Source organism: Brassica napus, unplaced genomic scaffold (genome assembly GCF_020379485.1).
Source record: "Brassica napus cultivar Da-Ae unplaced genomic scaffold, Da-Ae ScsIHWf_1350;HRSCAF=1924, whole genome shotgun sequence".
NCBI classification, from domain to species: Eukaryota; Viridiplantae; Streptophyta; class Magnoliopsida; order Brassicales; family Brassicaceae; genus Brassica; species Brassica napus.
Genome location: NW_026014767.1, coordinates 94,541 through 166,629, shown reverse-complemented (window position 1 = coordinate 166,629; position 72,089 = coordinate 94,541). Strand labels below are relative to the sequence as shown.

Sequence of the window (72,089 nt, the reverse complement as noted above, 5' to 3'; positions counted from 1 at the left end):
TGGCGGACACCCACGGACGTCCTGTGTGTACTGAACAAACAGCCCCCGTGGGCCAAAATCACCCGAACAGTCCACGGGAAGGGCCAGCGTGCTGAGTCCAATGACCAGCATGCTGATATATGTACTGTTGGACAGCCACTGACGTCCTGTGTGTGCTGACGGACACACACGGACAGCAACAGACGTCCTGCGTGTGCTAACGGACAGCCACGGACATCCTGTGTGTGTTGGCGGACACCCACGGACGTCATGTGTGTACTGAACAGACAGCCCAAGTGGGCCAAAATAACCCGAACAGTCCACAGGAAGGGTCAGCATGTTGAGTCCAAGGCCCAACATGCTGATATGTGTACAGATGGACTGCCACAAACGTCCTGTGTGTGCTGACGGACACACACAGACAGCCACGGACATCGTCTCTGTGCTGAGAGACACACACGGACGTCCTGTGTCTGCTGACGGACACACACGGACGTCCTGTGTGTGCTGATGGACACCCACATACGTCATGTGTGTAATGACGGACACACACGGACAGCCACGGACGTCCTGTGTGTGCTGACGGACACGCACGGACGTCCTGTGTGTGCTGACGGACACACACGAACGTCCTGTGTGTGCTGACGGACACCCACATATGTCCTGTGTGTAATGAACAGACAGCCCACGTGGGCCAAAATCACCCAAACCGTTCACGGGAAGGGCCATCGTGCTGAGTCCAAGGACCAGCGTGCTGATATGTGTACTGATGGACAGCCACATACGTCCTGTGTGTGCTGACGGACACACACGGACAGCCACGAACGTCCTGTGTGTGCTGACGGTCACACACGGACGTCCTGTGTGTGCTGACGGACACACACGGACGTCCTATGTGTGCTCACGGACACCCACAGATGTCCTGTGTGTAATGAACAGACAGCCCACGTGGGCCAAAATCACCCAAACCGTCCACGGGAAGGGCCAGCTTGCTGAGTCCAAGGACCAGCGTGCTGATATGTGTACTGATGGACAGCCACTTATGTCTTGTGTTTGCTGCGGACACACACGGACAGCCACGGACGTCCTGTGTGTGCTGACGGACAGCCACGAACGTCCTGTGTGTGCTGGCGGACAGCCACGGATGTCCTGTATGTACTGAACAGACAGCCCACGTGGGCCAAAATCACTCGAACAGACCACGGGAATGGCCAGCGTGCTGAGTCCAGGGACCAGCGTGCTGATATGTGTACTGATGGACAGCCACGGACGTTCTGTGTGTTCTGACGGACACAGACTGACAAACACGGACACACACGGACAGCCACAGACGTAATGTGTGTGCTGGCGGACACCCACAGACGTCCTATGTGTACTGAAAAGACAGCCCATGTGGGCAAAAATCACCCAAACAATCCATGGGAAGGGCCAGCATGCTGAGTCCAAGGACCGACATGCTGATATGTGTACTGATGGACAGCCACGGACATCCTGTGTGTGCAGACGGACAAAGACGGACACACACGGACAGCCACGGACGTCCTGTGTATGCTGGCGGACACCCACGGACGTCCTGCGTGTACTGAACAGACAGCCCACGTGGCCCAAAATCACCCGAACAGTCCACAGGAAGAGTCAGCGTGCTGAGTCCAAAACCCAACGTGCTAGTACTGCACAGACAGCCACGGACGTCCTGTGTGTGCTGGCGGACACCCACGGACGTCCTGTGTGTACTTAACAGATAGCCCATGTGGGCCAAAATCACCCGAACAGTCCACAGGACGGGTCAGCGTGCTGAGTCTAAGGGCCAACGTGCTAGTACTGATGGACAGCCACAGACATCTTGTGTGTGCTGACGGACAGCCACAGACAGCCACGGACGTCCTATGCGTGCTGGCGGACACCCACGGACGTCCTGTGTGTACTGAACAAACAGCCCCCGTGGGCCAAAATCACCCGAACAGTCCACGGGAAGGGCCAGCGTGCTGAGTCCAATGACCAGCATGCTGATATATGTACTGTTGGACAGCCACTGACGTCCTGTGTGTGCTGACGGACACACACGGACAGCAACAGACGTCCTGCGTGTGCTGACGGACAGCCACGGACATCCTGTGTGTGTTGGCGGACACCCACGGACGTCATGTGTGTACTGAACAGACAGCCCAAGTGGGCCAAAATAACCCGAACAGTCCACAGGAAGGGTCAGCATGTTGAGTCCAAGGCCCAAAATATGTGTACTGATGGACTGCCACAAACGTCCTTTGTGTGCTGACGGACACACACGGACAGCCACGGACATCGTCTGTGTGCTGAGAGACACACACGGACGTCCTGTGTCTGCTGACGGACACACACGGACGTCCTGTGTGTGCTGATGGACACCCACATACGTCATGTGTGTAATGACGGACACACACGGACAGCCATGGACGTCCTGTGTGTGCTGACGGACACGCACGGACGTCCTGTGTGTGCTGACGGACACACACGGACGTCCTATGTGTGCTCACGGACATTCACAGATGTCCTGTGTGTAATGAACAGACAGCCCACGTGGGCCAAAATCACCCAAACCGTCCACGGGAAGGGCCAGCTTGCTGAGTCCAAGGACCAGCGTGCTGATATGTGTACTGATGGACAGCCACTTATGTCCTGTGTTTGCTGACGGACACACACGGACAGCCACGGATGTCCTGTGTGTGCTGACGGACAGCCACGAACGTCCTGTGTGTGCTGGCGGACAGCCACGGACGTCCTGTATGTACTGAACAGACAGCCCACGTGGGCCAAAATCACTCGAACAGACCACGGGAATGGCCAGCGTGCTGAGTCCAAGGACCAGCGTGCTGATATGTGTACTGATGGACAGCCACGGACGTTCTGTGTGTTCTGACGGACACAGACTGACAAACACGGACAGCCACAGACGTAATGTGTGTGCTGGCGGACACCCACAGACGTCCTATGTGTACTGAAAAGACAGCCCATGTGGGCCAAAATCACCCAAACAATCCATGGGAAGGGCCAGCATGCTGAGTCCAAGGACCGACGTGCTGATATGTGTACTGATGGACAGCCACGGACATCCTGTGTGTGCAGACGGACAAAGACGGACACACACAGACAGCCACGGACGTCCTGTGTATGCTGGCGGACACCCACGGACGTCCTGTGTGTACTGAACAGACAGCCCACGTGGCCCAAAATCACCCGAACAGTCCACAGGAAGAGTCAGCGTGCTGAGTCCAAAACCCAACGTGCTAGTACTGCACAGACAGCCACGGACGTCCTGTGTGTGCTGGCGGACACCCACGGACGTCCTGTGTGTACTTAACAGATAGCCCATGTGGGCCAAAATCACCCGAACAGTCCACAGGACGGGTCAGCGTGCTGAGTCTAAGGGCCAACGTGCTAGTACTGATGGACAGCCACAGACATCCTGTGTGTGCTGACGGACAGCCACAGACAGCCACGGACGTCCTATGCGTGCTGGCGGACACCCACGGACGTCCTGTGTGTACTGAACAAACAGCCCCCGTGGGCCAAAATCACCCGAACAGTCCACGGGAAGGGCCAGCGTGCTGAGTCCAATGACCAGCATGCTGATATATGTACTGTCATGTCCCCGATCCTAGATAGGATCGGCCGGACGGGCCATGGTGCGGGGAGACGCACCAGTCAGGTCATTAGACCTTGAGACAAGCGTATCATGGCCCTGAATGAAGGTTAAGGGCATCAGTCAGCTGAGACTTAACCAGGATACGATGGAAATAAGGGTAAAGGGGCTGGGTGAGTGTTTAGGCAGCTGGACGAGTGTTGGTTTGAGTTCAATCAGCTCGGTTCAGCTGGTAATCAGTTCACCATGATCTGTTCAGCTCACAGGAGCTGGTGGGCTAGCTCAATCAGCTGGGAACAGCTGGGGGTCAGCTCCATCCAGTGAACGGTGCGTTCTGGTTCGGATCAGTGTGGGCGAGTCCGGGACGGTTACTGGGCGAGCCGATGGTCCGGGTGCAGGACGGTTCGACCAAATGGGTCTTAGGCTTGGGATAGGGAGCGGGCAAGCTCCCAGAGTGTGAGCTGAGGCTCAGTGATCGATTTGCCAAAGGAAGAAAAGGGGAGAAACCGCCAAGGGCGGTTATGGGACGGTTATGGGACGGTTTTGGGAAGAAAGGAAGGGATTTTGGTAACTGTTCGCCCAGGCGGTTGGGGACAGTTTAAATCGTCTTCTCTCTCTCATTTCTGATCATTCTGGTCGGTTTTTACTCATTCCACACAGAGAGAAACACAGAGAAAATTCAAGAGAGAAAGAGAGACAGAAACTTTGGATCGGCCGATTTGATCCAAGAGATTGTTCTTGAGTGTTCCTGGTGTGTTTGGGCGTGTGATCAAGAGGATGGATTTGAGACAGAAAGACAAGGAGAAGGCAAAGGAGAAAGAGAAGGAAGTCGCCCCTGGAGACCGAACTCCTAAGGTGAGAGGTGTGGCCAAGAGTAACCGGACAAGGCCGCGGATGATGGCCGTGTGAGCCTGGCCGGTTTGGATCGATTGGCTACTCCTTACTCTGACTTCTTCTACTCTGTTTCTTCTTATATGTTGTGCTTTGGAATGGTTTATGTTGTTACAGGAAAGGATTCATTGATCCTAAGGCCTTGGCCTGATCCAATTTCCATGAAAGTCCCTTGTTCTTGTGTGGGCTGTTCATGGCCGAGATCACTATGATCTGAGCCGATTCTTCTGAATCTGTTTATGGGAATATTTTTCTTCTGAATTATCATGAATTATCATGAATTTTATTTGGTATTTGGATCTCTTTTTAAAGGGGTCAGATTTGACATTTTTGATGATTGTTCTTGACTAGATTGGATCCGACCATGCAATGTGATTTGATTCTTGTTTTGTAATCTAACCTTGTGATTGTGTGGTTGTTTGTGTTGGATCCAGGACCAGAAATGGACCGTGGTAAGGGAAAAGCACCATGAGGACCGCGGCCATGGGAAGATGTGTGGTGATTGGGTTGATTCTGAAAATTGTGTGACTATTGTAGCCTATTGTGCAACTTGTGAACTTATGCGATTCTAGTATGTATTCTATTATTTAGGATGATGAATGATGTATGAACCTTGGTTAATATCTATGAAGTATCTATTTTCATTAGTTGATGCCTGATTGTTTAAGTGTGAATGTTGGAACCTCAAAACTCTGAAAAAGACTTAGAATTATTTAACACTTGAACTTGAATATGAAAGATGGAATTGGTTGCATTGTTTGGTGAGGCTGCGGTCTGGTTGGATTGAGGAATCCAGGATCGGGTCATACAAGTTGGTATCAGAGCATTCTTGATTCTAGGATTTGTTGGGTTATTGGTTCACCACACACTTGGCCGTTTGGACTCATGGTGAGATAGTTGGGTTCTAAGTAATCTTTTCTACTGATTAACTTAGGAGTGATTGAGGTGTGTGTTCAGTTGTGGACTAACCTTTTGTTTGTGTTTGTAACTCCTAAGGGAACAAGAAGGTATAAATCTCGGAAAGGAAAGGAGGCGACTGGGGCGTCTGGAGCAGTGGGGCAGGATGGTGCTGAACCGACCGGAGTGTTACCAGCTGGAACCATTCCAACCACAGTGCTACCGGCTCTGGTGGAGCAGGTGGATAATGCCACCGGACTCCCAGTGGGTCCAACTCTTCCTACTGAGGTTAATGAAACTAATGTGGACGAGCAACAAGAGCAAGTCCATGGAGAAGATACTGGGTCATCCAACGTTGGTGCTGGGAGTGGCCAGAATGTTGATGCAAACAATGTTCGGGTCACTGGTGCTCAGGAGGTCATTGAACCGACCATAAGGGGCTTGGTGGAAGCTATGCAGGTCATGGGAGCTCAGATAGCCTCCTTGACACAGGCGTTCACACCATTGGTGAACTCGTCCGTAGGACAGGCCAATCCCCCGGTTCGGGTTGCTGCTGGAGTGACCGATGTTGGTGCTGGCCGTGTGGCCGAGGTGATTGAGATATACCCACCGGTCAGGCCAGTGCATGGTATGGACTACCTGAAGGTGCTGGAGCATATCTCCAAGTTGGGAACCAAACACTTTGCTGGAAATGTTGATCCTATGGAGGCGGACGAGTGGAGAACCCGGTTGGTTCGGAACTTTAAGTCCACGCGTTGTCCTGAGGACTACCAGAAGGACATAGCAGTACACTTCCTGGAGGGAGATGCACATAACTGGTGGTTAGCTTTGGACAAGCGTACCAATGGCACCATTGAGCATTTTGCTGACTTTGAGGTTGAGTTCAACCATAAGTACTTTCCTGCTGAGGCGTGGGATCGTTTGGAGTCCAAGTTCCTGGACTTGACTCAGGGACGGAGGACTGTTCGTGAGTATGAAGAAGAGTTCAACCGACTCAGAAGGTATGTGGGAAGAGAACTGGAGGATGAGAAGGTTCAAGTCCGAAGGTTCATCCGAGGCCTAAGGGTGGAACTTCGAACCTACTGTTCTGTTTGTAAGTTCCCCACGGTTTCTGAGTTGGTTGAGAGGATGGCCTTGCTGGAGACCAACCTCACCGAGGAGGGTAAGCAGAAGCTGAAGAGTGTGGTGGTATCCTCGGGTCAGAGTGGTGACAAGAAGAGGAAGAGGGACTCGACCGAGGAGGGTAAAACCTCAAGTGGTAGGTCAGAGTGCCCTAAGTGTGGACGATACCACGGTGGAGAGTGCTGGAAGGCCATGGGTGCCTGCACTCGATGTGGTAAGATGGATCACTCAGCCAAGGATTGTCCAAGTCCGTTGGGTGAGTCCAGGACCTGTCACCACTGCGGCCAGAAGGGCCACTACCGCAGGGACTGCCCTAAGTTGCAAGGCAACCAAAGTAAGGGACGTGGGGAGGCTAGCAGGCCAGTTCAGGGACGAGGCCAGACCTCCACACCTCGTGTGTATGAGCTATCCAAGGATGTGGATGGGGCTCGGCCTTTCCAAGCGATCAATGGTAACACTCTAGACAACTACTTTTACAATTCCAGTAGAATTGCATGGTATGGAATCTAGGATGGATAGATATACTTTGACGGGTCTTGTGTAGGGACCTTAAGTATTGGTGGTGTGGAAACACACACACTATTTGATACTGGAGCTACACATAGTTTTGTGAGTCCAAGTATGATAGGAAAAGGTTTGTTCCAGTATGGAACATGGGATGGTCCTGAACGAGTGAGTGCGGCCGGAGGGCAAGTTATGAACTCACTCGGTCTGGTTAAGGACATCCCTGTGGTGATCTTGGATAGGCCGATGCCTATAGATCTGATTGTTGTCCCCCTTAAGCATCATGAAGTGATCTTGGGCATGGACTGGTTGGGAAAGTATCGGGCAACTCTAGATTGTCACCGGGGAAGGGTGCAACTTGAGAATGAGTTTGGACCCCCGATCAAGTACCAAGGAATCAAGCCAACCTCTTGTAGTTTGGTGGTTTCAGCAGTCCAAGTAGAACGGATGCTTGGAAATGGTTGTGAGGCCTTTTTGGCTACCATTTACACTGATGAGGTTGTAGGGGCCTGTGACCCAGAGGGTATACCGTTGGTTCGAGAATTTCAGGATGTGTTTGGGGCACTACAGGGCATTCCCCCTGATAGGGCTGACCCATTCATCATTGAATTGGAACCTGGAACGGTCCCGTTATCAAAAAGTCCATATAGAATGGCACCAGCTGAGATGGCAGAGCTGAAGAAGCAACTTGAGGAGTTGCTTGAGAAGGGGTTCATACGCCCTAGTGTATCACCTTGGGGAGCACCAGTCCTATTCGTTAAGAAAAAGGATGGTAGCTTTAGGTTGTGCATTGATTATAGGGGTTTGAACAGGGTGACTGTGAAGAACAAGTACCCTTTACCCAGGATTGATGAGTTGTTGGACCAACTCCGTGGAGCCAAGTGGTTCTCCAAGATTGACTTGGCCTCTGGGTATCATCAGATCCCCATTGCACCAGGTGATGTGAGGAAGACAGCATTCCGAACTAGGTATGGTCACTATGAGTTTGTGGTCATGCCGTTCGGACTGACCAATGCACCTGCTGCATTCATGAAGATGATGAACGGCATCTTCAGGGAATACTTGGACGAGTTTGTGATCATCTTCATTGATGATATACTCGTGTATTCCAAGACAAAGGAGGACCATGAAAGACACCTTAGGGCGGTGTTGGGCCGCCTGAGAGAACAGAAGCTCTTTGCTAAGCTAAGCAAGTGTAGCTTCTGGCAGAAGAGCATTGGATTCCTTGGGCATGTGGTGTCTGATAAAGGAGTCTCAGTGGATCAAGATAAGATCAAATGTATCCAGGAATGGCCACAGCCAAAGAATGCTACGGAAGTGAGGAGCTTCTTAGGGTTGGCTGGTTATTACCGGAAATATGTCAAGGGGTTCTCGAGCATAGCTCAACCTATGACTAAGCTGACAGGCAAGGACGTGAGGTTCACATGGTCTGAGGAGTGTGCGAAAAGTTTTGCAGCACTCAAGAACATGTTGACTAATGCACCTGTCCTGGTGTTGCCTGAGGCTGATCAGCCTTATGTGGTGTATACGGATGCATCCATAACTGGTCTTGGTTGTGTTTTGACACAACATGGGAAGGTGATAGCCTATGCTTCCCGGCAGTTAAGGAAGCATGAGGGTAACTATCCAACCCATGATTTGGAGATGGCTGCAGTAGTATTTGCATTAAAGATATGGAGATCATATCTTTATGGTGCCAGGGTGCAAATACTCACAGACCATAAGAGTTTGAAGTACATATTCACTCAGCCTGAGTTAAACTTAAGGCAGAGGAGATGGATGGAATTTGTTGCAGATTATGATCTGGACATAGCTTATCATCCTGGGAAAGCTAACCTAGTGGCTGATGCCTTGAGCCGCAGAAGGGCTGAAGTGTCATCTGAGAGGGAGGCGGATGAACTGGAAGGGATGATCAGGTCCTTGAACCTCAATACCTTGGTTGGTTCAGATGAGCCACTGGGATTGGAGGCGGTGAACCAGGCCGATCTCCTGACCAGGATCAGGCAAGCTCAGGGCCTGGATGAAAATCTAAAGAAGGTAGCCGCCAATGACAAGACTGAGTACCAGACAACTGACAATGGTACCATCTTGGTCAATGGTAGGGTCAGTGTTCCTAATGATAAGGAACTCAAAGAAGAGATTATGAGACAGGCTCATAAGTCCAAGTTTTCAGTTCATCCTGGACTGAACAAAATGTATAGGGATCTGAAAAGGTACTACCATTGGGTGAGGATGAAATCTGATGTTGCAGAGTGGGTGGCTAAGTGTCCCACTTGTCAACTGGTGAAGGCAGAACATCAGGTTCCCAGTGGTCTACTTCAGAACCTACCCATACCAGAATGGAAATGGGATCACATCACAATGGACTTTGTGACTGGATTTCCCACGACCAGGAATAAGAAAGATGCGGTATGGGTTGTGGTTGATCGGCTGACCAAGTCGGCTCATTTCCTACCCATCAAGAAAGGGGATGGGGTCGACAGGATAGTGCAAGTGTACCTAGACGAGATAGTGAGGTTGCATGGTGTTCCAGCAAGCATTGTCTCGGACAGGGATCCAAGATTTACATCTTATTTCTGGCAGGCTTTCCAAAAGGCCTTGGGAACCAGAGTGAATATGAGCACATCTTATCATCCTCAAACGGATGGGCAGTCTGAAAGGACAATCCAAACCTTAGAGGATATGCTAAGGGCATGTGTGTTAGACTGGGGAGAGTCTTGGGAAAAACACTTACCTTTAGTGGAGTTTGCTTATAATAACAGCTTCCATACAAGCATTGGTATGTCGCCATATGAGGCTTTGTATGGTAGGCCGTGCAGGACACCCCTATGCTGGACCCAAGTGGGGGAGCGTAGCATGTTGGGACCTGAGATCGTAGAACAGACCACTGAGAAGATCAGGATGGTCAAAGAGAAGATGAAAGAGGCGCAGGACCGCCAAAAGAGCTATGCGGACAAGCGTAGGAAGCATCTTGAGTTTGAGGTCAATGACCTGGTGTATCTCAAGATGATTACCTTTAAGGGTAGGACCAGGATTTCTGGGCGAAAGAAACTGGACCCTAGGTACTTGGGTCCATTCAGGATCATAGAGAGAGTGGGTGCAGTGGCATACAAGTTGGACTTGCCATCGGCAATGGATGCATACCACAATGTGTTCCATGTATCCCAACTCCGGAAATGCTTGTCTGAACAAGACATTGTCTTGCCTGAGGTTCCTGCTGACCTTGGTAAGGACCTGACTTTGGAAACCTTGCCGGTTCGGATTGTGGATCGGTCAGAGAAAGCTATGAGAAAGAAGACAGTTCCCATGATCAAAGTGGTGTGGGATTACAATGGTAAAGACCTCATCACTTGGGAAACAGAAGCAAAGATGAAAATAATGTATCCGGAGTGGTACCGACAATTTCTTCCTGATGAAACACTTAACATGGATTCGAGGACGAATCCCAAGTTAGTGGGGGAGACTTGTCATGTCCCCGATCCTAGATAGGATCGGCCGGACGGGCCATGGTGCGGGGAGACGCACCAGTCAGGTCATTAGACCTTGAGACAAGCGTATCATGGCCCTGAATGAAGGTTAAGGGCATCAGTCAGCTGAGACTTAACCAGGATACGATGGAAATAAGGGTAAAGGGGCTGGGTGAGTGTTTAGGCAGCTGGACGAGTGTTGGTTTGAGTTCAATCAGCTCGGTTCAGCTGGTAATCAGTTCACCATGATCTGTTCAGCTCACAGGAGCTGGTGGGCTAGCTCAATCAGCTGGGAACAGCTGGGGGTCAGCTCCATCCAGTGAACGGTGCGTTCTGGTTCGGATCAGTGTGGGCGAGTCCGGGACGGTTACTGGGCGAGCCGATGGTCCGGGTGCAGGACGGTTCGACCAAATGGGTCTTAGGCTTGGGATAGGGAGCGGGCAAGCTCCCAGAGTGTGAGCTGAGGCTCAGTGATCGATTTGCCAAAGGAAGAAAAGGGGAGAAACCGCCAAGGGCGGTTATGGGACGGTTTTGGGAAGAAAGGAAGGGATTTTGGTAACTGTTCGCCCAGGCGGTTGGGGACAGTTTAAATCGTCTTCTCTCTCTCATTTCTGATCATTCTGGTCGGTTTTTACTCATTCCACACAGAGAGAAACACAGAGAAAATTCAAGAGAGAAAGAGAGACAGAAACTTTGGATCGGCCGATTTGATCCAAGAGATTGTTCTTGAGTGTTCCTGGTGTGTTTGGGCGTGTGATCAAGAGGATGGATTTGAGACAGAAAGACAAGGAGAAGGCAAAGGAGAAAGAGAAGGAAGTCGCCCCTGGAGACCGAACTCCTAAGGTGAGAGGTGTGGCCAAGAGTAACCGGACAAGGCCGCAGATGATGGCCGTGTGAGCCTGGCCGGTTTGGATCGATTGGCTACTCCTTACTCTGACTTCTTCTACTCTGTTTCTTCTTATATGTTGTGCTTTGGAATGGTTTATGTTGTTACAGGAAAGGATTCATTGATCCTAAGGCCTTGGCCTGATCCAATTTCCATGAAATCCCTTGTTCTTGTGTGGGCTGTTCATGGCCGAGATCACTATGATCTGAGCCGATTCTTCTGAATCTGTGTATGGGAATATTTTTCTTCTGAATTATCATGAATTATCATGAATTTTATTTGGTATTTGGATCTCTTTTTAAAGGGGTCAGATTTGACATTTTTGATGATTGTTCTTGACTAGATTGGATCCGACCATGCAATGCGATTTGATTCTTGTTTTGTAATCTAACCTTGTGATTGTGTGGTTGTTTGTGTTGGATCCAGGACCAGAAATGGACCGTGGTAAGGGAAAAGCACCATGAGGACCGCGGCCATGGGAAGATGTGTGGTGATTGGGTTGATTCTGAAAATTGTGTGATTATTGTAGCCTATTGTGCAACTTGTGAACTTATGCGATTCTAGTATGTATTCTATTATTTAGGATGATGAATGATGTATGAACCTTGGTTAATATCTATGAAGTATCTATTTTCATTAGTTGATGCTTGATTGTTTAAGTGTGAATGTTGGAACCTCAAAACTCTGAAAAAGACTTAGAATTATTTAACACTTGAACTTGAATATGAAAGATGGAATTGGTTGCATTGTTTGGTGAGGCTGCGGTCTGGTTGGATTGAGGAATCCAGGATCGGGTCTTACATGTACTGTTGGACAGCCACTGACATCCTGTGTGTGCTGACGGACACACACGGACAGCAACAGACGTCCTGCGTGTGCTGACGGACAGCCACGGACATCCTGTGTGTGTTGGCGGACACCCACGGACGTCATGTGTGTACTGAACAGACAGCCCAAGTGGGCCAAAATAACCCGAACAGTCCACAGGAAGGGTCAGCATGTTGAGTCCAAGGCCCAACGTGCTGATATGTGTACTGATGGACTGCCACAAACGTCCTGTGTGTGCTGACGGACACCCACAGATGTCCTGTGTGTAATGAACAGACAGCCCACGTGGGCCAAAATCACCCAAACCATCCACGGGAAGGGCCAGCTTGCTGAGTCCAAGGACCAGCGTGCTGATATGTGTACTGATGGACAGCCACTTATGTCCTGTGTTTGCTGACGGACACACACGGACAGCCACGGACGTCCTGTGTGTGCTGACGGACAGCCACGAACGTCCTGTGTGTGCTGGCGGACAGCCACGGACGTCTTGTATGTACTGAACAGACAGCCCACGTGGGCCAAAATCACTCGAACAGACCACGGGAATGGCCAGCGTGCTGAGTCCAAGGACCAGCGTGCTGATATGTGTACTGATGGACAGCCACGGACGTTCTGTGTGTTCCGACGGACACAGACTGACAAACACGGACACACACGGACAGCCACAGACGTAATGTGTGTGCTGGCGGACACCCACAGACGTCCTATGTGTACTGAAAAGACAGCCCATGTGGGCCAAAATCACCCAAACAATCCATGGGAAGGGCCAGCATGCTGAGTCCAAGGACCGACGTGCTGATATGTGTACTGATGGACAGCCACGGACATCCTGTGTGTGCAGACGGACAAAGACGGACACACACGGACAGCCACGGACGTCCTGTGTATGCTGGCGGACACCCACGGACGTCCTGTGTGTACTGAACAGACAGCCCACGTGGCCCAAAATCACCCGAACAGTCCACAGGAAGAGTCAGCGTGCTGAGTCCAAAACCCAACGTGCTAGTACTGCACAGACAGCCACGGACGTCCTGTGTGTGCTGGCGGACACCCACAGACATCCTGTGTGTACTGAACAGACAGCCCATGTGGGCCAAAATCACCCAAACAATCCATGGGAAGGGCCAGCATGCTGAGTCCAAGGACCAACGTGCTGATATGTGTACTGATGGACAGCCACGGACGTCCTGTGTGTGCTGACGGACACACACGGACACACACGGACAGCCACGGACGTCCTGTGTATGCTGGCGGACACCCACAGACGTCCTGTGTGTACTGAACAGACAGCCCACGTGGCCCAAAATCACCCGAACAGTCCACGGGAAGGGTCAGCGTGCTGAGTCCAAGGACCAACGTGCTGATATGTGTACTGATGGACAGCCACAGACTTCCTGTGTGTGCTGACGGACACACACGGACAAACACGGACAGCCACGGACATCCTGTGTGTGCTGGCGGACACCCACAGACGTCCTGTGTGTACTGAACAAACAGCCCAAGTGGGCCAAAATCACCCGAACAGTCCACAGGACGAGTCAGCGTGCTGAGTCCAAAACCCAACGTGCTAGAACTGATGGACAGCCACAGACGTCCTGTGTGTGCTGACGGACAGCCACAAACTGCCACGGACGTCCTGTGTGTGCTGGCGGACACCCACGGACATCCTGTGTGTACTGAACAAACAGCCCACGTGGGCCAAAATCACCCAAACAGTCCATGGGAAGGGCCAGCGTGCTGAGTCATGGACCAGCGGGCTGATATGTGTACTGATGGACAGCCACGGACGTCCTGTGTGTGCTGGCGGACACCCACGGACGTCCTGTGTGTACTGAACAGACAGCCCATGTGGGCCAAATTCACCCAAACAGTCCATGGGAAGGGCCAGTGTGCTGAGTCCAAGGACCAACGTGCTGATATGTGTACTGATGGACAGCCACGGAAGTCTTGTGTGTGCTGACGGACACAGACGGACACACACGGACAGCCATGGACGTCCTGTGTATGCTGGCGGACACCCACGGACGTCCTGTGTGTACTGAACAGACAGCCCACGTGGGCCAAAATCACCCGAACAGTCCACGTGAAGGGGCAGCGTGCTGAGTCCAAGGACGAACGTGCTGATATGTGTACTGATGGACAGCCACGGATGTCCTGTGTGTGCTGACGGACACACACGGACACACACGGACAGCCACGGACGTCCTGTGTGTAAGACCCATTCCTGGTCTCTTGACCGAACTGGATACGAATGCTTACTTATTAATTTCTTTGCTTGTTTGATCCATTTTAAGTCTTTTATTTGCTAAGTCATATTCGAATATGAGGTTCATAAACAAAGGAACAGATTGCACAGCGGAATAACAATGTATAAACTTTGTATTACTTAGAAACATGAGATTCAATACACAACTTCTTAACAGTCTCATAGACAATCACTAGTTCATCCCTAGTATCATCTAACCACACGTTACACAGTCTCTCACTGACCGAGCCTTCACGGCTCCTTGGCTTGACCAGAACCATCCTTAGTTCCTGAAACCACAACCAGATAAGCATTAATCATAACCATGAATAGAACGGATTGATTCTATAATGCTTGGCTTGGTTCCTAGAACTTAGATAAACCTCAGTCAACATAATCATAAAACGTATGAACCTACCTACCGTATCCTAAGTCATTCAACCAACCACCCCTTGACTAAGAATCAGATAGATAGTCCAGAATAGATAAACAGAACACACGAACAGATCCGGATCGTTCCCAAAGACCAATCCGTCTAACCGGATAGAATCTAGGTGCGACCGGCCAATGGAGTCCGGCTCGATGGCCCAACGGACTCCCTTACCTGATCCGGCCTTAGGCCTGGATCCAATCGGCCGAGTAAGCCTCAAGCCTAATCCGGAAGGCTTAGCAACCGGTCAGACCTTGCGACTCTACCTTGGCTTAGACAAACCGTGACCTTGTCCTGACTAGACAAGCCATAGGCTGATCCATAAGGATCGGTCCTAACCTGTCCCGAAAGACACCGTTTGGAACATGTGCCCTTTGGCCATTCGTGCCTCTTGGACACTCGTGACTCTTGACAACTCGTGCCCTTTGGGTCATTCCCAACCGTTCGTCCTAACCGCCCAGTCTTGGTGCGATCGGATCATCCCACTAACCGACCCGTGTCTAGGCTAGCGGTTTGATTATGTTCGGCCAAAGCCTAGGGACGTGTCCCTTGGACTCAACCAACACAACCTTTCGTGTTTAACCAGAGAGAAGAGAAGAGAAACGAATTGAAACAGATAAGGAGAGCCGGATGGGACTTAGGAACCGAGCAGAGCCGCGGTGCGGTCGCATGGACCGTCCGTTCGGTCTGATGGAGCCACGGCCCATCACATACCTTGTGAACCACGTCTGGGTTCTCCATGCTCTTCTCCTTGTCTTGATCTCCCATTCTTGACCGGAGTTAGTTCCCAAACGATCAGAGTCGCCGGAACACAACACCACCACACTCGGCCTTTCTCTTGGCCGGAACTCTCTCTTTCTCTCTACGGTTTTCTCTGAGTATTTTACTCTGGAATTGGATAATAAAATCGACCAGAGAGCCCCCATATTTATAGAAAACGAGGGGGTAAGTCTTGCCCCACGAACAGGCATGACTTGCTAGCGAATGGGCATCATCGGCCAAGGGTTGTCCCCTTTCGGCCACTTGCATCCCTTCGCCCTTTCTGATGGGGTTTGGGGTCGGCCACAAGCCCAACCCACGCCCCAAGCCTCCTGGATTTAGCCCACGGCTTTGTCCTAAGACCCAACAGCCCATGGCCTCATGGCCGGACCTCACAGCCCGCCACTGACCCGGACCCGGACCATCGGCCTAAGGCCCGGACAGTCCGTCTAGCTGAGATGAGCTGACTCTCAGCTGCCCCAGCTGAGTGAGCTAGTAGTCCAGCTAGTGGAGCTGACTTAGTAGGGACTGAGCTGGAGTGAACTGAACCTAGCTTCATTGAGCTGGTCGAGCTACTCGTCCACTTCGTCCAGTTACCGTCTTACTCGTCCTAGCTGTCTCTTAGCTTGTATAAGGTTAAGTCTAAGTTTCCTTATGTCCTTAACCTTCTTTCTCGACCATGGAACGCTTGCCTTGATGTCCTAAGACTGGCTTGCACGTTTCCTCGAACCATGGCCGTCCCAACAATCCTATTCAGGATTGGGCGCGTGACAAGTCTCCCCCCCTTGGGATGGATTCGTCCTCGAATCCGAATCAAATGCTTCCTCGGAAACAAACTGATCCAACCACTCTGGGTACTCTGCTTTCATTCTAGCTTCGGTTTCCCAAGTGATTATATCCTGACCATTACAGTCCCAGACGACCTTGACCATCTGGACCGTCTTCTTCCTTGTTGCTTTTTCCATCCTATCTATGATTCGAACTGGCCTCGTTTCCAAGGTTAGGTTCTTACCAAGATCGTCTGGAATGGCAGGAAGAGCGATGTCTTGGTCCGTCAAACATTTCCGAAGTTGGGAGACGTGGAACACATTATGGAATGCGTCCATCTTGGCCGGCAAGTCCAACTTGTAGGCTACCATCCCCACTCTTTCAATGATCTTGAACGGCCCCAAGTATCTCGGATCTAACTTCCGTCTTCTGGTGATCCGGACTCGTCCTTTGAAGGTAATCATTTTGAGATACACCAAGTCACCTACTTGAAACTCGAGATCTTTCCTTCTTCGATCTGGATAGTTCTTTTGGCGGTCTTGTGCCTGTCTCATTTTGTCCCTCAAGAACTTGATCTTTTCGGTTGTCTCTTCGACAATCTCCGGACCAATCATGCTGCATTCCCCAACTTGGGTCCAGCATAAGGGTGTCCTGCATGGACGCCCATACAGAGCTTCGTATGGCGACATGCCAATACTACTATGGAAGCTATTGTTGTAAGCAAATTCTACCAGAGGTAGATGTTTCTCCCAGGAATCACCCCAGTCTAGAACACATGCTCGCAACATATCTTCCAATGTCTGGATCGTACGTTCAGACTGTCCATCCGTCTGTGGGTGATAGGTTGTACTCATGTTCACTCTTGTTCCTAAAGCTTTTTGGAAAGCCTTCCAGAAGTAAGAGGTGAACCTTGAATCCCTATCTGAAACTATGCTCGCCGGCACACCATGTAGTCGGACGATCTCATCAATGTACTTACATACAATCTGATCTACCCCATCCGACTTTTTGATAGCCAGGAAGTGTGCTGATTTGGTTAGGCGATCAACCACAACCCAACCGCATCTTTCTTATTCCTCGTGGTAGGGAACCCAGTCACAAAGTCCATTGTGATGTGATCCCATTTCCATTCTGGAATAGGCAAGCTTTGTAATAACCCACTAGGCACTTGATGTTCTGCTTTGATGAGTTGGCAAGTGGAACACTTGGCCACCCAGACATCGGCCTTCATACGGATCCAATGATAGAACTTCTTAAGGTTTCTGGTACATCTTGGTCGCACCAGGATGAACCGAGAATCTTGATTTATGAGCCTCCCTCATAATCTCTTCCTTTAGACTCCTATCATTAGGAACACTGATCCGGCCGTTTACTAGGATGGTACCATCCTTTGCAGTTTGGTACTCCATCCTATCATTCTGAGCAACCTTGTTTAGGTTCTCGTCCTGACCTTGAGCCAACCGAATTCGAGTAAGCAGGTCGGCCTGATTGACCGCCTCTAATCCGAGTGGTTCATACTCTTTGGCCGATGCGTTCAACCGTAGGGCACGAACCATACCGTCCAGGTCGTCCGCTTCTCGTTCGGCTGATACATCGGCCCTTCTCCGGCTCAAGGCATCTGCGACCAGATTAGCCTTTCCCGGATGATAGGTGATATCCAGATCGTAATCAGCTACAAATTCCATCCACCTTCTCTGCCTTAAGTTTAACTCAGGCTGGGTGAATATATACTTAAGACTCTTATGGTCCGTAAGTATCTGAACCTTGGCACCATACAAGTATGATCGCCAAATCTTTAAGGCGAACACTACCGCAGCCATTTCAAGGTCATGGGTGGGGTAGTTTCCCTCATGTTTTCTCAACTGCCTTGACGCATAGGCGATGACCTTCCCATGCTGGGTTAATACGCAACCTAGTCCTGTTATGGACGCGTCCGTATAAACCACATAGGGTTGGTCGGCCTCTGGAAGAACCAGAATGGGTGCGCTAGTCAGCATGTCCTTAAGCGCGGAAAAACATTTCCCACACTCCTCAGACCATGTGAACTTAACGTCCTTCCCGGTCAACCGTGTCATAGGCTGAGCCAAGCTTGCGAATCCTTTCACAAACTTCCTATAATAACCTGCCAGCCCTAGGAAGCTTCTGACTTCCGTGGCACTGCGTGGTCGAGGCCAATCCTTGATTGCCCTGATCTTCTCTGGATCCACCGAGACGCCCTCACCGGACACAATGTGGCCGAGAAACCCAATGCTCTTCTGCCAAAAACTGCATTTACTGAGTTTTGCATAGAGCTTGTGTTCCCGTAATCGTTCCAGCACGGCTCTCAGGTGTTTCCGATGAGATTCCTCCAGGCACGGAACACGCTGTTCATCATTTTCATGAATGCAGCAGGCGCATTGGTCAGACCGAATGGCATAACCACAAACTCGTAGTGGCCGTACCTGGTCCGGAATGCTGTCTTTCTAATATCGTTTGGCTCTATAGGGATCTGATGATACCCTGAGGCCAAATCAATCTTAGAAAACCACTTGGCCCCTTTGAGTTGATCCAACAACTCATCTATTCTGGGCAACGGGTACTTGTTCTTCACAGTAACCCTGTTCAACCCTCGATAGTCAATACACAGACGCATGCTACCATCCTTCTTTTTCACAAAGAGGACTGGTGCACCCCAAGGAGAGCTACTTGGACGTATGAACCCCTTGTCCAGCAATTCTTCTAATTGCTTCTTTAGCTCGGCCATCTCGGCCGGAGCCATTCGGTACGGACTCTTGGACAGCGGAGCTGTCCCTGGTTCTAGTTCAATCGTAAATGGATCCGACCTATCAGGGGGGACACCCTGTAGTGAACGGAACACATCTGGGAACTCAGACACCAACGGGTCCTCAGTTAGATCTTTCTGATCATCAGACCTGCCGTGCTCCATAGTGGTAATTGTGGTCAAATATGCTTCACAACCCCGTCTAAGCATCCGTTCTGCTCGGATTGCTGACACCACTACTCTATCCAGAGCCGGACTCATATTCAGACTTTGGTACTGGATCGGGTGAGGTCCAGTCTCCAACCGTACACATCCTCTGTGGCAGTCGAGAGTGGCCCGATACTTTCCCAACCAATCCATGCCTAGGATCACATCGTGATTCTGTAGGCGCAACACAATCAGATCTACAGGCAGATTTTCCCCTGGATCATTACCGGAATATTAGTCATGAGCCCTAATGAGTGCATGATTTGCCCACCGGCCGCCCTCACTAGTCTCGAATTATCCCCAGAACAGAGGCAGAACAGACCCTTTCCGACCAGTTCTGGACTCACAAAACTATGTGTAGCCCCTGTGTCGAAAAGCACGTGGGTTTCAACACCACCAATCATGAGGGTCCCTATAAGAGACCCACATCAGAATCCCCTAGCCACTCTAGGTTCCAGACCAAACATTCTATTGAATGTAAACAGATAAATTCAGGAGTTACCAGAGATCGAATCAAACGATCCAGAAGCACCGTCGTCTCGGGACAGCTCATACACCCTTGGTGTTGTGGCCGGCCTGCTCTGGGTCGACTTTCCCGTGTCTCCACGACCCTTCCCTTGTCCTCCTTGCCGCTTAGGACATTCACTTTGGAAGTGTCCGCTTTGGCCGCAATGGAAACAAGTCCGAGAGCCGCTGCCACTGGATTGGCCCTGAGTTCAGCTTGGTCGAGTGCAATCTCGGATGGAATGATCAAAGCTGCCACATCTCACACAAGCTCCCATGGCTTTCCAGCATTCACCTGGATGGTTCTTACCACACTTGGGACATTCAGGTCGTCCACTAGAGGCCTTGCCTCCGTCAACCTGGTCCCACTTCCTCTTTCGGTCGTTAGTCTTACCCGTCGGGACAGACTGTGACTTTGTCTTAAGCTTGGCTTCCTCGGCCAAGTTAGACTCCAAAAGAGCTACACGTTCAACCAGCTCTCCGACGGTGCTGAAGGTGCGGATCGAACAGTGAGTTCTCAGCTCCGGCCTTAAGCCTCGAATGAACCGATGAACCTGGACTGTCTCGTCCTCAAGTTCCCTTCCAACAAAACGTCGGAGCCGGTTGAACTCCTCTTCGTACTCACGTACGGCCCTGCGGCCTTGGGTAAGGTCTAGGAATCTACCTTCCAGACGGTCCCAAGCCTCTGCAGGAAAGTATTTGCGGTTGAATTCATCTTCGAAATCCGCAAAACTCTGGAGACTTCCATTGGTGCGCTTGTTCACAGCCAGCCACCAATTATGCGCGTCCCCTTCCAGGAAGTGAACCGCAATGTCTCTCTTGTAATCCTCGGGACAACGAGTTGAGCTGAAGTTTCGGACTAGCCTACTCCTCCACTCGTCTGCCTCAATAGGATCGGTGCTTCCTGAGAAATGCTTCGTCCCTAGACGGGAGATGTGCTGAAGCAAACTCAGATAGTCCACCTTTTTCCCGGTCCTTTCTGGTGGATCAATCTCGATCACCTCGACCGTTTCCACAACTGGACCATTGGTGTTGGGGGCGGTTGTAGCCACAGGCGTAGCTTGGCCAACTGACGAGTTCACTAATGGCGTGAACAGTTGGGCCATAGCCGCCACCTGAGTCCCCATTACCTTCATGGCCTCTAACAAGTCCTCTTTGGACAGTGTTGTGGTTACATTGGCCGTACCATCGGCCACTTTCTCACGCTGGCCACCATCACGGTTAGCGTTTGAGGATTCCACTTCCTCATCACTCTCCTGATGTTCATGACCATCCTGTTGCGTCCCCGTAAGGTTAGCCTGATTAGTTGGCAACACGTTTTCAGCGTTAGCTGCGGCCGGATCGGTTTGCAAACCGGACAGATTAGTTCCGTCCACAGCCACTTGGCTAGACTAACCGGCCATTCTCTTACTTCTTCGGGACTTTCCCGATTTGCTTTTTCCAGCCTAAGGATTCAGACAATGTTAGTACAAAACACACTAACATAAACAGAACAAAACAATCCCAAGACTAAGCAATCAAACCTCACCGTGAGACCTAATCAGCTGGCTGCGTGTGTGTGTGTGGACTACATAACCCAACTATCCTAGAATCAAGCATGCTCTGATACCAACTTGTAAGACCCGTTCCTGGTCTCTTGACCCAACTGGATACGAATGCTTACTTATTAATTTCTTTGCTTGTTTGATCCATTTTAAGTCTTTCATTTGCTAAGTCATATTCGAATATGAGGTTCATAAACAAAGGAACAGATTGCACAGCGGAATAACAATGTATAAACTTTGTATTACTTAGAAACATGAGATTCAATACACATCTTAACAGTCTCATAGACAATCACTAGTTCATCCCTAGTATCATCTAACCACACGTTACACAGCCTCTCACTGACCGAGCCTTCACGGCTCCTTGGCTTGACCAGAACCATCCTTAGTTCCTGAAACCACAACCATATAAGCATTAATCATAACCGAGAATATAACGGATTGATTCTACAATGCTTGGCTTGGTTCCTAGAACATAGATAAACCTCAGTCAACATAATCATAAAACGTATGAACCTACCTACCGTATCCTAAGTCATTCAACCAACCACCCCTTGACTTAGAATCAGATAGATAGTCCAGAATAGATAAACAGAACACACGAACAGATCTGGATCGTCCCCAAAGACCAATCCGTCTAACCGGATAGAATCTAGGTGCGACCGGCCAATGGAGTCCGGCTCGATGGCCCAACGAACTCCCTTGCCTGATCCGGCCTTAGGCCTGGATCCAATCGGCCGAGTAAGCCTCAAGCCTAATCCGGAAGGCTTAGCAACCGGTCAGACCTTGCGACTCAACCTTTGCTTAGACAAACCGTGACCTTGTCCTGACTAGACAAGCCATAGGCTGATCCATAAGGATCGGTCCTAACCTGTCCCAAAAGACACCGTTTGGAACATGTACCCTTTGGCCATTCGTGCCTCTTGGACACTCGTGACTCTTGACAACTCGTGCCCTTTGGGTCATTCCCAACCGTTCTTCCTAACCGCCCAGTCTTGGTGCGATCGGATCATCCCACTAACCGACCCGTGTCTAGGCTAGCGGTTTGATTATGTTTGGCCAAAGCCTAGGGACGTGTCCCTTGGACTCAACCAACACAACCTTTCGTGTTTACCCAGAGAGAAGAGAAGAGAAACAAATTGAAACAGATAAGGAGAGCCGGATGGGACTTAGGAACCGAGCAGAACCGCGGTGCGGTCGCATGGACCGTCCGTTCGGTCTGATGGAGCCACGGCCCATCACATACCTTGTGAACCACGTCTAGGTTCTCCATGCTCTTCTCCTTGTCTTGATCTCCCATTCTTGACCGGAGTTAGTTCCCAAACGATCAGAGTCGCCGGAACACAACACCACCACACTCGGCCTTTCTCTTGGCCGGAACTCTCTCTTTCTCTCTTTCTTTCTCTCTATGGTTTTCTCTGAGTATTTTACTCTGGAATTGGATAATGAAATCGACCAGAGAGCCCCCATATTTATAGAAAACGAGGGGGTAAGTCTTGCCCCACGAACAGGCATGACTTGCAAGCGAATGGGCATCATCGGCCAAGGGTTGTCCCCTTTCGGCCACTTGCATCCCTTCGCCCTTTCTGATTGGGTTTGGGGTCGGCCACAAGCCCAACCCACGCCCCAAGCCTCCTGGACTTAGCCCACGGCTTTGTCCTAAGACCCAACAGCCCATGGCCTCATGGCCGGACCTCACAGCCCGCCACTGACCCGGACCCGGACCATCGGCCTAAAGCCCGGAAAGTCCGTCTAGCTGAGATGAGCTGACTCTCAGCTGCCCCAGCTGAGTGAGCTAGTAGTCCAGCTAGTGGAGCTGACTTAGTAGGGACTGAGCTGGAGTGAACTGAACCTAGCTTCATTGAGCTGGCCGAGCTACTCATCCACTTCGTCCAGTTACCGTCTTACTCGTCCTAGCTGTCTCTTAGCTTGTATAAGGTTAAGTCTAAGTTTCCTTATGTCCTTAACCTTCTTTCTCGACCATGGAACGCTTGCCTTGATGTCCTAAGACTGGCTTGTACGTTTCCTCGAACCATGGCCGTCCCAACAATCCTATTCAGGATTGCGGGCGTGACACTGTGTGTGCTGGCGGACACCCACGGGCGTCATGTGTGTACTGAACAGACAGCCCAAGTGGGCCAAAATCACCCGAACAGTCCACAGGAAGGGTCAGCGTGCTGAGTGCAAGGCCCAACGTGCTAGTACTGATGGACTGCCACGGACTTCCTGTGTATGCTGACGGACACACACGGACAGCCACGGACGTTCTGTGTGTGCTGACGGACACACACGGACGTCCTGTGTGTACTGAACAAACAGCCCCCGTGGGCCAAAATCACCCGAACAGTCCACGGGAAGGGCCAGCGTGCTGAGTTAAGGGACCAGCATGCTGATATGTGTACTGTTGGACAGCCACTGACGTCTTGTGTGTGCTGACGGACACACACGGACAGTAACAGACGTCCTGTGTGTGCTGACGGACAGCCACAGACATCCTGTGTGTGTTGGCGGACACCCACGGACGTCATGTGTGTACTGAACAGACAGCCCAAGTGGGCCAAAATAACCCGAACAGTCCACAGGAAGGGTCAGCATGCTGAGTCCAAGGCCCAAGTGCTGATATGTGTACTGATGGACTGCCACAAACGTCCTGTGTGTGCTGATGGACACACACGGACAGCCACGGACGTCTTCTGTGTGCTGACGGACACACACGGACGTCCTGTGTGTGCTGACGGACACACACGGACGTCCTGTATGTGCTGACGGACACCCACATATGTCATGTGTGTACTGACGGACACACACGGACAGCCACGGACGTCCTATGTGTGCTCACGGACACACACGGACGTCCTGTGTGTGCTGACGGACACACACGGATGTCCTGTGTGTGCTGACGGACACACACGGACGTCCTATGTGTGCTGACGGACACCCACATATGTCCTGTGTGTAATGAACAGACAGCCCACGTGGGCAAAAATCACCCAAACCATCCACGGGAAGGGCCAGCGTGCTGAGTCCAAGGACCAGCGTGCTGATATGTGTACTGATGGACAGCCACATACGTCCTGTGTGTGCTGACGGACACACACGGACAGCCACGGACGTCCTGTGTGTGCTGACGGACACACACGGACGTCCTGTGTGTGCTGACGGACACACACGGACTTCCTATGTGTGCTCACGGAAACCTCAGATGTCCTGTGTGTAATGAACAGACAGCCCACGTGGGCCAAAATCACCCAAACCGTCCACAGGAAGGTCCAGCTTGCTGAGTCCAAGGACCATCGTGCTGATATGTGTACTGATGGACATCCACTGATGTCCTGTGGGTGCTGACAGACACACACGGACACACACGGACAGCCACGGACGTCCTGTGTGTGCTGACGGACAGCCACGAACGTCCTGTGTGTGCTGGCGGACAGCCACGGACGTCCTGTGTGTACTGAACAGACAGCCCATGTAGGCCAAAATCACCCGAACAGACCACGGGAATGGCCAGCGTGCTGATATGTGTACTGATGGACAGCCACGGACGTTCTGTGTGTGCTGACGGACACAGACTGACAAATACGGACACACACGGACAGCCACAGACGTAATGTGTGTGCTGGCGGACACCCACAGACGTCCTGTGTGTACTGAAAAGACAGCCCAACTGGGGCAAAATCACCCGAGCAGTCCACGGGAAGGGTAAGCGTGCTGAGTCCAAGGACCAACATGCTGATATGTGTACTGATGGACAGCCACGGACGACATGTGTGTGCTGACGAACACACACAAACAAACACGGACAGCCACGGACATCCTGTGTGTGCTGACGGACAGCCACGGACGTCCTGTGTGTGGTGACGGACACACACAGACAAACACAGACACACACGGACATCCTGTGTTTGTTGGCCGACACCCACGGACGTCATGTTTGTACTGAACAGACAGCCCAAGTGGGCCAAAATAACCCGAACAGTCCACAGGAAGGGTCAGCATGCTTAGTCCAAGGCCCAACGTGCTGATATGTGTGCTGATGGACTGCCACAGACGTCCTGTCTGTGCTGACGGACACACACGGACAGCCACGGATGTCCTGTGTGTGCTGACGGACACACACGAACATCCTGTGTGTGCTGACGGACACACACGGACGTCCTGTCTGTGCTGACGGACACACACTGACGTCCTGTGTGTGCTGACGGACACCCACAGACGTCATGTTTGTACTGAACAGATAGCCCACGTGTGCCAAAATTGTAGCATCCCCGATCCTGGATAGGATCGTCCGGACAGACCTTAGTGCGAGGAGACGCACCAGTAAGGTCACATGACCTAAAGACAAGTGTGTCATGGTCCAAAACGTGGTTAAGGGAATCAGGTAGCTGGAACTTAACCAAAATAAGGCTGAGGCAAGCTCAAAGGAGCTGGACAAGCGAGCTGGTAGCTGGACGAGATCTGGGGAAGCTCGATGAAGTGAGTGATCATAATGGATCATGGGAGAACTAAGTCTACCTCTGGAAATAGACCAAGGGACTTAGAAGGATTGAAGAAGATAAAGGAAGCAAGTGGGACATAGTGTATAACAGCTGAGCGATGCAGTAAGCATACTCGACCAGCTAGGTGAAGTGTAGTGCAGCTCGATGTAGCTCACTGTAGTGTAGGTCAGCTCCCTGAGCTGGATGGTCTAGCTCACTCAGCTGGGAGAGCTGGGCATCAGCTCAACTCAGCTGGACTGAGTGTTCAAGTCATGGGCAGTTGGGCCGGGTCTGGACAGTGGCTGGGCCATGTGGGCGACCCGTGTGTGCCGATGGGCTGGTTGGCTCTTGGGATTGAGCCAGGAGCTTGGGCAATCCGTGTGGGCTTGTTTTGGACATGTCCAGGATTTGTTTGACAGTTCCAGGACGTCTGGTAACTGCCAGAGGCGAAAGGGTGTGATCTGGACCATTGATTAAATCAATGGCCAGAAATGATACCGAAAGGGTGCAACCTTTGGAAAGGTAACTGCCCCTTCTTCTATAAAAGGCAGGCAAGTCCGTGCCTTTGCAGGCACGCCACGGCTTCCTCCTACACCCTGAAACAGAAAGAAACACAGAGAAAAGACAGAGAGTTGGTCGGATTCCCAATCCAAGACCCATGGTGGTGTGAAGGCCATAAAGAGGCAGTTTTGGGAGAGATCAAGGGGGAAAGTTATGAACGACTTTCTGGTGGCTTTTGATCCGTGATTTTATCACCCAAATCATCCTCCAGGGCCTGAGAACACACGCAAATTGTGAGGAGAGAAGGTAGATGACCGGAATTCATTCCCAAAGGCCAAGACAGCCTTAAGGGCAGATGTGTGTAGAAAGGCAGTTTCATGCAAGTGCACAGTTTTCACCACTGATGAACACGTCCTAGGCTTCCTCTGTATCTTGGGAACACACGCAAATACCCAGGAGAGAAGGGAGAAGGCCGGACTTCCCTCACAATGGCATGAATAGCCTTGAAGGTGGATGCAGTGTAGAAACTGGTTTCATGGAAGTTCCATGGAAGGGATCAGGGGTGCGACCCATGAATGGATCTTATCAATACAGGAGGTATGTTATAAGGTTTGATAGAGGCGTGCACTGGAGGAGCATAGCCGAACATAATAAGGAAAGGCACATGATCTAATCAGATCATGTATAAGGTAACCGGTTTTATGATTACCTTTGAATTACAATTCTGTTGACTGTGGAATTGATCATGGCCAAGTATGGCACGTCCTTGAGGACTATATATATATTAGGAATGTTTATGGTGTAGTCTGTTGGATCAGGCCTGACGGCACTGAACCAAGGCCTTGGCCGGTTGAGGAATGGTGCCCAAGGCCTTGGCCGGGCTGTTCATGATCAGGATCTATATGGTCTGGGTCGATTCTTTGAAATCTGATTATGGGAATCACTTAGTTATTAATTATCATGAGTTTTCCTGTATTTGAATCAATTTTTAGGAATTGATTTGATGATGTCCAGTTTTGGCCGGTTTAGCTGATTTTGGCTGAGATCTATAGGATCGAGGCCGGTTCTGCAAATTCTGATTATGGCATTCTCTTAGTTGGGAATTATCATGAATTATCATGAATTTTAATTAGTTTTTGGAGCATATTTGGAAGAGGTCATTTTTGTACCTGAGAGCATATTGATGCTTATCTGATGGAGTTGTGTTGGGTTTGGTCATGTGTGAACCATTAATCCGACTCATGGAAGAGACACATGGGGGTCCTGGTATTAGAGGAACCATGTGGATTGCAAGGTCCAATATGTTTGGAACCAGCAGCAAGCCATGAATAAGAGTATAGCTAGTACTTGATGGCGTGGACCATAAGTACTGAGCTTGGGTGTTATTATTCAAGGAAGGCCGTGTGTGATCTGATCATGGGTAAGGATGGACGACCTGATCCATAGTTGATGGATCAAGGTGTCTGATCTGATTGATCCAAGGATGCACCGGTAGTAAGAGGAGGACTGATCGGCTTCGTTGGGACACGGTTCCATGGCCAGTTAGGTACGTGTGAAGACTCATCAGTTCTGGGTCATGTGGGGTGGTTGGTTGATTGACTCAGGATCTGTTTGGCATTGTTAGTCCATGAGCTGGACTTTGTATCATAAGCTGATAAGCTAAAGGATGTTGAATGAAGCATGAGCCGGGAAGGGCCAAATGCATGTCCTTAGCTGTTTGAAGACTTCTCAAGGGTTACTTAAGTCAGTGGGGATGATTGGCTGAATGACTAACTACCTAAGGGAGTTGTTTTGTGTGTGTAAAGGAGCTGGACGCAGTATATGGCAGCTGGCCATAGCTCGGGCCTTGCTCAGTTCGAGTGTGACAGCTCGATCAGCTGGTCTATGAGTTCATTCAGCTAGAGTAGCTGGGCCGATGAGCTAACAAGCTCCGTGGATGTGACGAAGGTATGATCTAGCAATGTTGCATAGATCTAGATAGAATGGTTAGGGAAATGGAACCTCAGATTTGTATGACTTGGTTCATCTTCAGAATCAACCTTGGAGCTAGGTGGTAGTTGAGTATACTAACCATTAGCTGAGGTGATTCGACCGGACAAGTTCTTGAGTGTTCCTGGTGTGTTTGGGCGTGTGATCGAGAGGATGGATTTGAGGCAGAAAGACAAGGAGAAGGCAAAGGAGAAAGAGAAGGAAGTCGCCTCTGGAGACCGAACTCCTAAGGTGAGAGGTGTGGCCAAGAGTAACCGGACAAGGCCGTGGATGATGGCCGTGTGAGTCTGGCTGGTTTGGATCGATTGGCCACTCCTTACTCTGACTTCTTCTACTCTGTTTCTTCATATATATTGTGCTATGGATTGTTTTATGATATTACAGGGAAGGATCCATCGATCTTAAGGCTTTGGCCTGATCAAATCCCGATGAAAGTCCCTTGTTCTTGTGTGGGCTGTTCATGGCCGAGATCACTATGATCTGAGCTGGTTCTTTTGAATCTGATTATGGGAATATTTTTCTTCTGAATTGTCATGATTTATCATGAATTTTATTTGGTATTTGGATCTCTTTTTAAAGGGGTCAGACTTAACATTTTTGATGATTGTTCTTAACTAGATAAGATCCGGCCATGCAATGTGAACTGATTCTTGTTTTGTAATCTAACCTTGTGATTGTTGTAGATGGTAGATTCGACCATCTCTAAAGGCCCAAAAGACAGATGGCCTAGCCCATATGAAGCATAAGGATGACTCGGAGCGAAGCCTCGAACGGTCGAACCCCGAGGGAATGATTCGGCGTAATGATGTGGGCTTCTCGGCCCAGCGAGTTAAAAGCCCATTACGACGACGCAAACTAGGTCACGGGAGAGCGTGAGGTCAGCTATAAAAGGGAGAGGAAAGGCAACGAAGAGAGGATCCGAAATCACTGATACACACTGAGACGGCTAGATTAGGGTTTTTATCTTTGTTGCTTCGTCTTGTTGTAGTCTCTCCGGAAAAGCCCTTGAGGCTCCGGCACCTTTCTCTTTACGCATTTCCTTTCCTTGTAACCTACGAAACACTCTCTTGACCATTAATAAGACGTCTTTGCTTAAACCCACCTTAAAACCGAACGTTCTCTCATTCCGTACCGTTTCCCGTTGAAACAGTTGGCGCCCACCGTGGGGGTTCTAGCAAAGTAGCGTCGACATAATGGCGACGAGTAACGACGGCTCTTCCTCTGGGGAAGACCGTGAAGCAATCGAAGTAACGCCGGCGTCCTTCCCTGTGACTCCGACACCACTCCAACCCGCTTCAATAGAGACGATAATGGCATGTCTTGCGCAACAAGACGCAGCCCAGAAAGCAACGACCGACCAAATCGCGGCGCTTGCGAAGATCTTAGCCCACCTTGCCGTAAACGTGGAAGCCTCGACGGCGGAATACCGAAGACATCTGGTTAGCACAGAAAGAGCGACCGGAGCAGCACCAACACAAACGGCTAACCAGGATGTCACCGTTAACGACGTCGCTCAAACTCCCACAACTCTTGACGTGCAGACGATAAACGAGCTCGCCGCGTTGAAACAGTCGGTACTGGATATAAGCTCCAATATTCATCACGTCACCACATCCGCACCTCAGATCGAGCGTGTCCTAGCAGAATCTCTCCGAACTCCGTTCACCAAAAAGATAACGAAGGTCCGTCTCTGGAAGATGGAAAAGCTCCGTCTCCCAACCTTCGACGGTGTATCCGACCCTTCTGCTCACGTCACATCCTTCAACATCGCGATGCGACGCGCAAACCTTTCTGACGAGGAAAAAGACGCTGGCTTTTGTCAACTTTTCGTCGAAACCCTAGAAGGTATTGCTCTTAACTGGTTTACCGGCCTTCAGGAGGACTCCGTCGATAGTTTTCACGACCTCTCAGCGGCTTTCCTCAAAAACTATATCATGTTCACTCGCCAAGAAGCCACCACTACAGATCTTTGGAACCTCAACCACGCAAACGGGCAGAGCTTAAGAGATTTTATGGAAAAGTTCAAATCCATCTTCTCGAAAGTCGACGTGCCAGACCACATAGCTGTGGAGTCATTGATGAACACTCTCCATATTAAGTCGCCATTTCGCGCTGATCTTTATCGACATCCGAGAAGGTCAGTACCGGATGCCATAGCTCGTTCCAACAATTTCATTCGGATGGAGGAAGATACCAGAGGCAAGGTAGCCAGAGAATTGGCAGGGAAACAGACTCCTGCCCGGACAAACGACGCTCGTCAAGAACCACGCCAACATTCAGCAGGAGGCAAGCCTAACCAGAAGAAAGGCTATATGAACGCTATAGACGACGGCGAATCGTCGGGATCTGCCACTACAGTGCGCGAAAAGGGGTGGAACCATTGGGACCGCGACACCAATCAGAAGAAATCCAGTTCCCCCGAACCAACAGGCTCGACTACAGGCGAACCAAGTAATTGGTGTTCTTATCACGAGGTCAAATCACATGATACGAGGGATTGCAAGGTCTTATACGGGCATTTCCTCAAGTCCATCGAAAGCGGTAAGATGAGATCGAGTCTCCACAGAAGCCGAAAAACAATAAGAGCTGGAGCAAGAACAAAGAAAAATAGACTCAGAAATCTCAAGAAAAAGCCCTTCAGATAGGAGAAAGAACCAGTCCCGAGAGACCCGCGGTCAATAATCTCAACCTCGAAGGTGAATCAACTGATGATGAACCACCTAACACTACAAGAAAACATCGGGATACTGAGGGAAAAAATCGTCGGTATGTCGTCGGAATAACGCTATTCCGAGGACATACCGACGAAACAAGTCCTCGGAAACATCTCCTCGGAATTTCATACTTCCTCGGAATTCCGTCGGAAAATTCCGACGGAATTCCGAGGAAACAAAATTCCGAGGAAACTCCGAGGACACGAAGTTCGTCGGAAGGTTCCTCGGAAAATACCGAGGGAATTCCGATGGTCCAATCCTCGGAAGTTTCGACGAAATATTCCTCGGAATGTTTATCGGAAAATACCGAGGAACAAATGTTCCTCGGACTTTTCCGAGGAACTTTCTTCCCTCGGAAAATTCCGAGGGAGTGGAGTTTCTCGGAAAATTCCGAGGAACTTTTCCCTCGGAAAATTCCGAGGAACTTAAAGTTCGTCGGAATTTTCCGAGGGGAGAAAGTTCCTCGGAATTTTCCGAGGAACTCCATTCCCTCGGAATTTTGAAAAAATTTATTTTTTTTAAAAATTTATTTTTTTTAAAAATTAATTTTATTTTTAAAAATTAAAATTTTTAAATTTAAAATTAAAATTGAATAAAACATAAAATAAAACATAGTAGATAATATTCAAATTTAAATAAAACATTCAGAGTTTTTGGAAAAAAAAAAAACTACGGGTCTTGAATGTTCGGGAACGTCTCGTTCGGGTACATCCTCTTCATCATCTCCATCATCTGCTCGTTCAGCCTCTTCTGGGTCTCATAGCCCGCCTGTTGAGCTGCCATCTGGGTCTCCAACGCAGATATCCGATCATCCTTGTCCTTCAGCTGAGCCGTAAGAACTTCTGGATCAACATACGCATGTGGTGCAGAAGAAGGAGCAGCCGACCGGGAGCGACGACCCAAACCGACCAAACGTCCCTTTTTCTTTGGAACCGACTGAAATATAAATAACCAAGTTTAGATAATTTAAATTGATGATAAAATAAAAATCAAGAAATAATTAAATTGAACTTTTAAAAAAAAAAACTTACCGATTCAACGATTTCGTTGATTCGAACCCGAGACAAGTTGGTCGAGGCCGTCGAATCGTCATCATCGGTTTGAAGCTGAGACACTTCGTCATACACCTGAGTTTGGACCAGGTCGACCACGTCCCTCACAAGACCATCATCAATCTGGCCGGTCTTCTTGTTGGTATACGCCCTTTTCATAAGGGCGAGATCATCAACTGGGTGGCCTTCATTTTCTTCCGCCTTGAAAAAAAATAAATTAGACAAACATTAGAAATTTGAAAATGCAAAAAAAATAAAATTCTGAAACTTAAATAATTGAAGAAAAAGCGGTTGAGCTTACCATGCGATCCGCCAGAGTGGCAATAGATTGAGCACCCAAGTTATGCTTGTAGATGCCCTTTCCTTTACGGTCGCTCCTGCGGTTGTTGGAGTTGGTGGAAGAAGTTTCTTTCGTCTCTTCTTTATCCCAATGCGCACACAACTCCTTCCAGACCGTGTCGTTCATCGACTTTGGGACCTTTTAATTTAAAAAAAAAAGTTTAATAATTTTAAAAATAGTTTAATAAATTAAAAATTGTTAATAAATTAAAAACTACCTTGTTTACTTCCCACTTCTTCTTCCACTCGTACATCTGCTTCCCATAGTTGTCCATAACTTTATGGACAAAATGGTGATAGATAGAGAGCGTATCATCGGAATTCCAGTTGAATTCTTGCTGAAATAGTTTAAAAATAGTTTTTAAGCACAAAAATATAATAGTTTAATAATTACAAAAATCGTCGTTTTAATAAATAAAAAATAGTTTAATAATTAAAAAAATAGTTTAATAATTACAAAAATAAGTTTTAATAATATTTAAAATGTCTAATAAATATATAAATTAGTTTAATAATTACAAAAATAAGTTTTAATAATATTTAAAATGTCTAATAAATATAGAAAATAGTTTAATAATTACAAAAAATAGTTTTAATAATATAAAAAATATAATTTAAAAATTAGAATACTTACCGCAAACTGACGAAACCACAGATGCTGCTTCTCGACAGGGAAGTGAGTGAAAGTCGGATGTCCGCTGTCGAGGGCCGAGTACATCATACGGTTGATCCATGCGCTGATCCCGTTCCCGGATCGGTTGAACCTAATAAAAAAATAAATTATTAATAAAAAAATAGTTTAAATAAAAAATAGTTTAAAAAATAAAAGTTTAAATTACCATGTTTGACCATGTCCATGTGGATACTCAGTGAGATAGGGAAGATGGTCACGACCGGGCTGTCGAACCAACTCCGCAACCCTCATCACTCCCGGAGGACCGGGTGCAGCAGCGGGACCAGGAGCGGGTGCAGCAGCGGGAGCGGGAGCAGCAGGAGCGAGTAATGGAGAGGGAGATGTATGGTATGAGCTGTGGGGCGAAACGGAATCCTGAACATGGCTGGAAGAACCCCGAGACTGGCTCCCCATACCACCCCGGCTACGACGCTGGCGAGGCCGGATCTGATCATCATTAAAAAAAAAAAAAAACATATTTAAAAATTAGTTCTAATAATTTTAATTAAAAAAAACAGTTTAAAAAAAATAGTTAAAAAACATAGTTTTTAATCACAAAAATATAAATAGTTTAATAAATAATAAAAAAAGTTTTAATAAATAAAAAATAGTTTAAAAATTTTAAAAATAGTTTAAATAAATCCCAAAAACATAATAATTACGAAAAATAGTTTTAAAAATGTTTAAAATGTTAAATAATTACAAAAATAGTTTTCATAATATTAAAAATGTTTAATAAATATAGAAATTTATATTTTACATATAAAATACATAAAACGTTTTATAACCACAAAAAAATGTTTTTAAATATTATATAAATGATTTTTAATCTTAAAAAAAGTTTTATAGATTTTAAAAATGTTTAATAAATATATAAATGAATTTAAAATGCAAAAAATAGATTTTATATACAAAAAACGTTTTCAATATATATATATAATTTCAAATTCGATTTTTATAACCACAAAATTAATAAAAACTAAAAAAAAAATTCAAATCAAGTGAAATACATAATCAAACTCGATTTTACACAAATCTACCATTCACCCTAACAAAATCTATAAATCTCATTCCAAAATCATCAAATCTACTTAAAAACCATACAAATCTAACCTAAAAGAGTGGGATAGGGTTCTTACATGATTATGGGGGAGGATTAGGGGAGATTCGCCGGAAAAACGCGAGAGAGAACGGTGGAGTCGCCGGAAATCGCGAGAGGAGAGGCTGTGCGGCGCGGAGAGAAAGAGAGAAATGGGGAAGAAGATCGGGCTCGCCCTAATATTATGAGGCGTCCGACGGAAACTATCCGTCGGAATTTCCTCGGAAATATTTTATATTTCCGTCGGAATTTCCTCGGAATTCTTTGATTCAATTTTCCCGAAATATTTGGCGGCTTGGTTTACCCGGTTAAATGAAAATATTCCGACGAACCAGGATTCCTCGGAATACCCTCGGTAATCTCCGAGGAATTTCTGAGGAACCAGGGTTTGGGGTTTTAAAACATCGATTATTTTCGCCGTATTTCATTTCTTATACAATTATAATGCATACCATTGAGGATTCTTTGTATAGATGATCATAAACCATGAAATAACACAATTTCAAAAATAATTGTAAGTATTCCCTTTACCGTTTATTAAAGTGTATAAGTGTTTCTCTTATGTTGTGTGGTTTTCGTTCATGCAATCGTAAAAGTGTTTGTTATTGGATAAAACACCAAAGTTCATAGTTCCAAACATCATAATCTGGTTATGACACTTAATGAAGGTTATATACGTGTTATTCAATCCGTAAAACGTTGTTTTCGATTTAAAACCCCAAGTTCCTCGGAATTTCCTCGGAATATACCGAGGAGATTCCGAGGAGATCCTTATGTTCGTCGGCATTTCCTCGGAATATACCGAGGAGATTCCGAGGAAAAAAAATCTATAATCAAATCCCCAATTCCTCGGAATTTCCTCGGAATTTTCCGAGGAAATGCCGACGAACATAAAGAGTTCCTCGGAATTCCCTCGGAAAATTCCGAGGAAATTCCGAGGAACTTTGGGTTTTCAATCGAGAAGATCTATTCCGAGGAAATTCCGAGGAAAACCTATCTGTCCTCGGAATTTCCTCGGAATTTTCCTTAAAAAAAAAAAAAAAAAGGTCGACGCTAGTCTGTTTCCGAGTCGTCATCACCAGATGAATCTGAATCTGGATCTTGGTGAAACTCTCCAATCACTGGTTCATCCTCTACGTGAACGGCGGCTTCTTCTCCGAAGTCGGTTAAATCGACTACAAGGCCAACTCCACCTAAATCTTCTGCTGCACTTAAGTTGCCGGATGTGCTTGGTTGTAGTGGGTCTTCCAGCTCAGAACTTCCCTGAACTCGGCCTCTCGGGTTGAGTCTTGTAACAGTAACCCATGGATCATCTCTGTTCCTTACCCGGGGGTACTTGATATAACAAACCTGATCGGCCTGAGAAGCAAGAATGAAAGGATCATAATATTGCAGCTTCCGTCTTGAATTTACTGATGTAACACCAAATGCATCTGTTCTCACACCTCGATCTGGAGTGTTGTCGTGCCAGTCACAATAGAAAACAGTACAGCGCAATCCAACCATGCCCAAATACTTGATTTCCAAAATCTCATTTATGTGTCCGTAGTATACATCATCTCCTGATGCAGAACAAACACCAGCATCGTAAGTCGTACTCGAACGTCTCCTCTTCTGAGTTGTGAATGCATATCCTCGAGTACAAAATCTCGGATATGACTTCACAACAAAGTTTGGTCCAACGACCATCTCGCGTATCCAATCGTCAAATGTTTCACCTCTGGCCAAACCATCACTCACATAAGTAAACATCCATCCACCAAATTCTCTCTGCTTCATTTCTTCTAGTTCGTCCTCTGTGGCGTATCTATATTCTAACCGCTTTTCTGCCATGAAAATCCTTTCATATTGAAGAACATCTTCGCAGTTGGTGAGTAAATATGTTTGCAAATGACTGCGCTCCTGATCAGTAAGTCGACGGTCCTTTGGTTTTCCGCTAAGTCGTCCAACGTCTGTGAAAATGTCTGGAACCTTCCAATGATATGTTGCCCGTTCGCCTCTATCATCATGCCGAGCAGGTCTTCTGTTTTTGGTCTGAACTTCTGCTGGAAAGTAGTACTCGGCAAAGTTTGAAGTTTCTTCATTGATCATCTGTGCGACTATAGACCCTTCCACCCTACTTAAATTTTTCACCATCTTCTTCAAATGGAACATATACCGCTCATACAGATACATCCATCTATACTGCACAGGACCACCAAGTTCCAATTCTCTTACCAGGTGAATAACAAGATGCTCCATAACATCAAAAAATGAGGGAGGAAATATCTTCTCAAGGTTGCACTGAATCACAGCTATGTTAGTCTTCAAATTTTCAATACCTTCAAGAGTCACTGATCTTGTGCATAAATCGCGGAAGAAACCACTTATCCCTGCAATTGCTTCATGAACATTTCGTGGTAATAGTTCCTTGAAGGCAAACGGAAGGAGACGCTGCATCATTACATGGCAATCATGGCTTTTCAAGCCAGTAAACTTTCCTTCCTTTCTGTCGATACAGTTACGCAAATTAGATGCGTAACCGTCTGGAAATTCCACATCGTTTGAAATCCAATCAAAGAACGCATCCTTTCCCGCTGCATCAAGTCGGTATATGGGAAAAGGAGCCCTACCACTCTCATCAACATGAAGTTCTGAACGAGCACATATATCGACTAAATCCAGTCTTGACTTCAAATTATCCTTTGTTTTACCTTGAACATTAAGGATCGTGTTCATGAGATTGTCAAAAAAGTTCTTCTCGATATGCATGACATCTAAATTATGCCTTAGTAGATGATCCTCCCAGTATGGCAGATCCCAAAAAATACTTTTTTTGTGCCAGTTATGTAGGTTTCCAACACCATCTACCGGAAAATGCTCATGTCCACCGACGTCTGGCGTCCTTTCTGCACCAAAATCTCTAAGTTGTGTCTTCAAATCTTTCCCACGAATTTCCGGAGGTGGACTGTCAAACACCCTCTTGTTCTTCGTAAACAAATTCCTACTTCTACGATATGGATGATCTGGTGGTAGAAATCTCCTGTGACAGTCAAACCAACACGTTTTCCTTCCGTGTTTTAGTTGGAAAGCATCAGTGTTATCTTGACAATATGGACATGATAGCCTTCCATGCGTTGTCCATCCAGATAACATACCATATGCTGGAAAATCACTTATTGTCCACATTAGTACTGCCCGCATTTGAAAGTTTTCTTTATACGAAACATCGTATGTTTCAGCACCTTGAGTCCATAGTTGTTGCAACTCATATATTAGTGGCTGAAGAAACACATCAAGTGATCTCTTAGGATGCTCTGGTCCGGGAACGAGAATCGAGAGAAACAAAAACTCTCGTCGCAAGCACAAGTTTGGGGGTAGGTTGTATGGTGTAAGAATGACTGGCCATAGAGAATACTGTCTTCCACTCTTGCCAAACGGGCTGAAACCATCAGTACATAATCCAAGGTAGACATTTCTTCTCTCATACGCAAAGTCGGGATACTTTGATTGGAAATGCTTCCACGCTTTTGCATCTGAAGGATGTCTGATCTCACCATCTGTTGAGTGCTCCGCATGCCATCTCATTGGTTTCGCTGTGCGTTCAGACAGATACAGCCTCTGCAACCTTTCCGTCAAAGGCAAATACCACATCCTTTTATATGGTACTGGAACTCTTCCACTCGTATCTTTATAACGAGGCTTCCCACAAAATTTGCATGAAACCCGCTGTTCATCCGCCCTCCAATAAATCATGCAGTTGTCTCTGCATACATCTATTACCTGATACGATAAACCAAGACCAGCTACGAGTTTCTGAACCTCGTAGTATGAGCCAGGAGCTACATTATCTTCGGGTAGAATACCTTTTACATAATCAGCAATCGCATCCACACAGTCTTCAGCCAAATTATAATCCGTCTTAATGCCCATCAATCTTGTAGCAGATGATAAAGCTGAATGACCATCTCTGCAACCTTCGTACAATGGTTGCTTTCCAGCATCCAACATATCATAAAATCTCCTAGCTTCGGCATTGGGTAAATCTTCCCCTCTAAAATGATCATTTACCATCTGCTCAGTACCTACACCGTAATCTACATCCGTTCTAATTGGATCTTCTAATCTAACCGCTGGCTGAGGTTCGCTAGTACTACCAAGTTCATAATCAGTTTCTCCATGATGATACCAAATTTTGTAACTTCGTGTAAACCCACTCAAATATAGATGAGTCCAAACATCCCATTCTTTAATAACTTTTTTATTTTTACAATTAGAGCAAGGACATCTTAACATACCTGTTTTTGCTTCCGGTTGTCGGTGAACTAACCCCATGAATTCGGTTATACCTTGTTGGTATTCTTCCGTAAGCAATCTCGTGTTCGGATCCAAATGAGGTCGATCGATCCAAGAACGAAAATAATTTGAAGAAGACATGTTTTTTATGAATCAAATTCGTGTGTAAAGAAAGTGAGAGGGAGGATGAAGATATGGAGTGAATGAAGAGGAAGAGGGGTGCTTGTATTTATAGTTGAAATCCTGCCGACGGTCCGAGGAAATTCCGACGGAATTCCGATGCAAACGGCTAGTTCGTCGGAATTTCCTCGGAATTTTTAAAATCCCCCAACGGCTCTCCAACGGCTCTCCAACGGCTCTCTAACGTCTATAATATTTCCTCGGAATTCATCGGTTTTTTCCGAGGAATACTAGTTTCCTCGGTATTCCGTCGGAATATTCCGACGAGATGAATTTTCCTCGGAATTCCGTCGGAATATTCCGACGGAATACCGAGGAAGCAAAATTTTGTGTTTCCTCGGAATTGCCTCGGAAATGCCTCGGTATATTCCGAGGAATTCATTTTCCGTCGGAACGTCCGTCAGAATACCGCTGTTTTCTTGTAGTGTAAAAACAGACGACGAGTAGAAGTAATCCTCTCTCAACAGGCTGATTCCTCCGATGATGAAGCACCGTCACAACAACGAGATCTGCGCGAAGAGTTGAATAATAAAACGCAGTCTAAGGACCTGCGTACGTTCTTGAAGCGAAAAGCCGCAACGGGGGATGAGAGCACAACAGATCTTCGGATATCCCTTGACGAGTATAAAGCGAAGAAGACTGCCCATGACAGCACGACCACAAGGTTGAGAGCCTTGCCCGCAGATCTACATGACCATTTCAACTCTAAAGTGGAAGATTTACGCACTAAGCTCAGTCAGCCCAAGCGACAAGATTTGCGACCATGCCTCGAAGCCAAGCGACAAGCGCAACAGGAACTGCTGAAGGCTACGAACGTCCCCCACCTCAACGTCATAATGGGTGGATTGCCTCCTTGCGGGAACTCGGTGAGAGCAGTCAAAGATTACAGACGACAAGCCGTCACTGTGCAAAACTGGCCTTCACAAGTAGAAACTGACTACCAAATCTCTTTCTCGGCAGTCGACACTCGTGGAGTTAGTATGCCGCACAATGATCCGCTGTTCATCGACATTGGAATTGATGAGTGCCAGGTTACAAAGGTTCTCATTGATACTGGCAGCTCGGTCGACCTAATCTTTCGGGACACACTCGACAAAATGGGGATTGACCTACGCGACATGAAGCCTTCTTCGCGTACTCTCACAGGGTTTAACGGTTCTTCAGAGCAGATGATCGGCACAATACGTCTCCTAGTCTACCCAGGCGATGTCACCCGCACAGTTAAGTTCTCTGTTGTCCGGGCAAAGGCACCGTACAACGCCATCCTTGGCACCCCCTGGCTACACTCAATGAAGGCTATTCCCTCTACATATCATCAGTGCGTTAAATTTCCTGGAAAAGACGGCGCAATACGGACAATCCGCGGAGATCAACGGGCTGCGAGAGAGCTGCTTATTGCTGTGGTCAAGTTACAACAGTCAACCTCCAATGTCAGCACGGTCAACAAACCAATTCATAAAATCTATCCTCAAAAGGAGGAAATTCGCGAGGAGCCCATCGATGAAGCCGACATATCAAAGATCGCACGCATAGGCGCCTATCTCTCTGATGAAATGCTGTCGCAGATCATCTCTTTCCTTAAAGAAAACGCTTCGACATTCGCATGGGAAACTTCTGATATGAAAGGGATAGATCCTGCAGTAACATCCCACGAACTGAACGTTGACCCGACGTACAAACCCATCCTGCAGAAGAGGCGTAAGCTCGGACCCGAACGGTCTAAAGCCGTAAATGAAGAAGTTGATAGGTTGCTCGACGCCGGGTTCATAACCGAAGTATGATACCCGGAATGGTTAGCTAATCTTGTCGTCGTCAAGAAGAAAAATGGGAAGTGGCGCATCTGTGTTGACTTCACGGATTTGAACAAAGCATGTCCAAAAGACAGCTACCCTCTCCCGCATATCGATCGCTTGGTCGAGTCGACCGCCGGTAACAAACTTCTGACCTTCATGGACGCCTTCTCGGGATACAACCAAATCATGATGCATGAGCACGATCGCGAGAAGACAGCATTCATAACAGATAGGGGGACGTACTGCTACAAGGTCATGCCTTTTGGCTTGAAGAACGCAGGAGCAACCTACCAGCGTTTGGTCAATAAAATGTTCGCCGATAAACTTGGCAACACAATGGAGGTTTACATTGATGACATGCTGGTCAAATCACTGCATGCCAAAGATCATCTGGACCATTTGCGAGATTGCTTCAAGACGTTGAACGCGTACGGTATGAAGCTCAATCCAGCAAAGTGCACCTTTGGCATCACGTCAGGAGAATTCTTAGGGTACATTGTTACTCAGCGAGGCATCAAAGCAAACCCGAAGCAAATAACAGCAATCCTCGATCTCCCAAGTCCGAAGAACACCCGCGAGGTTCAGCGTCTAACCGGAAGGATCGCAACACTTAACAGGTTTATCTCACGATCGACAGACAAGTGCTTCCCGTTCTACGAACTCCTGCGAGGAAACAAACGTTTTGCATGGGACGAAAGATGCGAAGAAGCGTTCAATCAACGTAAGCACTACCTCACGACGACTCCGGTTCTGTCAAAACCCGAAGTTGGGGATACCCTATCTTTATATATTGCCGTAACCTCTTTGGCAGTCAGCAGCGTCCTTATACGAGAAGACCGAGGCGAACAGAATCCCATTTTCTACATAAGTAAGCGAATGATTGAACCAGAGACAAGGTATCCAACCTTAGAAAAGATGGCTCTCGCTGTTATCACCTCGGCAAGGAAACTCAGACACTATTTCCAGTCGCATACTATTGAGGTACTCTCCAACCAGCCCCTACGAACGGTAATGCAAAACACCAATCAATCAGGAAGGTTGACCAAATGGGCAGTAGAGCTGAGTGAACACGACATCGAGTACAAGAATCGAACATCAGCTAAGTCGCAAGTTCTCGATGATTTCTTAATCGAGCTGACACCAGAGTTAGAACAAGATCTCGCACTCCCTAGTCCGAATTGGATACTGCACGTAGACGGATCATCTACGAACAAAGGTTCCGGGGCAGGCGTACAGCTCCAGTCCCCAACAGGTGAACTAATCCGACAGTTGTTCAGTTTTGGTTTCGCCGCGTCCAACAATGAAGCCGAATACAAGTCCCTCATCGCAGGCCTTCGTCTCGCAAAGGCAGTAAAGGCTAAACGAGTCAGCGCATATTGTGACTCCCAACTCGTGGTAAGTCAGTTTCTCGGAGAATATGATGTCAGAAATGAGAGGATAGATGCCTACTTAACACTCGTTAAAGATCTTACGCAAGATTTCAAGTTCTTTGAGATAACAAAGGTTCCTCGCGGAGAGAACGTGTGTGCAGATGCCCTCGCAGCCCTCGGAAGTAGATACATGATCAAGTGAAAAGGATAATACCAATACACAGGATGGAGAAGCCAAGCATTAGCTCGGAGACGGAACAACTCCCCGTAGTAGCATCTATTACCGACGACATGGACATCGATGAAGAGGAATCTCGCGCAACGGAGAAGCAACTCAACGACTGGCGAACAGAATTCACCGAGTACCTATCCAACGGAGTGTTACCCACTGAAAAATGGGAAGCACGACGACTCAAACGACGAAGTGCACATTATGTTGTTCTGGATGGGGCACTCCATCGATGGACCGCAACGAAGGTACTCCTTAGGTGTATCTCTGGAGATGAGACGAGACTAGTCATGGCCGAAACACATGAAGGGGCAGCAGGAAATCATTCAGGAGGACGAGCTCTCGCATTGAAGGTGAAAAGCTAGGCTTCTACTGGCCAACTATGAACGCAGACTGCGAATCTTACGCCAAGGACAGACTGTGACAAGTTCCAACGACACGCCTCGACCATCCATAGTCCGATGGAGTTACTGCACACCTTAACGGCGCCATACCCCTTCATGCGATGGGGAATGGATATCATCGGGCCAATGCCGAGCTCTCGACAGAAAAGGTTCATCCTGGTCTTAATGGATTACTTCACTAAATGGGTGGAAGCAGAAGCATATGCTAGCATTACTGACAAGGAAGTGCAGAAGTTCGTCTGGAAAAACATCATCTGTAGACACGGACTCCCTTATAAGAGAATCACGGATAATGGGTCCCAATTCATCTCCCACAACTTCAAGGAGTTCTGCGACAGATGGAGGATTCGACTCAACATGTCCACACCAAGGAACCCGCAAAGCAACGGTCAAGCCGAGTCAACAAACAAGACGATCATCGACGGACTCAAGAAGCGACTAGACTTGAAAAAAGGATGCTGGGCCGACGAACTGGACGGAGTCCTTTGGTCCCATCGAACGACACCCCGCGGAGCGACAAAAGCTACTCCCTTCTCGATGGCTTATGGAGTCGAAGCAATGGCTCCTGCTGAAGTAAACGTGACGAGTCTACGTCGTTCCAAAATGCCGCATAATGTAGAGCTTAATCAAGCCATGCTCCTTGACGTTTTGGACGACATCGAGGAGAGACGCGACCAAGCACTACTTCGTATTCAGAACTACCAGCACCAGATTGAAAGCTACTACAACAAGAAGGTTAAGTCGCGCCCCCTCGAATTAGGAAATCTGGTCCTGCGAAAGGTGTTCGAAAACACCAAAGAGTGGAAGGCTAGAAAACTTGGTGCAAACTGGGAAGGACCTTACAAGATCATCGAGGTCGTAAAGCCCGGTGTCTATCGTCTCGAGACTTCGACAGGCGAAGCGGTACCAAGAGCTTGGAAATCGAAGGATCTATGTTTCTTCCATAACTAAAGGAAGACGCGACAAAAAAAAAACCGAGTAAATGAGCTCTCAGCCACTTTTACTCGGACCGAGTGAATGCTCTCGGCTACTTTCACTCGGAAAACAAAGAACTACGAATGGCTTGATCCTCTCCAAAGGAGGTACGTAGGCAGCTTTAACAGGTCCAGCTATAACAAAACAAAACCAAACACTTCCCCGAGGAAACGCATTTCCCCGAGATATCGTACAATTCATGCGATACCTACGTGTGCTCGCTCAGGCATCTCAAAACACATGTACCGGTACTCGCACCCCACAGTCGAGTGCGTCCTGATCAGACACATACTCATGGGAATCCGGTCGTATCACGGTATCAAACCGATACTCTCGAAATGATGACTCTTATCCAAGTCATAATTCACTAAGAAAGGTTTGGCCAACCAAAAACTTAGGAATTACTTTGAGAACGGGTTAAAGAACCGTCACCATTAAAATGTTCTACGGCCTAGAGTTACCCAAATTCGATTTCTATCTAATCAATATAGATAAAGACATCGAGCGCAGGAACTTGAAAGCAGTCAAACGAACACTCGATTAAGAAACAACGGTTTATCAGCTTGCACGAGACAACGTAAAAAGTAAACTATGAACTTTGTCTCGGTACGAAGCAAATCAAGCACTCTACAAGCATTGACAAGTAAGACGACTACTGGGTTTTCCTAAAAAGTCAGCACAGAGTCTATGCCTTCTCGCAACCTCAGGATATATCGAAGAAACGAAAATTGATGCGAGAATGGAAACAAGTACGACGAATGCATAATAAAAGATAGAGTCTTAAGCAAACAAAAGGCCACAATGGGTCAAGTCATAAACATCAAAACAACTAAAGGAAAAAGATAAGACAACAGGGTTATTCTCCTGGGTTTTCGACCTGCTCCTGCACGAGACTTCCACCGTCGAGAGACTGCTCATAAAGATCAGCACGCACCAACTGACTCGCACCAGCATCCTCGATCCGAGTCGTCGCTCCATCTTCATTAACCTCAAGCTGGCTCTCCGAATGGCGAGTTGCGGGATCAGTCATCTCACCAACAGGATCCTTGCTAACTTCCTCGCCCACATCATTGTCCGACTTGTCGCCCTGGTTGCCTTCAGGGTTCGAGGCAGAAGAATCGGAAATATCAAGAACTTCCTTCTCAACTTCGCCCTCAGCAGGTTTTGCTCCTTGGCAAGCAACGTCAGAAGAGCGAGCCGGTGCGTCAGTTCTCAATGATTCTTCTCCCTCGGAACGAGACGGAGCAGTCGAGGCTGCAGAAGGATTAGCGAAACTCCAGAGTACCACGGCAGCCCGCGGATCGATCAAGTCAGCGTTGGATCCATGTGGATCAAGACCCACGAAGGCTCGGATTTCGACGAATTGGGAATCAAGTCGAAGCGGAGAGAGAGCCAAGTCAGCCGAAGGAATCTCGCCCGGATTGAGCTTCGTAGCTTCTTCTTTGAACTGCTTCTCGCGGGCGACGAACATATCGATGGTCTCCTGCGGAATGTTGCGACCGCCAGCCCTTAGAGCCTCGAGACAGTTCTTAGTCCCAAACGCTTGACTTTGAAGTAACCGCGCCGTGTCGAAAGGCCCGTAGCGAGTCCACCATTCGCGCAAGTTGGCAAAATGCTTGTTGGATTTCACGATCATTTCGGTCTCGACCCTCACCCTCTCTTTCGTGACCTCGTAAACACGAGAATCCCTAAGACGGTCCAACTCTTTCTTAAACTCTGCAGTCTTCACCCCCAACTCCTCCATAAGCTCCCCCTTTCGACGCTATCTCAATAGAAGAGCGAGCAACGGAAAGCTCCTCCTCCGCTGCGTCAGCTTGTTTCTGGTGGGCCTTCCTCCGAGCGACCGCACGATCTCGCTTCACTGCCATCCTTTCAAACTCCTCTTGCCATTCCGCCCTTCTACAATGGAGAAGTCTACTCTTGCACAAGACTTTCTTCTTCAGCTCCTCAGACTCGGCAAGAGCTTCTTTCAGCGCAGAGTCATATTTCTCGATGACATAGTTCGAGACTCCGTCGCTCTACGAGACACAGAACCAGAGCATTTGAATAAGGAGAAAGAAGGAAAAACAGATAATGCAGAAAAGGAAATGAAAGAATCTGGCGAACTACTTACCAACAATTTAGTACGAGCAGAGTCGATATACTCATCTTTAAAAATCAAGTCAGCAACCGGCGGAAAAGGTTTTGGACCGCATTTGATCTGACTGACTAGCTCTGCGCATCGCTGCGGAGCGTAGATAAGCGGAGTCGGTCCATCGTACTCGAACGAAACACGATCTGGAAAGTCGACCCTCGGGGTCTTCCTAACAGCCGGAACGCTGCCAGACGATGAACCGGGAACTGACGCCTCGCGACTCGGTGAAACAACAGAAGGAGCTTGGCGACCGATCGCTCCTTGACCATCTGAACGCTTCGATTTCTTCCTTTGTAGCGGAGCTTCGGGAGAGATGTTCTGAAGATCATCCGCTAAGGCCAAGTTAGGAGAATCCTCATCGACCCGGGGAGGTAAAACAGAAGGGCGAGCCGCCTCGAACTCCCGGCCTTCAATATCCCCTTCCGAAGGCAGTTGCTTCCTCTTCTTTTTCTTCTTGCTTGAAGATGGCTCCGCAACCTCCGGATCGTCGCCTTCCTTAGGAAGAACTTTGAGATCATCCCCAACGGAAGGTGCGTCGCGAGATCTCCTTTTGTTTTTTTTCTCGGGAGCAACAATAGCAGCAGCAGGTGAGGAGTCGAGATGGCCAAGGCTCGCAGGACTCACGTCGCTAGCCACCAACGGATTGGAAGACTACGGTGGCTCGGTCGGGGTCAAGCCGAGTTCCATCGCCATTACAGCACTCAAGTCGGGGAGTCCTTTCATTCTTCTCGACGCGTTGATTCTCTTTTGTTCGTCCCGAGAAAACAGCGAAATCTTTCTCTTGCTTTTGTTAACTGAAGGAAGGAGGCTCGAGTCCCAGTCCCCTGCAAAGAGCACATAGAAGGAGCAGGCTCGTCAATTAAAACGGAGCAAGGAAAGAGGAAAGCTTACTTCTAGAGATACGGTCAATAGAACGGCGGACCCTCTCCCAAGAAATATTCCCCCAATTCTCTTGAGCAAGTCTCGCTACAGCACGTGCGCTCGAAAGAAAGTCTTCCGGATAATCGCGAGAAGTCGGATTGTCGGCTGCATAAGAAAAATACACAAAGTAGAAAGCAATTAGTATATAAAGAAACGATACAAGCAAACGAAGATGATCTACCAAGCAAAGTGTTCCATAAGACACGGTAGTGTTCATCTGGCGGGTCTTCGAAGGCAGAGTCATCGCACTTTATAAAGAAGTACGATCTCTGCCAATCTGCCATCTTGTTGGGATGCCTCCCAATCACATTGTAGCTTGGACGCATCTTGATCGACAGAAGCCCGTCATCTAACGAGCTGATGGATGTCAACTCCTCAAAGGCACGGACACTCAGCGAGACATCGATTTCGGCAGCCATAATCATTAGAGAAACCGCAATGCGCCACAAACCGTTCAAAAATTGACTAATCGCTGCATTGCGACGCCTCGCTTACGACGTAACCAGACGAGGTATGGGAAACCAAAGCTTTGTCTCGTCTTGGAAATAGGATTCGTATACGCATTGGTATCCAATTGGTGGCGACCAAGGCCTTTGACTCTCCGAGGGAATCAAGAAGGTTATCCCGAGCCCGTGATGCTCCCTCAGAAGCTTCTTCACACTGTTAGGAGTTGATCGAGTCTTCTCGACATTCTCCCAAGCTTGACCACTTACATCAGGAGAGCGCAAGAACTCGGGAGATATCTCTGGAAGCTCCTCAAATATGCCTCCGGGGTAGTAACAAGTCGGCACAAATTTAACATGAGGAGTTTCATCCCCTGCACCGACCGAACCGTCTCTCTCGCAAGCATGTGGTTCATCTCGATCTCCTCTTACTTCCTGTCGGTATGAACGCGCAGACTCGGAATCTAAGATCCGTTGAGATAAGTCCAGATTCCGGGTGTCCATCATCGCTTCGTGATGAATCCTGTCGAATTCTTCGAGCGGTACCTCGCTCAAACCTCTCGATGGGCTGGAAACGGTTGCGACTTCTTTCCCTTTTTGTTTATGAGACAACTTCCCGCCAGACGACATATAACTATCTATGTTACAACAACAAACCTAGAGAGAGAAGTGAGGAAGAAGAGAGAGAAAGTACCTGAGGCGTGCAGAGAAGAATGAAGGGAATGAGAAGAGAGCAAGTATTTATAGGGAAGGAAGGGGCGCCTCCCCGAGGCGTCATCATTAAACATACGTGGGCCTGGGAACAGTCACCTAGCCGCCGAAGGGATCGAGGCGTCGCTTCGACTTCCCGTAATAACCAGCTCAGGTCCGACTAGAACCAACGGTTAGAAAATCTGACTAGACCGAAACCGGTTCGATTAACATTCTGCTAAACCGGTCGACACAACACAGAGTATCTGACGGTATCTCACCACACCCGATTCGGAGACCTTCCTACAAAACGATCCATCTGTCTTCCCGAACCTAAAACTTCTTAAAATTCATCAAATCGAATAGGATCTTCGTCTCGATGAACTGGGGGGACTTACTGTAAAGGCCCAAAAGACAGATGGCCTAGCCCATATGAAGCATAACAACGACTCGGAGCGAAGCCTCGAACGGTCGAACCCGAGGGAATGATTCGGCGTAATGATGTGGTCTTCTCGGCCCAGCGAGTTAAAAGCCCATTACGACGACGCAAACTAGGTCACGGGAGAGCGTGAGGTCAGCTATAAAAGGGAGAGGAAAGGCAACGAAGAGAGGATCCGAAATCACTGATACACACTGAGACGGCTAGATTAGGGTTTTCACCTTTGTTGCTTCGTCTTGTTGTAGTCTCTCCGGAAAAGCCCTCGAGGCTCCGACACCTTTCTCTTTACGCATTTCCTTTCCTTGTAACCTATGAAACACTCTCTTGACCATTAATATGACGTCTTTGCTTAAACCCACCTTAAAACCGAACGTTCTCTCGTTCTGTACCGTTTCCCGTTGAAACAATTGTGTGTTCGTTTGTGTTGGATCCAGGACAAGAAATGGACCGTGGTAAGGTAAAAGCACCATGAGGACCGCGGCCATGGGAAGATGTGTGGTGATTGGGTTGATTCTGAAAATTGTGTAATTATTGTAGCCTATTGTGCAACTTGTGAACTTATGCGATTCTAGTGTGTGATCTATTTATTAGGATGATGAATGATGTATGAACCTTGGTTATTATCTATGAAATATCTATTTGCCCTAGTTGATGTTGGAATGTTTAAGTGTGAATGTTGAGAACCTCAAAACTCTGAAAAAGACTTAGAATTATTTAACACTTGAACTTGAATATGAAAATGAAACTGATTGCATTGTTTGGTGAGGCCGCGGTCTGGTTGGATTGGGGAATCCAGGATCGGGTCTTACAAGTTTGTATCAGAGCATTCTTGATTCTAGGATTTGTTGGGTTATTGGTTCACCACACACTTGGCCGTTTGGACTCATGGTGAGATAGTTGGGTTCTAAGTAATCTTTTGTACTGATTAACTTACGAGTGATTGAGGTTTGTGTGTTCAGTTGTGGACTAACCTTTTGTTTGTGTTTGCAACTCCTAAGGGTACAAGAATGTATAAATCTCGGAAAGGAAAGGAGGCAACTGGAGCGTCTGGAGCAGTGGGGCAGGATGGTGCTGAACAGACCAGAGTGTTACCAGCTGGAACCATTCCAACCATAGTACTACCGGCTCAGGTGGAGAAGGTGGAAAATGCAACCGGACTTCCAGTGGGTCCAACTCTTCCTACTGAGGTTAATGAAACTAATGTGGACGAGCAGCAAGAGCAAGTCCATGGAGACGATACTGGGTCGTCCAACGTTGGTGCTGGGAGTGGCCAGAATGTTGATGCAAGCAATGTTCGGGTCACAGGTGCCGAGGAGGTCATAGAGCTGACCATAAGGGGCTTGGTGGAGGCTATGCAGATCATGGGAGCTCAGATCGCCTCCTTGACACAGGCGTTCACACCATTGGTGAACTCGTCTGTGGGACAGGCTAATCCTCCGGTTCGGGTTGCTGCTGGAGTGGCTGATGTTGGTGCTGGCCGTGTGGCTGAGGTGATTGAGATTGCCCCTCCGGTCAGGCCAGTGCATTGTATGGACTACCTGAAGGTGCTGGAGCATATCTCCAAGTTGGGGACCAAACACTTTGCTGGAAGTGTTGATCCTATGGAGGCGGTCGAGTGGAGAACCAGGTTGGTTCGAAACTTCAAGTCCACACGATGTCCTGAGGATTACCAAAAGGACATAGCAGTACACTTCCTGGAGGGAGATGCACATAATTGGTGGTTAGCTTTGGACAAGCGTACCGATGGTACCATTGAGCACTTTGCTGACTTTGAGGTTGAGTTCAACCATAAGTACTTTCTTGCTGAGGCGTGGGATCGTTTGGAGTCCAAGTTCCTGGACTTGACTCAGGGACGGAGGACTGTCCGTGAGTATGAAGAAGAGTTCAACCGACTCAGGAGGTATGTGGGAAGAGAACTAGAGGATGAGAAGGTTCAGGTCCGAAGGTTCATCCAAGGGCTAAGGGTGGAGCTTCGAACCTACTGTTCTGTTTGTAAGTTCCACACGGTTTCTGAGTTGGTTGAGAGGATGGCCTTGCTGGAGACCAACCTCACCGAGGAGGGTAAGCAGAAGCTGAAGAGTGTGGTGGTATCCTCGGGTCAGAGTGGTGACAAGAAGAGGAAGAGGGACTCGACCGAGGAGGGTAAAACCTCAAGTGGTAGGTTAGAGTGCCCAAAGTGTGGTCGATACCACGGTGGAGGGTGATGGAAGGCCATGGGCGCCTGCACTCGATGTGGTAAGATGGATCACTCAGCCAAGGATTGTCCAAGTCCGTTGGGTGAGTCCAGGACCTGTCACCACTGCGGCCAGAAGGTCCATTACCGCAGGGATTGCCCTAAGTTGCAAGGCAACCCGAGTAAGGGTCGTGGAGAGGCTAACAGGCCAGTCCAGGGACGAGGCCAGACCTCAACACCTCGTGTGTATGAACTATCCAAGGATGTGGATGGGACTCAGCCTTTCCAAGCGATCACTGGTAACATTCTAGACTACTACTTTTACAATTCCAGTAGAATTGCATGGTATGGAACCTAGGATGGATAGATATACTTTGATGGGTCTTGTGTAGGGACCTTAAGTATTGGTGGTGTGGAAACACGCACATTATTTGATACTGGAGCTACACATAGTTTTGTGAGTCCAAGTATGATTGGAAAAGGTTTGTTCCAGTATGGAACATGGGATGGTCCTGAACGGGTGAGTGCGGCCGGAGGGCAAGTTATGAACTCACTCGGTCTGGTTAAGGACATCCCTGTGGTAATCTTGGATAGGCCGATGCCTATTGATCTGATTGTTGTCCCCCTCAAGCATCATGAAGTGTTCTTGGGCATGGACTGGTTGGGAAAGTATCGGGCAACTCTAGATTGTCACCGGGGAAGGGTGCAACTTGAGAACGAGTTTGGACCCCCGATTAAGTACCAAGGAATCAAGCCAACCTCTTGTAGTTTGGTGGTTTCAGCAGTCCAAGTAGAACGGATGCTTGGAAATGGTTGTGAGGCCTTTTTGGCTAACATTTACACTGATGAGGTTGTAGGGGCCTGTGACCCAGAGGGTATAACGTTGGTTCGGGAATTTCAGGATGTGTTTGGGGCACTACAGGGCATTCCCCCTGATAGGGCTGACCCATTCATCATTGAATTGGAACCTGGAACGGCCCCATTATCAAAAAGTCCATATAGAATGGCACCAGCTGAGATGGCAGAGCTGAAGAAGTAACTTGAGGAGTTGCTTGAGAAGGGGTTCATACGCCCTAGTGTATCACCTTGGGGAGCACCAGTCCTAATTGTTAAGAAAAAGGATGGTAGCTTTAGGTTGTGCATTGATTATAGGGGTTTGAACAGGGTGACTGTGAAGAACAAGTACCCTTTACCCAGGATTGATGAGTTGTTTGATCAACTCCGTGGAGCCAAGGGGTTATCCAAGATTGACCTGGCCTCTGGGTATCATCAGATCCCCATTGCACCAGATGATGTGAGGAAGACAGCGTTCCGAACTAGGTATGGCCACTATGAGTTTGTGGTTATGCCGTTCGGACTGACCAATGCACCTGCTGCATTCATCAAGATGATGAACGGCATCTTCAGGGAATACTTGGACGAGTTTGTGATCATCTTCATTGATGATATACTCGTGTATTCCAAGACAAAGGAGGACCATGAAAGACACCTTAGGGCGGTTTTGGGCCGTCTGAGGGAACAGAAGCTCTTTGCTAAGCTAAGCAAGTGTAGTTTCTGGCAGAAGAGCATTGGGTTCCTTGGACATGTGGTGTCTGATAAAGGAGTCTCAGTGGATCAAGATAAGATCAAATGTATTCAGGAATGGCCACAGCCAAAGAATGCTACGGAAGTTAGAAGCTTCTTGGGGTTGGCTGGTTATTACAGATAATATGTCAAGGGGTTCTCGAGCATAGCTCAACCTATGACTAAGCTGACAGGCAAGGACGTGAGGTTCACATGGTCTGAGGAGTGTGAGAAAAGTTTTGCAGCACTCAAGAACATGTTGACTAATGCACCTGTCCTGGTGTTGCCTGAGGCTGATCAGCCTTATGTGGTGTATACGGATGCATCCATAACTGGTCTTGGTTGTGTTTTGACACAACATGGGAAGGTGATAGCCTATGCTTCCAGACAGCTAAGGAAGCATGAGGGTAACTATCCGACCCATGATTTGGAGATGGCTGCAGTAGTATTTGCATTAAAGATATGGAGATCATATCTTTATGGTGCCAAGGTGCAAATACTCACAGATCATAAGAGCTTGAAGTACATATTCACTCAGCCTGAGTTAAACTTAAGGCAGAGGAGATGGATGGAGTTTGTTGCAGATTATGATCTGGACATAGCTTATCATCCTGGGAAAGTTAACCTAGTGGCTGATGATTTGAGCCGCAGAAGGGCTGAAGTGTCATCTGAGAGGGAGGCAGATGAACTGGAAGGGATGATCAGGTCCTTGAACCTCAACACCTTGGTTGGTTCAGATGAGCCATTGGGGTTGGAGGCAGTGAACCAGGCTGATCTCCTGACCAGGATCAGGCAAGCACAGGGCCTGGATGAAAATCTAAAGAAGGTAGCCGCCAATGACAAGACCGAGTACCAGACAACTGACAATGGTACCATCTGGGTCAATGGGAGGGTCACTGTTCCTAATGGTAAGGAACTCAAAGAAGAGATTATGAGACAGGCTCATAAGTCTAAGTTTTCAGTTCATCCTGGACTGAACAAGATGTATAGGGATCTGAAAAGGTACTACCATTGGGTGAGGATGAAATCTGATGTTGCAGAGTGGGTGGCTAAGTGTCCCACTTGTCAACTGGTGAAGGCAGAACATCAGGTTCCCAGTGGTCTACTTTAGAACCTACCCATACCAGAATGGAAATGGGATCACATCACAATGGATTTTGTGACTGGGTTTCCCACGACCAGGAATAAGAAAGATGCAGTATGGGTTGTGGTTGATCGGCTGACCAAGTCGGCTCATTTCCTGCCTATCAAGAAGGGGGATGGGGTCGACAGGATTGTGCAAGTGTACCTAGACGAGATAGTGAGGTTGCATGGTGTTCCAGCAAGCATTGTCTCGCATAGGGATCCAAGATTTACATCATATTTCTGGCAGGCTTTCCAAAAGGCCTTGGGAACCAGAGTGAATATGAGCACTTCTTATCATCCCCAAACGGATGGGCAATCTGAAAGTACAATCCAAACCTTGGAGGATATGCTAAGGGCGTGTGTGTTAGACTGGGGAGAGTCTTGGGAAAGACACTTACCCTTAATGGAGTTTGCTTACAACAACAGCTTCCATACAAGCATTGGTATGTCGCCATATGAGGCTTTGTATGGTAGGCCGTGCAGGACACCCCTATGCTGGACCCAAGTGGGGGAGCGTAGAATGTTGGGTCCTGAGATTGTAGAACAGACCACTGAGAAGATCAGGATGGTCAAAGAGAAGATGAAGGAGGCGCAGGACCGCCAAAAGAGCTATGCAGACAAGCGTAGGAAACATCTTGAGTTTGAGGTCAATGACCTGGTGTATCTCAAGATGGTTACCTTTAAGGGTAGGACCAGGGTTTCTGGACGAAAGAAACTGGATCCTAGGTACTTGGGTCCATTCAGGATCATAGAGAGAGTGGGTGTAGTGGCATACAAGTTGGACTTGCCATCAGCAATGGATGCATACCACAACGTGTTCCATGTATCCCAACTCCGGAAATGCTTGTCTGAACAAGACATTGTCTTGCCCGAGATTCCTTCTGACCTTGGTAAGGACTTGGCTTTGGAAACCTTGCCGGTTCAGATTGTAGATCAGTCAGAGAAAACTATGAGAAGGAAGACAGTTCCCTTGATCAAAGTGGTGTGGGATTACAATGGTAAAGACCTCATCACTTGGGAAACATAAGCAAAGATGAAAGCTATGTATCCGGATTGGTACAAACAATTTCTACCGGATGAAACACTTAACATGGATTCGAGGACGAATCCTAAGTTAGTGGGGGAGACTTGTCATGTCCCCGATCCTAGATAGGATCGGCCGGACGGGCCATGGTGCGGGGAGACGCACCAGTCAGGTCATTGGACCTTGAGACAAGCGTATCATGGCCCTGAATGAAGGTTAAGGGCATCAGTCAGCTGAGACTTAACCAGGATACGATGGAACCAAGGTTAAAGGAGTTGAGTGAGTGTTTAGGCAGCTGGACGAGTGTTGGGTTGAGTTCAATCAGCTCGGTTTAGCTGGTATTCAGTTCACCATGATCTGTTCAGCTCACGGGAGCTGGTGGACTAGCTCACTCAGCTGGGAACAGCTGGAGGTCAGCTCAACCCAGTGGAACGGTGCGTTCTGGTTCGGATCAGTGTGGACGAGTCCGGGACGGTTACTGGGCGAGCCGATGGTCCGAGTGCAGGACGGTTCGACCAAATTGGTCTTAGGCTTGGGACAGGAAGTGGGCAAGTTTCCAGAGTGTGAGCTGAGGCTCAGTGATCGATTTGTCAAAAGAAGAAAAGGGGAGAAACCGCCAATGGGCGGTAATGGGACGGTTATGGGACGGTTTTTGGAAGAAGGGGTGTGATTCTTGGTAACTGCTCGCTCAGGCGGTTGAGGGCAGTTTAAGTCGTCCTTTCTCTCTCATTTCTGCCATTCTGGTCGATTTTTATTCATTTTCACACAGAGAGAAACACAGAGAAAATTGAAGAGAGAAAGAGAGACACAAACCTTGGATTGACCGTTTCGATCCAAGAGATTGTTCTTGAGTGTTCCTGGTGTGTTTGGGCGTGTGATCGAGAGGATGGATTTGAGGCAGAAAGACAAGGACAAGGCAAAGGAGAAAGAGAAGGAAGTCTCCCCTGGAGACCGAACTCCTAAGGTGAGAGGTGTGGCCAAGAGTAACCGGACAAGGCCGCGGATGATGGCCGTGTGAGTCTGGCCGGTTTGGATCGATTGGCCACTCCTTACTCTGACTTCTTCTACTCTGTTTCTTTATATATATTGTGCTATGGATTGTTTTATGATATTTCAGGGAAGGATCCATCGATCTTAAAGCTTTGGCCTGATCAAATCCCCATGAAAGTCCCTTGTTCTTGTGTGGGCTGTTCATGGCCGAGATCACTATGATCTGAGCCGGTTCTTTTGAATCTGATTATGGGAATATTTTTCTTCTGAATTGTCATAATTTATCATGAATTTTATTTGGTATATGGATCTCTTTTTAAAGTGGTCAGACTTGACATTTTTGATGATTGTTCTTGACTAGATTAGATCCGGCCATGCAATGTGAACTGATTCTTGTTTTGTAATCTAACCTTGTGATTGTGTGTTCTTTTGTGTTGGATCCAGGACCAGAAATGGACCGTGGTAAGGGAAAAGCACCATGAGGACCGCGGCCATGGGAAGATGTGTGGTGATTGGGTTGATTCTGAAAATGTGTAATTATTGTAGCCTATTGTGCAACTTGTGAACTTATGCGATTCTAGTGTGTGATCTATTTATTTGGATGATGAATGATGTATGAACCTTGGTTATTATCTATGAAATATCTATTTGCCCTAGTTGATGTTGGAATGTTTAAGTGTGAATGTTGAGAACCTCAAAATATCGGGTTCCCCGATCCTGGATTCCCCAATCCAACCAGACCGCGGCCTCACCAAACAATGCAACCAGTTTCATTTACATATTCAAGTTCAAGTGTTAAATAATTCTAAGTCTTTTTCAGAGTTTTGAGGTTCCAACATTCACACTTAAACAATCCAACATCGACTAGGGCAAATAGATATTTCATAGATAATAACCAAGGTTCATACATCATTCATCATCCAAATAAATAGATCACACACTAGAATCGCATAAGTTCACAAGTTGCACAATAGGCTACAATAATTACACATTTTCAGAATCAACCCAATCACCACACATCTTCCCATGGCCGCGGTCCTCATGGTGCTTTTCCCTTACCACGGTCCATTTCTGGTCCTGGATCCAACACAAAAGAACACACAATCACAAGGTTAGATTACAAAACAAGAATCAGTTCACATTGCATGGCCGGATCTAATCTAGTCAAGAACAATCATCAAAAATGTCAAGTCTGACCACTTTAAAAAGAGATCCATATACCAAATAAAATTCATGATAAATTATGACAATTCAGAAGAAAAATATTCCCATAATCAGATTCAAAAGAACCGGCTCAGATCATAGTGATCTCGGCCATGAACAGCCCACACAAGAACAAGGGGCTTTCATGGGGATTTGATCAGGCCAAGGCCTTAAGATCGATAGATCCTTCCCTGTAATATCATAAAACAATCCATAGTACAATATATATGAAGAAAACAGAGTAGAAGAAGTCAGAGTAAGGAGTGGCCAATCGATCCAAACCGGCCAGACTCACACGGCCATCATCCGCGGCCTTGTCCGGTTACTCTTGGCCACACCTCTCACCTTAGGAGTTCGGTCTCCAGGGGCGACTTCCTTCTCTTTCTCCTTTACCTTCTCCTTGTCTTTCTGCCTCAAATCCATCCTCTTGATCACACGCCCAAACACACCAGGAACACTCAAGAACAATCTCTTGGATCAAATCGGCCAATCCAAGGCTTGCGTCTCTCTTTCTCTCTTGAATTTTCTCTGTGTTTCTCTCTGTGTGAAAGTGAGTAAAAATCGACCAGAATGGCAGAAATGAGAGAGAGAGAGGACGACTTAAAATGTCCCCAACCGCCTGGGCGAACAGTTACCAAAAATCACATCCCTTCTTTCCAAAACCGTCCCATAACCGTCTCATAACCGCCCATTGGCGGTTTCTCCCCTTTTCTTCCTTTGACAAATCGATCACTGAGCCTCAGCTCACACTCTGGAAGCTTGCCCACTCCCTGTCCCAAGCCTAAGACCAATTTGGTCGAACCGTCCTGCACCCGGACCATCGGCTCGCCCAGTAACCGTCCCGGACTCGTCCACACTGATCCGAACCAGAACGCACCGTTCACCGGATTGAGCTGACCTCCAACTGTTCCCAGCTGAGTGAGCTAGTATACCAGCTCCTGTGAGCTGAACAGATAATGGTGAACTGAATACCAGCTGAACCGAGCTGATTGAACTCAAACCAACACTCGTCCAGCTGCCTAAACACTCACTCAACTCCTTTACCCTTGTTTCCATCGTATCCTGGTTAAGCCTCAGCTGACTGATGCCCTTAACCTTCATTCAGGGCCATGATACGCTTGTCCCAAGGTCTAATGACCTGACTGGTGCGTCTCCCCGCACCATGGCCCGTCCGGGCGATCCTATCTAGGATCGGGGACATGACAAGTCTCCCCCACTAACTTGGGATTCGTCCTCGAATCCATGTTAAGTGTTTCCTCAGGAAGAAATTGTCTGTACCAATCCGGATACATAGCTTTCATTTTTGCTTATGTTTCCCAAGTGATGAGGTCTTTACCGTTGTAATCCCACACCACTTTGATCATGGGAACTGTCTTCTTTCTCATAGCTTTCTCTGACCGATCCACAATCCGAACCGGCAAGGTTTCCAAAGCCAGGTCCTTACCAAGGTCAGCAGGAATCTCGGGCAAGACAATGTCTTGTTCAGACAAGCATTTCCGGAGTTGGGATACATTGAACACATTGTGGTATGCATCCATTGCTGATGGCAAGTCGAACTTGTATGCCACTGCACCCACTCTCTCTATGATCCTGAATGGTCCCAAGTACCTAGGATCCTGTTTCTTTCGTCCAGAAACCCTGGTCCTACCCTTAAAGGTAATCATCTTGAGATACACCAGGTCATTGACCTCAAACTCAAGATGTTTCCTACGCTTGTCTGCATAGCTCTTTTGGCGGTCCTGCGCCTCTTTCATCTTCTCTTTGACCATCCTGATCTTCTCAGTGGTCTGTTCTACAATCTCAGGACCCAACATGCTACGCTCCCCCACTTGGGTCCAGCATAGGGGTGTCCTGCACGGCCTACCATACAAAGCCTCATATGGCAACATACCAATGCTTGTATGGAAGCTGTTGTTGTAAGCAAACTCCACTAAGGGTAAGTGTTTTTCCCAAGACTCTCCCCAGTCTAACACACACGCCCTGAGCATCTCCTCCAAGGTTTGGATTGTCCTTTCAGACTGCCCATCCGTCTGAGGATGATAAGATGTGCTCATATTCACTCTGGTTCCCAAGGCCTTTTGGAAAGCCTGCCAGAAATAAGATGTAAATCTTGGATCTCTGTCCGAGACAATGCTTACTGGAACACCATGCAACCTCACTACCTCGTCTAGTTACACTTGCACAATCCGGTCGACCCCATCCCCTTTCTTGATAGGCAGGAAATGAGCCGACTTGGTCAGCCGATCAACCACAACCCATACTGCATCTTTCTTATTCCTGGTCGTGGGAAACCCAGTCACAAAATCCATTGTGATGTGATCCCATTTCCATTCTGGTATGGCGTAGGTTCTGAAGTAGACCACTGGGGACCTGATGTTTTGCCTTCACCAGTTGACAAGTGGGACACTTAGCCACCCACTCTGCAACATCAGATTTCATCCTCACCCAATGGTAGTACGTTTTCAGATCCCTATACATCTTGTTTAGTCCAGGATGAACTGAAAACTTAGATTTATGAGCCTGTCTCATAATCTCTTCTTTGAGTTCCTTTTCATTAGGAACACTGACCCTCCCATTGACCAAGATGGTACGATTGTCAGTTGTCTGGTACTCGGTCTTGTCATTGGCGGCTACCTTCTTTAGATTTTCATCCAGGCCCTGTGCTTGCCTGATCCTGGTCAGGAGATCGGCCTGGTTCACTGCCTCCAACCCCAATGGCTCATCTGAACCAACCAAGGTGTTGAGGTTCAAGGACCTGATCATCCCTTCCAGTTCATCCGCCTCCCTCTCAGATGACACTTCAGCCCTTCTGCGGCTCAAAGCATCAGCCACTAGGTTAGCTTTCCCAGGATGATAAGCTATGTCCAGATCATAATCTGCAACAAACTCCATCCACCTCCTCTGCCTTAAGTTTAACTCAGGCTGAGTGAATATGTACTTCAAGCTCTTATGGTCTGTGAGTATTTGCACCCTGGCACCATAAAGATATGATCTCCATATCTTTAATGCAAATACTACTGCAGCCATCTCCAAATCATGGGTCGGATAGTTACCCTCATGCTTCCTTAACTGTCGGGAAGCATAGGCTATCACCTTCCCATGTTGTGTCAAAACACAACCAAGACCGGTTATGGACGCATCCGTATACACCACATAAGGCTGATTAGCCTCAGGCAACACCAGGACAGGTGCATTAGTTAACATGTTCTTGAGTGCTGCAAAACTTTTCGCACACTCCTCAGACCATGTGAACCTCACGTCCTTGCCTGTCAGCTTAGTCATAGGTTGAGCTATGCTCGAGAACCCCTTGACATATTTCCTGTAATAACCAGCCAACCCTAAGAAGCTTCTAACTTCCGTAGCATTCTTTGGCTGTGGCCATTCCTGGATACATTTGATCTTATCTTGATCCACTGAGACTCCTTTATCAGACACCACATGTCCAAGGAACCCAATGCTCTTCTGCCAGAAACTACACTTGCTTAGCTTAGCAAAGAGCTTCTGTTCTCTCAGGCGGCCCAACACCGTCCTAAGGTGTCTTTCATGGTCCTCCTTTGTCTTGGAATACACGAGTATATCATCAATGAAGATGATCACAAACTCGTCCAAGTATTCCCTGAAGATGCCGTTCATCATCTTCATGAATGCAGCAGGTGCATTGGTCAGTCCGAACGGTATAACCACAAACTCATAGAGCCATACCTAGTTCGGAACGCTGTCTTCCTCACATCATCTGGTGCAATGGGGATCTGATGATACCCAGAGGCCAGGTCAATCTTGGAGAACCCCTTGGCTCCACGGAGTAGATCAAACAACTCATTAATCCTGGGTAAAGGGTACTTGTTCTTCACAGTCACCCTGTTCAAACCCCTATAATCAATGCACAACCTAAAGCTACCATCCTTTTTCTTAACAAATAGGACTGGTGCTCCCCAAGGTGATACACTAAGGCGTATGAACCCCTTCTCAAGCAACTCCTCAAGTTGCTTCTTCAGCTCTGCCATCTCAGCTGGTGCCATTCTATATGGACTTTTTGATAATGGGGCCGTTCCAGGTTCCAATTCAATGATGAATGGGTCGGCCCTATCAGGGGGAATGCCCTGTAGTGCCCCATACACATCCTGAAATTCCCGAACCAACGGTATACCCTCTGGGTCACAGGACCCTACAACCTCATCAGTGTAAATGGTAGCCAAAACGGCCTCACAACCATTTCCTCATCAGTGTAATTATTGCACAATAGGCTACAATAATTACACAATTTTCAGAATCAACCCAATCACCACACATCTTCCCATGAACTGAATACCAGCTGAACCGAGCTGATTGAACTCAAACCAACACTCGTCCAGCTGCCTAAACACTCACTCAACTCCTTTACCCTTGTTTCCATCGTATCCTGGTTAAGCCTCAGCTGACTGATGCCCTTAACCTTCATTCAGGGCCATGATACGCTTGTCTCAAGGTCTAATGACCTGACTGGTGCGTCTCCCTGCACCATGGCCCGTCCGGGTGATCCTATCTAGGATCGGGGACATGACAGACGAAATGTGTGTGCTGGCGGACACCCACAGACGTCCTGTGTGTACTGAAAAGATAGCCCAAGTGGGCCAAAATCACCCGAGCAGTCCACGGGAAGGGTCAGCATGCTGAGTCCAAGGACCAAAGTGCTGATATGTGTACTGATGGACAGCCACGGACGTCATGTGTGTGCTGACGAACACACACGAACACACACTGACAGCCACGGACATCCTGTTTGTGCTGACGGACAGCCACGGACGTCCTGTGAGGTGACGGACACACACGGACACACACGAACACACACGGACACACAAGGACAGCCACAGACATCCTGTGTTTGTTGGCGGACACCCACAGACGTCATGTGTGTACTGAACAGACAGCCTATGTGGGCCAAAATCACTCGAACAGTCCACGGGAAGGGTCAGCATGCTGAGTCCAAGGACCAACGTGCTGATATATGTACTGATGGACAGCCACAGACGTCCTGTGTGTATTGACGGACACACACGGACACACAAGGACAGCCACAGACGTCCTGTGTGTGCTGGCGGACACCCACTGATGTCCTGTGTGTACTGAACAGACAGCCCAAGTGGGCCAAAATCACCCGAACAGTCCACGGGAAGGGCCAGCGTGCTGAGTCCAAGGACCAGCGTGCTGATATGTGTACTGATGGACAGCCACAGACGTCCTGTGTGTGCTGACGGACACACACAGACAGCCACGGACGTCCTGTGTGTGCTGGCGGACAGCCACGGATGTCCTGTGTGTACTGAACAGACAGCCCACGTGGGCCAAAATCACCCGAACAGACCACAGGAATGGCCAGCATGCTGAGTCCAAGGACCAGCGTGCTGATATATGTACTGATGGACAGCCACGGACGTTCTGTGTGTGCTGACGGACACAGACGGACACACACGGACAGCCACAGACGTAATGTGTGTGCTGGCGGACACCCACAGACGTCCTATGTGTACTGAAAAGACAGCCCAAGTGGGCCAAAATCACCCGAGCAGTCCATGGGAAGGGTCAGCGTGCTGAGTCCAAGGACCAACGTGCTGATATGTGTACTGATGGACAGCCACGGACGTCATGTGTGTGCTGACGAACACACACGAACACACACGAACAGCCACGGACATCCTGTGTGTGCTGACGGACACACACGGACGTATTGTGTGTGCTGACGGACACCCACGGACGTCCTGTGTGTACTAAACAGACAGCCCACATGGGCGAAAATCACCAGAACAGTCCATGGGAAGCGCCAGCGTGCTGATATGTTTACTGATGGACAGCCACAGACGTCCTGTGTGTGCAAACGTACACACACGGACACACACGGACAGCTACAGACGTCCTGTGTGTGCTGACGGACACAGACGGACATACATAGACGTAATGTGTGTGCTGGTGGACACCCACATACGTCCTGTGTGTACTGAAAAGACAGCCCAAGTGGGCCAAAATCACCCGAGCAGTCCACGGGAAGGTTCAGCGTGCTGAGTCAGACGTCGTGTGTGTGCTGACGGACACACACAGACGTCCTGTGTGTGCTGACGGACACCCACAGATGTCCTGTGTGTAATGAACAGACAGCCCATGTGGGCCAAAATCACCCAAACCGTCCACGGGAAGGGCCAGCGTGCTGAGTCCAAGGACCACTGTGCTGATATGTGTACTGATGGACAGCCACTGATGGCCTGTGTGTGTTGACGGACACACACGGACACACACGGACAGCCACGGACGTCCTGCGTGTGCTGACGGATAGCCATGAACGTCCTGTGTGTGCTGGCGGACAGCCACGGACGTCCTGTGTGTACTGAACAGACAGCCCACGTAGGCCAAAATCACCCGAACAGACCACGGGAATGGCCAGCGTGCTGAGTCCAAGGACCAGCGTGCTGATATATGTACTGATGGACAGCCACGGACGTTCTGTGTGTGCTGACGGACACAAACGGACACACACGGACACACACGGACAGCCACAGACGTAATGTGTGTGCTGGCGGACACCCACAGACGTCCTGTGTGTACTGAAAAGACAGCCCAAGTGGGCCAAAATCACCCGAGCAGTCCACGGGAAGGGTCAGCGTGCTGAGTCCAAGGACCAACGTGCTGATATGTGTACTGATGGACAGCCACATACGTCATGTGTGTGCTGACGAACACACTCGAACACACACGGACAGCCACGGACATCCTGTGTGTGCGGACGGACACACACGGACATATTGTGTGTGCTGACGGACACCCACGGACGTCCTGTGTGAACTAAACAGACAGCCCACGTGGGCCAAAATCACCCGAACAGTCCACGGGAAGGGCCAGCGTGCTGATATGTTTACTGATGGACAGCCACAGACGTCCTGTGTGTGCTGACGTACACACACGGACACACACGGACAGCCACAGACGTCCTGTGTGTGCTGACGGACAGCCACGGACGTCCTGTGTGTGCTGGCGGACACCCACGAACGTCCTGTGTGTACTGAAAAGACAGCCCACGTGGGCCAAAATCACCGAAACAGTCCACGGGAATGGCCAGCGTGCTGAGTTCAAGGACCAGTGTGCTGATATGTGTACTGATGGACAGCCACGGACGTCCTGTGTGTGCTGATGGACACACACGGACATCCTGTTTGTGCTGACGGACACACACGGACATCCTGTGTGTGCTGACGGACACACACTGACGTTCTGTGTGTAATGGCGGACACCCACGGACGTCCTGTGTGTACTGAACAGACAGCCCACATGGGCCAAAATCACCCAAACAGTCCACGGGAAGGGTCAGCGTGCTGAGTCCAAGGACCAACGTGCTGATATGTGTACTGATGGACTGCCACGGACGTCTTGTGTGTGCTGATGGACACAGATGGACACACACGGACACACACGGACAACCACGGACGTCCTGTGTGTGCTGGCAGACACCCACGGATGTCCTGTGTATACTTAACAGACAGCCCAAGTGAGCCAAAATCACCCGAACAGTCCACAAGAAGGGTCAGCGTGCTGAGTCCAAGGACCAACATGCTGATATGTGTACTTGTAAGACTCATTCCTGGTCTCTCGACCCAACTGGATACGAATGCTTACTTATTAATTTCTTTGCTTGTCTGATTCATTCTAAGTCTTTCCATTACTAAGTCATATTCGAATATGAGGTTCATAAACAAAGGAATAGATTGCACAGCGGAATAACAATGTATAAACTTTGTATTACTTAGAAACATGAGATTCAATACACAACTTCTTAACAGTCTCATAGACAATCACTAGTTCATCCCTAGCATCATCTAACCACACGTTACACAGCCTCTCACTGACCGAGCCTTCACGGCTCCTTGGCTTGACCATAACCATCCTTAGTTCCTGAAACCACAACCAGATAAGCATTAATCATAACCGAGAATAGAACGGTTTGATTCTACAATGCTTGGCTTGGTTCCTAGAACTTAGATAAACCTCAGTCAACATAATCATAAACGTATGAACCTACCTACCGTATCCTAAGTCATTCAACCAACCACCCCTTGACTTAGAATCAGATAGATAGTCCAGAATAGATAAACAGAACACACGAACAGATCCGGATCGTCCCCAAAGACCAATCCGTCTAACCGGATAGAATCTAGGTGCGACCGGCTAATGGAGTCCGGCTTAGTGGCCCAACGAACTCCCTTACCTGATCCGGCCTTAGGCCTGGATCCAATCGGCCGAGTAAGCCTCAAGCCTAATCCGGAAGGCTTAGCAACCGGTCAGACCTTGTGACTCTACCTTGGCTTAGACAAACCGTGAACTTGTCTTAACTAGACAAGCCATAGGCTGATCCATAAGGATAGGTCCTAACCTGTCCCGAAAGACACCGTTTGGAACATGTACCCTTTGGCCATTCGTGCCTCTTGGACACTCACGACTCTTGACAACTCGTGCCCTTTGGGTCATTCCCAACCGTTCGTCCTAACCGCCCAGTCTTGGTGCGATCGGATCATCCCTCTAACCGACCCGTGTCTAGGCTAGCGGTTTGGTTATGTTCGGCCAAAACCTAGGAACGTGTCCCTTGGACTCAACCAACACAACCCTTTCGTGTTTAACCAGAGAGAAGAGAAGATAAACGAATTGAAACAGATAAGGAGAGCCGGATTGGGACTTAGGAACCGAGCAGAGCCGCGGTGCGGTCGCATGGACCGTCCGTTCGGTCTGATGGAGCCACGGCCTATCACATACCTTGTGAACCACGTCTGGGTTCTCCATGCTCTTCTCCTTGTCTTGATCTCCCATTCTTGACCGGAGTTAGTTCTCAAACGATCAGAGTCGCCGGAACACAACACCACCACAATCGGCCTTTCTCTTTCTCTCTTTCTTTCTCTCTACGTTTTTCTCTGAGTATTTTACTCTGGAGTTGGATAAATAAATCGACCAGAGAGCCCCCATATTTATATAAAACGAGGGGGTAAGTCTTGCCCCACGAACAGGCATGACTTGCTAGCGAATGGGCACCATCGGCCAAGGGTTGTCCCCTTTCGGCCACTTGCATCCCTTCGCCCTTTCTGATTGGGTTTGGGGTCGGTCACAAGCCCAACCCACGCCCCAAGCCTCCTGGACTTAGCTCATGGCGTTGCCCAAGGACCCAACAGCTCATGGCCTCATGGCCGGCCCTCACAGCCTGCCACTGACCCGGACCCGGACCATCGGCCTAAAGCCCGGACAGTCCGTCTAGCTGAGATGAGCTGACTCTCAGCTGCCTCAGCTGAGTGAGCTAGTAGTCCAGCAAGTGGAGCTGACTTAGTGGGGACTGACCTGGAGTGAACTGAACCTAGCTTCATTGAGCTGTCCGAGCTACTCGTTCACTTCGTCCAGTTACCGTCTTACTCGTCCTAGCTGTCTCTTAGCTTGTATAAGGTTAAGTCTATGTTTCCTTATGTCCTTAACCTTCTTTCTCGACCATGGAACGCTTGCCTTGATGTCCTATGACTGGCTTGCACGTTTCTTCGAACCATGGCAGTCCCGACAATCCTATTCAGGATTGGGGGCGTGACAGTACTGATGAACAGCCACGGATGTCATGTGTGTGCTGACGGACACACACGGACAGCCACGGACATGCTGTGTGTGCTGACGGACACACACGGACGTACTGTGTGTGCTGACGGACACCCACGGACGTCCTGTGTGTACAAAACAGACAGCCCACGTGGGCCAAAATCACCCGAACAGTCCACAGGAAGGGCTAGCGTGCTGATATGTGTCCTGATGGAGAGCAACGGACGTCCTGTGAGCCCAAGTGGGCCAAAGTCACCCGAACAGTCCACAGGAAGGGTCAGCGTGCTGAGTCCAAGGCCCAACGTGCTGATATGTGTACTGATGGACTGCCACAGACGCTGTGTGTGCTGACGGACACACACGGACAGCCACGGAAGTCCTGTGTGTGCTGACAGACACACACAGACATCCTGTGTGTGCTGACGGACACACACGGATGTCCTGTGTGTGCTGACGGACACACACGGACGTCCTGTTTGTGCTGACGGACACCCACAGATGTCCTGTGTGTAATGAACAGACAGCCCAGTTGGTACTGGACCAAAAGGTTGCGAACATCAAAAGGTACGAGAACCAGGAGGCACGATTGGCCAAAGGGTGCATGTTCCAAACGGTGTCTTTCGGGACAGGTTAGGACCGATCCTTATGGATCAGCCTATGACTTGTCTAGTTAAGACAAGGTCACGGTTTGTCTAAGCCAAGGTAGAGTCGCAAGGTCTGACCGGTTGCTAAGCCTTCCGGATTAGGCTTGAGGCTTACTAGGCCGATTGGATCCAGGCCTAAGGCCGGATCAGGTAAGGGAGTCCGTTGGGCCATTGAGCCGGACTCCATTGGCCGGTCGCACCTAGATTCTATCCGGATAGACGGATTTGTCTTTGGGGATGATCCGGATCTGTTCGTGTGTTCTGTTATCTATTCTGGACTATCTATCTGATTCTAAGTCAAGGGGTGGTTGGTTGAATGACTTAGGATACGGTAGGTAGGTTCATACATTTTATGATTATGTTGACTGAGGTTTATCTAAGTTCTAGGAACCAAGCCAAGCATTGTAGAATCAATCCGTTCTATTCTCGGTTATGATTAATGCTTATCTGGTTGTGGTTTCAGGAACTAAGGATGGTTCTGGTCAAGCCAAGGAGCCGTGAAGGCTCGGTCAGTGAGAGGCTGTGTAACATGTGGTTAGATGATGCTAGGGATGAACTAGTGATTGTCTATGAGACTGTTAAGAAGTTGTGTATTGAATCTCATGTTTCTAAGTAATACAAAGTTTATACATTGTTATTCCGCTGTGCAATCTGTTCCTTTGTTTATGAACCTCATATTCGAATATGACTTAGTAACTAATAGACTTAAAAATGGATCAAACAAGCAGAGAAATTAATAAGTAAGCCTGCGGACTCCATCAGGTCGAGAGGCCAGGGTTCGGGTCTTACAAGTTGGTATCAGAGCATGCTTGATTCTAGGATAGTTGGGTTAGGCAGTCCACACACACACACGCAGCCAGCTGATTAGGTCTCACGGTGAGGTTTGATTGCTTAGTCTAGGGATTGTTTTGTTTTGCTTATGTTAGTGTGTTTCGTACTAACATTGTCTGAATCCTTAGGCTGGAAAAAGCAAATCGGGAAAGTCCCAAAAGAGTAAGAAAACAGCCGGTCAGTCTAGTGAAGTGGCCATGGACGGGACCAATCTATCCGGATTGCAAACCGATCCGGCCGCAGCTGACACTAGAGACGTGTTGCCAACTGATCAGGCTAATCTTACGGGGACGCAACAGGATGGTCAAGAACATCGGGAGAGTGATGAGGAAGTGGAATCCTCGAACGCTAACCGTGATGGTGACCAGCATGAGAGAGTGGCCGATGGAATGGCTAATGTGCCCGCAACACTGTCCAAAGAGGACTTGTTAGAGGCCATGAAGGTAATAGGGACTCAGGTTGCGGCTATGGCACAACTGTTCACGCCACTAGTGAACTCCTCGGTTGGTCAGGCTACGCCTGCGGCTACGACCACCCCCAACACCAATGGTCCAGTTGTGGAAACGGTTGAGGTGATCGAGATCGATCCACCGAAAAAGTCTGGAAAGAAGGTGGACTATCTGAGTCTGCTTCAACATTTATCCAGGTTGGGTACGAAGCATTTCTCCGGTAGCACCGACCCTATGGGACCTAGGAGTATATATATATATATATGGTTGATTGATATATATATATATATATCAATGGTTGATTGATATACAACTAAGGCCGAGTGGTTCGGAAAGTGGTGGGCTCGGTTGAACTTGGCTTGATCACCAAGGCCGAGTGTCACACGTGGATGTGACATCAGACGTCATGTGTGTGCTGGAAGACACCCACGAACGTCCTGTTTGTACTGAACAGACAGCCCACGTGGGCCAAAAATCACCCAATTAGTCCACGGGAAGGGCCATCATGCTGAGTCCAAGGACCGACGTGCTGATACGTGTACTAATGGACAGCCACGGATGTCTTGTGTGCGCTGACGGACACAGACAGCCACACACAGACAGCCACGAACGTCTTGTGTGTGCTGGCGGACACCCACAGACGTCATGTGTGTACTGAATAGACAGCCCACGTGGGCCAAAATCACCCGAACAGTCCACGGGAAGGGTCAGCATGCTTAGTCCAAGGACCAACGTCCTGATATGTGTACTGATGCACAGCCACGGACGTCCTGTGTGTTCTGACGGACACACACGAACATCCTGTGTGTGGTGACGGACTCACACAGACAGCCACGGATGTCCTGTGTGTGCTGACGGACACACACAGACACCCACGGACGTCCTGTGTGTGCTGACGGACACACACAGAGAGCCACGGACGTCCTGTGTGTGCTGACGGACACACACGGACAGCCACGGACGTCCTGTGTGTGCTGACGGACACACACGGACGTTCTGTGTGTGCTAACGGACACCCACAGACGTCCTATGTGTACTGAACAGACAGCCCACGTGGGCCAAAATCACCCGAGCAGTCCACTGGAAGGGTCAGCGTGCTGAGTCCAAGGACCAACGTTCTGATATATGTACTGATGGACACCCACGGACGTCCTGTGTGTGCTGACGGACACACACGGACACACACGGACAGCCACGGATGTCCTGTGTGTGCTGACGGACACCCACGGATGTCCTGTGTGTACTGAACAGACAGCCCACGTGGGCCAAAATCACCCGAACAGTCCACGGGAAGGGCCAGCATGCTGAGTCCAAGGACCAACATGCTGATATGTGTACGGATGGACAGCAACGGATGTCCTGTGTGTGCTGACGGACACAGATGGACACACACGGACACACACGGACGTCATGTGTGTTCTGGCAGACACCCACTGACGTCCTGTGTGTACTGAACAGACAGCCCACGTGGGCCAAAATCACCCGAACAGTCCACGGGAAGGGTCAGCGTGCTGAGTCCAAGGACCAACGTGCTGATATGTGTACTGATGGACAGCCACAGACGTCCTGTGTGTGCTGAAGGACACACACGGAAATGCACGGATAGCCACGGATGTCCTGTGTGTGCTGACAGACACAAACGGACGTCCTGTGTGTGCTGACGGACACCCACAGACATCCTGTGTGTGCTGACGGGCAGACACGGACACACACGGACAGCCACGGACATCCTATGTGTGCTGACAAACAGCCACGGACAGCCATGGACGTCCTGTTTGTGCTGGCAGACATCCACCAACGTCCTGTGTGTACTGAACAGACAGCCCACGTGGGCAAAAAATCACCCAAACAGTCCACGGGAAGGCTCAGCATGCTGAGTCCAAGGACCAAGGTTCTGATATGTGTACTGATGGACAGCCAAGGACGTCTTGTGTGTGCTGGCGGACACCCATGAACGTCTTGTGTGTACTTAACAGACAGCCCACGTGGGCCAAAATCACCGAACAGTCCACGGGAAGGGTCAGCGTGCTGAGTCCAATGACCAACGTGCTGATATGTGTACTGATGGACAGCCACAGACGTCTTGTGTGTGCTGACGGACACACACGGACAGCCACGGACGTCCCGTGTGTGCTGACGGACACACACGGACGTCCTGTGTTGTTGTAGGCACGGGTCGGAGGGTCGAACGGACGGACGGACGGACTGACTGATGGCCGTTCCGCGGTTCAGTCTTGCCTCGGATGGATGGTACTGGCCGGCTTATCTCTTGCTTGTGTTCGAACCTGAAACAGATAGGAATCCTTTAGTGAGTTTTCAACAGGAACAAGAACAGAAACTAGATATGATTCTTTTGGTTTTTATGGAATTGGTTGAATGAAATCTAAAAACAAAAGATAGAGAAAGGAGAAGATTGGCGGATGGGATCTGCTGCTGGACGTATGTCTCTCTCAGCAAGATGCCTAGGTCGGACAGGAAGATAGGTATGGATCCGGCTCTTGCTGGACGTATGTCTCTCTCAAGATTCGGACAAGGAATGGAATGGATCGAAGGACGCCACAAAGAACAATGGATCGGCTCTTTGATATGTCACACGGCTGCTCTCAATGTTTCACACAACTGAAAGACTTAGGGTTTCCTTGCTAAAGCAAAAACGATTTTTCATAAAAAGACTTAGCCGAAAAGTTGGCAGCTACAAGGGTTTAAATAGATGTTCCTTACTGGACTTAAAGATTAAAAAGGCCTAGACAAATGGCCAAAGTCTTAACCGAAATAAAAATAAAGAAAACAATAGACCGGTCGCGGTTTGAGATGTCCGGATCAGAACTCATAGTATGCTTGCTTGTTGCCTCATTAAAACCTTTCGGGAAAACCCAGTGGGACAAAACCTCGATAAGGAAAAAGAGTACAACACATACTACTCCTTCTGATGGTCGGCTATATCTCTGAACCGGAAGCAAGTTGGTTGGATGGATTGAGTATGAAGGTGGAAATGGTCAGGCCGGCTTCATTCTGGCCGATGGAGGAGAACTGGCTCGAATGGACAGGGTCTGGAACCTCTAGTGGTTCACCGGTGTCTTCCAGCTTCAAGTCAGACAACTCCTGGATCAATAGTTGCTTGAACCCGGTTTGTTCCTGTGCAAGCAACTCCTGGACAGCTTTGGCAAATCCAGCTCTTATAACTCTTGAACCGGACCTTGTGGTAGGGCCTTTGCGGATAATGGGAACCTCAGTCGTGGGTACTACAACATCCCCTCCCTCTTGAACAGGTTCTGTCCTCAGAACATCTCCATCATCTGCAATATAAGGAGACAAATCAGATACATTGAACGTTCGGGAAACTTGGAACTCACCTGGCAGTTCTAGCCGGTAGGCATTGTCATTGATCCGATCGAGCACTCGGAATGGTCCATCTCCCCGTGGGGATAATTTGCTCTTCCTCTCTTCCGGAAACCGTTCTGGCCTCATGTGGAGCCACACCCAGTCACCTGGCTGGAAGATAACTTCTGTGCGCCCCTTGTTGAGCTTAATCTGGTTCCTTTCAGCCTTCTTCTCCAAAGTCTCCTTGACTTGCCGGTGCATGTTCTTTACAAACTCAGCCTTTTTGTCACCACTCTGGCTGACTTGCATGGCTGGGGGCAATGCGGCTAGGTCCATGGGCGTCTCTGGTCTAAAGCCGTACACGATCTCAAAAGGGGAGAGGTTAGTAATAGAGTGCCTTGCATGGTTATAAGCAAACTCAATGAAAGGCAAACAACTCAGCCAGTTTTTAAGATTCTTACCCACCGTAGCCCTCAATAACTGAGAGAGTGTACGGTTTACTACCTCGGTCTGTCCATCAGTCTGTGGATGGCAAGTGGTCGAGAAAAGGAGCTTGGTTCCAAGCTTTTTCCACAATGTCCTCCAGAAGTGGCTGAGAAATTTTGTGTCTCGGTCGGACACGATGGTACGAGGCACTCCATGTAAACGCACCACTTCCTTGAAGAAGAGATCAGCGGTTTGGCTTGCGTCATTGGTTTTGGAACACGGAATGAAGTGTGCCATCTTGGAGAACCTGTCCACTACAACAAAAATAGAATCCTTGTGTTCTATCTTGGGCAAGCCCAGCACAAAGTCCATAGACAGATCGACCCACGGTGCAATAGGAATAGGTAAAGGCATGTGTAAACCATAAGGATGCGACCTGGATTTGGTTTTGAGACAGACAGTGCACTTGGAGCAAAGGCTCTCGACGTAGCGCCTCATCCGGGGCCAATAGAAGTGGTCGGACAGGACACTCAGAGTTTTGTCCCGACCGAAATGCCCCATCAATCCACCCCCATGAGCTTCTCTGGTCAGTAAATCTCGCATGGAACCATGAGGGATACACAGGCGTTTCTCCTTGAAGAGGAAT

The 72,089-nt window shown here is 48.5% G+C and overlaps 1 protein-coding gene across 1 annotated transcript; it reads left to right on the top strand.

The window, feature by feature from the left end:
* The first annotated feature begins 29,572 nt into the window (after nt 1-29,572).
* On the top strand, nt 29,573-40,492 carry LOC111199938. Its single transcript, XM_048771954.1, has 2 exons — nt 29,573-30,906; nt 39,148-40,492. Exons 1-2 carry the CDS (start codon nt 29,573-29,575, stop codon nt 40,490-40,492), a joined length of 2,679 nt encoding a protein of 892 aa, XP_048627911.1.
* Nucleotides 40,493-72,089: the final 31,597 nt, after the last annotated feature.

What these genes read in the sequence shown, in the direction of transcription:
- LOC111199938 (XM_048771954.1), top strand. Translation starts at nt 29,573, where the DNA reads ATGGCGACGAGTAACGACGGCTCTTCCTCTGGGGAAGACCGTGAAGCA. An exon ending in TTATACGGGCATTTCCTCAA is followed by an intron (nt 30,907 to 39,147) that starts GTCCATCGAAAG and finishes GTGTAAAAACAG; the next exon opens with ACGACGAGTAGAAGTAATCC.